This window comes from Salmo salar, chromosome 26 (assembly GCF_965601325.2).
Source record: "Salmo salar chromosome 26, fSalSal1, whole genome shotgun sequence".
Lineage (NCBI taxonomy): Eukaryota > Metazoa > Chordata > Actinopteri > Salmoniformes > Salmonidae > Salmo > Salmo salar.
The window spans coordinates 36,245,934-36,318,022 of NC_138316.1; the positions used below are offsets into that span (position 1 = coordinate 36,245,934).

The 72,089-nt window shown below is 43.6% G+C and overlaps 2 protein-coding genes across 3 annotated transcripts; one reads left to right on the forward strand and one right to left on the reverse strand.

Moving 5' to 3' along the window:
- Nucleotides 1-2,521: 2,521 nt before the first annotated feature.
- Nucleotides 2,522-13,521, forward strand: LOC106592252 (E3 ubiquitin-protein ligase MARCHF3). The gene is made up of 5 exons (XM_045708718.2): nt 2,522-2,837; nt 4,327-4,536; nt 4,914-5,118; nt 10,151-10,357; nt 11,704-13,521. Exons 2-5 carry the CDS (start codon nt 4,352-4,354, stop codon nt 11,860-11,862), a joined length of 756 nt encoding a protein of 251 aa, XP_045564674.1. The 5' UTR covers nt 2,522-2,837; nt 4,327-4,351; the 3' UTR covers nt 11,863-13,521.
- Nucleotides 13,522-13,566: 45 nt separating this feature from the next.
- Nucleotides 13,567-42,289, reverse strand: LOC106594701 (lamin-B3). 2 transcript variants are annotated; one of them, XM_045708716.2, is made up of 12 exons: nt 41,462-42,289; nt 26,882-27,038; nt 26,281-26,406; nt 25,651-25,821; nt 22,848-22,973; nt 22,200-22,420; nt 19,609-19,831; nt 17,118-17,225; nt 16,829-16,945; nt 16,075-16,179; nt 15,759-15,830; nt 13,567-14,625 (listed from the first exon to the last, which is right to left on the reverse strand). In XM_045708716.2, the coding sequence occupies exons 1-11, from the start codon at nt 41,824-41,826 to the stop codon at nt 15,792-15,794; spliced, it is 1,758 nt and encodes a 585-aa protein (XP_045564672.1). In that variant the 5' UTR covers nt 41,827-42,289; the 3' UTR covers nt 13,567-14,625; nt 15,759-15,791. The 2 variants fall into 2 exon arrangements, with proteins under 2 accessions (XP_045564672.1, XP_045564673.1); XM_045708717.2 differs by lacking the exon at nt 15,759-15,830.
- Between the last annotated feature and the right edge of the window lie 29,800 nt (nt 42,290-72,089).

Here is a 72,089-nt window from a genome sequence, read left to right on the forward strand (position 1 = left end):
GGCCCTACACAGAGAGTACACAGTGGCAGAATACCTGACCACTGTGACTGACCCAAACTTAAGGAAAGCTTTAACTATAGGCAGACCTGACTCTCAAGGGAAGACAGGCTATGTGCACACTGCCCACAAAACGAGGTGGAAACTGAGTTGCACTCCCTAACCTGCTGCCAAATGTATGACCATATTAGAGACACATATTTCCCTCAGATTACAGACCCACAAAAAATTTGAAAACAAACCCAATTTTGATAAACTCATATATCTACTGGTTGAAATACCACAGTGTGCCATCATTGCAGCAGGATTTGTGACCTGTTGCCACAAGAAAAGGTCAACTCGTGAAGAACAAACACCATTGTAAATACAACCCATATTTATGTATGTACTTTAACTATTTTCACATAATATGACATTTGAAATGTGTTTATTCTTTTGTAACTTCTATGAGTGTAATGTTTACTGTCCATTTGTATTGTTTATTTCACTTTTATTTATTATCTATTTCACTTGCTTTGACAATGTAAACATATGTTAACAATGCCAATAAAGCCCTTAAATTGAAATTGAATTGAAAGAGAGAGTGGCGACGAGACACAACACCATCTCACCCTAAACCCCTGCCCCCAACCTCACCCTAGCCCCGTCTCGACAGACCCCCCCTTATAAAAATAGGAAGTCCTTTTTCCAAGGCGGTGTGACGTTGGGAATCATTTGTGGTGTTTCTATTCTATCTGTTGCGTCTGGGGTTCTGTGTGCTACTGCTGCAGGAGTGTCAGAGGAATTATCCCCCCTCTCCAGTTGTTCATGACAGAATGCCCAAGGATGTCCGGAACTCTCTATACCCTCTGGGCTTTGTCAAGAGGCAGCCAGTGAATGAATGGCAGATAGGATTAGAAGGAGGGGGGGATGGAGGAGAGAGGAGGAGAGCATGTGAGACAGAGACAGAGAGAGAGAGAGAGAGAGAGAGAGAGAGCGAGAGAGAGAGAGAGAGAGAGAGATAAACTCACAGAGACCCGCTTTGCCAGTCCAAGAGTAAGTCTCTCTCCACTCCAACAAGTCCTCTTCAGAGTGCTCCAGCAATACTTTCATCTGAGCTTAGTGTGAACGTATAATGAGAATAGAAGCCATATAGATATGAATGGAAAGGCCTCTTTTACTGGCCTTGCCTGCTCGCTACTAATCTCTAATCTTGCAGACAGTGGAAGACGCTTTCTCACGTTCTCTCAGTTTATAGGCTACAAAATCTTCCCCCCTGACACTTTTCATTCAAAATATTGCAACAGTTTCTCTCCCCCTATTGTGAATGATTTCAAAATGTTCTTCACACAATTGTTTAGACACCAACTCTTTCCCATAACATGTACAATAACAGGTTAAATCAATACTGGCTTTTTTAAAACTCTGAATCACTGCTTGCACAAAACTGGAGGGAAAAACAACCCTGACTGTTTATCTATTTATCAAGTCAAACTCAGTTTGGTGATAGAGGCAGAACGTGATGTCACAAGGCAGGATCAAAGAACCAGCTATCTTCCCTATATATTCAACAACAAAACAACTCCATATAATCCCAGTTCACAGAAAAAAAGACTGACTAGAAACTATAATGGTATGATTTACTGGATATATCTCCCCCCAAAATGAATTTGCTTCCTTCCTAATGAAATAGAAAATCCCCAAGTACATATCAATGTTTATCGAAGTCAGCTGGCTTACTTATAGGATCCTGCTTTGTGATGCACCCCTCTGATGTCATTCTGTTGCCTACCTAAGTACTTCTTCCATCCTGCACTCGTTGCCTCATTGAGTCGGCTCTCAGACACAGACAACTGGAGAGTCTGAGCTGTGGGCTCTGTGGGAGACGTATTAAACACTTTACAGTCTGCTGCCTCCATTGACAGTCATGACAGAGTGTCAGACCTATTGAATTCTATAGTCAAGGCTTAGTTTATCTGCTATGAGGAATGTGGTAAAAAGATCTCCGTCCCACTTCGAATTTCCTCTGGCCGAATAGATGGTCACAGCAAGTGTGCTCTCTAAAGTGCAGAAACATAAACACTCACACACAAACACACGTGTGCACGTGCACACGCACGCACGCGCGCACACGCACACACACACACACACACACACACACACCACTGAAGTATAACATAGCATCATTATACACATACACTGTGTCTGTCAACGTAGAATACAAAAATGAAGTATAACAAAACTCCTCTTCCCTCATCCAACGAATTCACGTGCACTTCCCTGTCAAATGAATAATATCAACCAAATAAAAGAGTACACCAAAACCCTTGCCTCAGCCACCACCTTCGCTCCTCCATGGAAGGTTTATTCTAGCAGCATTACCATATGGACCGAGACGCGGGCTCAATGAGTGAAAGGGCCTTGGTTGAGGCTGTCTGTAACAGGATTATGGGGATATTATGGTGAGTAGGAGTGGCTCCCGGTGTAACTGGCTGTGATGTGAATAGGATTTCTGTGTGTCTGGTCTGATCAGGGCCGAGGCTGGGGGAGGGCTACTTTCCTCTCCCCTCCTCTACTCCAGATAATCCTTTACTGTTCTCTTCTCACCCCCCTGGCTGACCGGTCGACCTTCAGGATACTTCATCTGCAGCCACACACCACACACACAGGCAGCTACTGCTGCGACTGAATTTCTCACTCTCTCTGTCTCACACACACACAAATTCACACAGAAAGGGATATAGAGGAGAGAGAAAGAGAGAGAGAGAGACAGAGAGATAGAGAAATAGCAAGCAGCCCTTGAGAATAGGGCTTCACACTTTTTATTGAGGCCTGGTGACATGAAGAACTCTACTGGGATGGTAAGATCACTTGTTTACTTCTCTCACTGTCTCTCTCTCTCTCTCTCTCTAAAAATGTCAATAGCAGTATGTTTACATTCAAATTAAGTAGTTGTTTCCTCAGAATATTCCCATTTTGACATGTCCCACATCAAGATTTGAACCCAGTTTATTTAACCTCTTGACCTGGGAAAGCATGATTTATTATGAAGTTCAACACGTGCTCTTCATGACAGAATGTTACAATGAGGTGAAATTAATAGATGCGTGACATGACCCTAAAGGCAGTCTACTCATAGAATGATGACCCATGTGTGTTTGGTGTTATCTTGGCTGTGCCTACAGTAGCAGCTTATTGGTGTATTGGCGCTAGTGTTTTGGTGATTCAGTGAAATGTTCGGGGTACTGAACATGTGGGCTATACTGTCTCTGCAAGAAGGCTTTGGTAGTGAAAGAAGTACTCAACGTACAAATAAAATAAAATGAAATGAATTGAAATGAGCAGATATTTAGTCAATTCAACTGAACATTTGTTATATGTTTTGTATTAATCATTGCATTATTAGGCTTTAAAGCTAGAATCTGCAGTCAATACAATAACAAAGCAGAAACCCCGCCTTTGTTTTGGTAAAAACTGAGGGATAGGGCTGGAGAAATGTAACCACTCTCAAATTCAAAGACAGAGCTATGGATGCAAAGACTGACCCTCTATGGTATTAAATGATAGTTTTAACCATGTTTTAAAGCTATACAGTGTGTGTTTACATTTACGTTGTTGACAAATATTGGAGTAAAACAAGCTTATATTTTGGGTTCTGATGGGTTTCAACAGTTGAACTAAGCTCATGAGGCATTTATAAGTGTTATTCATTTATACGTCCAAAAATGGATGTAGCAACTAAAGATTCTAGCTTCAATAGGTATTACAGTTTGATTGGTGTCAACATGTTTCCCTACCATCAAGCATTATGTGCAGTTCAGATATAATAACACATTCATCTTTTATATTTGACATGGTAGTAACTAGATTCCATTAACAGTGTCTTTTATACAGAAGGACTTATAATCAAATAAAGGACCTAGAAAGGAAGTGTTATTTCAGTTGTGACCCATCTCTTCTCACAGCCGCTGTAGCGTGCAGAGCACCCTCAGTCTGGCCAGAGACTGGGATTGACTATACACTATACTGAACATAGACCTTCCATTACTCTTCCATAATAGTCTTATGTATTAGTGTAAATGGCTAGAGGTAATTGGTAGTGGCTATGTCAAAGCTACTTACTGTATATGGAAGCGTAGTCCTGCCATAATTGAATTCAAATTGGGAGTTGATTTTGCCATACACAGCATCACAGTCAAATAGTTGGATGATCAAACTCCTGATTTAGCCACATGGCTTGCTTCATTGTTTTGAACTGATTCTCCTGCCAACAAATACCATTGCAAGATATATGATCACAATGTACACTGATATTATATGACGCTAATATATTATTGTCCAAATGTGTAGCAGAACCCCACACCAGTCTGATTGAATGGCCCCCTCTGTAGCAGCCATGACCCCAGAGCAGCTCCTGGACCCGCAGGTATGCAGTCCTGTAGGTGAAGTGAAGGTCTTGCCTGAGGAGGAACGAGGGGAGGAGTCTGACCCCTGTCCCCAGGAAGTGATGGACTACTATGGCCACTCCCCCTCAATGACTCACAGCCCCAGCACCGACAGGTGGGTCAGGAAACGAACAGACACACACACACACACACACACAAACACAAAGGGAGGCAAGGGAGAGAGAGTGAAACACAGTGAGGAAGAGAGAGGATAAGAACACATGGTACATGAAGGAGGGGTGTAGAGAAGTTGTATGTGAGGTTATTCATAGAACAATCCTTTAATAAGGGGATTTAAATGATGTACATCCATTGACTCTCTCTTATGTCCTCCTTGTCTGGGTCCCAAATGTTTCCTTATTCCCTATATAGTGCACTACTTTAGACCAGAGCCCTGTGGTGTCATATAAAGGGAATAGTGTGCCATTAGGGATTCATCCCTGGACTCTCCGTTTTGCCATGTGTTAACTTTGTCTCTCTGTTGTCCTGCAGTCTTAGCAGTGAGGGGCCATTCTGTCGTATCTGCCACGAGGGAGGGGGTGTCGGGGAGCTGCTCTCCCCCTGTGAGTGTGCAGGGACGCTGGCCATGGTCCACCGGGGCTGCCTGGAACACTGGCTCACTGCCTCCAACAGCAGCCGCTGTGAACTCTGCCACCACCAGTACTCCCTGGAGAGACTGCCCAAGCCACTCACTGAGGTAGGGGAGAAAGAGTAGGGTGAAGTTACCCTTAGACACTGACCTTGGGTCAGTTTAGCATTTCCCCCCACTATTGGTTAAGGTTAGGATTAAGGGAGGGGAAGCTGATCATAGATCTGTACTTCATGGACATTTTACTGTGGCGTTAGGCGAGATGGAGACATATGCACTCACAAGGATGAAGGCATAGACACATGCAAGCAAACACACACACTCAAGCACACATACACTAACACACGCACACTCATAAGCAAACACACACATGTGCACTTCCGGGAGAAAGGGTGCACACACCAAAGGAGGCTGGTTGGGGGGAGCTATAGTAGGACAGGCTCATTGTAATTAATGGTTGGACTGCAATTAATGGAACGGAGTCAAATGTGGTACAAAATAGATGTCATAAAAAGCACCATAAAACTACAGTAAAACAGTCATCACATACAGTGCATTTGGAAAGTATTCAGACCGCTTTACTTTTCTACATTCATTTTGTTACGTTACAGCCTTATTCTAAAATTGATTGAATTATATTTTTTCCTTATTAATCTACACACAATACCCCATAAAGACAAACCAAAAACAGTTTGGGGGGAATTTCTGGGCAAATGTGTATATATATATTTTAAATACCTTAACTATGAGACTCGGAATTAAGCTCAGGTGCATCCTGTTTCCATTGATCATCCTTGAGATGTTTCTACAACTTGATTGGAGTCCACCTGTGGTAAATTCAATTGAGTGGAAATGATTTGGAAAGGCACACACCTGTCTATATAAGGTCTCACAGTTGACAGTGCATGTCAGAGCAAAAACCAAGCCATGAGGTCAAAGGAATTGTCCGTAGAGCTCCAAGACAGGATTGTATCGAGGCACAGATCTGGGGAAGTATACCAAAACATTTCTGTAGCATTGAAGGTCCCCAAGAACACAGTGATGTCCATCATTCTTAAATAGAAGATGTTTGGAACCACCAAGACTCTTCTTAGAGCTGGCCGCCCGGCCACACTGAGCAATCGGGAAGAAGGGCATTGGTCAGGGAGGTGACCAAAAACCCGATTGTCACTCTGACAGAGCTCCTCTGTGGAGATGGGAGATCCTTCCAGAACGACAACCATCTCTGCAGCACTCCACCAATCAGGCCTTTATGGTAGAGTGGCCAGACGGAAGCCACTCCTCAGTAAAAGGCACATGACAGCCCGCTTGGATTTTGCCCAAAGGAACCTACAGTGAGGGAAAAAAGTATTTGATCCCCTGCTGATTTTGTACGTTTGCCCACCGACAAAGAAATGATCAGTCTATAATTTTAATGGTAGTTTTATTTGAACAGTGAGAGATAGAATAACAACAAAAAAATCCAGAAAAACGCATGTTAAAAATGTTATAAAATGATTTGCATTTTAATGAGGGAAATAAGTATTTGACCCCTCTGCAAAACATGACTTAGTACTTGGTGGCAAAACCCTTGTTGGCAATCACAGAGGTCAGACGTTTCTTGTAGTTGGCCACCAGGTTTGCACACATCTCAGGAGGGATTTTGTCCCACTCCTCTTTGTAGATCTTCTCCAAGTCATTAAGGTTTCGAGGCTGACGTTTGGCAACTCGAACCTTCAGCTCCCTCCACAGATTTTCTATGGGATTAAGGTCTGGAGACTGGCTAGGCCACTCCAGGACCTTAATGTGCTTCTTCTTGAGCCACTCCTTTGTTGCCTTGGCCGTGTGTTTTGGGTCATTGTCATGCAGGAATACACATGTTCAATGCCCTGGCTGAGGGAAGGAGGTCCTCACACAAGATTTGACGGTACATGGCCCCGTCCATCGTCCCTTTGATGCGGTGAAGTTGTCCTGTCCCCTTAGCAGAAAACACCCCCAAAGCATAATGTTTCCACCTCCATGTTTGACGGTGGGATGGTGTTCTTGGGGGTCATTGGCAGCATTCCTCCTCCTCCAAACACGGCAAGTTGAGTTGATGCCAAAGAGCTCCATTTTGGTCTCATCTGACCACAACACTTTCACCCAGTTGTCCTCTGAATCATTCAGATGTTCATTGGCAAACTTCAGACGGGCATGTATATGTGCTTTCTTGAGCAGGGGGACCTTGCGGGCGCTGCAAGATTTCAGTCCTTCACGGCGTAATGTGTTACCAATTGTTTTCTTGGTGACTATGGTCCCAGCTGCCTTGAGATCATTGACAAGATCCTCCCGTGTAGTTCTGGGCTGATTCCTCACCGTTCTCATGATCATTGCAACTCCACGAGGTGAGATCTTGCATGGAGCCCCAGGCCGAGGGAGATTGACAGTTCTTTTGTGTTTCTTCCATTTGCGAATAATCGCACCAACTGTTGTCACCTTCTCACCAAGCTGCTTGGCGATGGTCTTGTAGCCCATTCCAGCCTTGTGTAGGTCTACAATCTTGTCCCTGACATCCTTGGAGAGCTCTTTGGTCTTGGCCATAGTGGAGAGTTTGGAATCTGATTGATTGATTGCTTCTGTGGACAGGTGTCTTTTATACAGGTAACAAACTGAGATTAGGAGCACTCCCTTTAAGAGTGTGCTCCTAATCTCAGCTCATTACCTGTACAAAAGACACCTGGGAGCCAGAAATCTTTCAGATTGAGAGGGGGTCAAATACTTATTTCCCTCATTAAAATGCAAATCAATTTATAACATTTTTGACATGCATTTTTTCTGGATTTTTTTGTTGTTATTCTGTCTCTCACTGTTCAAATAAACCTACCATTAAAATTATAGACTGATCATTTCTTAGTCAGTGGGCAAACGTACAAAATCAGCAGGGGATCAAATACTTTTTTCCCTCACTGTAAAGGACTCAGAACATGAGAAACAACATTCTCTGATCTGATGAAACCAAGATTCAACACTTTGGCCTGAATGCCAAGTGTCACGTCTGGAAGAAACGTGGCACCATCCCTACAGTGAAGCATGGTGGTGGCAGCATCATGCTGTGGGGATATTTTTCAGAGGTAGGGACTGGGAGAATTATCAGGATCGAGGGAAAGCTGAACGGAGCAAAATACAGAAAGAACCTTGATGAAAACTTTCTCCAGAGCACTCAGGACCTCAGACATGCGCAACGGTTCACCTTCCAATAGGACCGCGACTCTAAGCACACAGTCAAGACAAAGCAGAGTAGCTTCGGGACAAGTCTCTGAATGTCCTTGAGTGGTCCAGCCAGAGCCGGACTTGAACCCGATCAAACAGAGACCTGAAAATAGCTGTGTAGCGACGCTGCCAAAGGTGCTTCAACAAAGTACTGAGTAAAGGGTCTGAATATTTATGTAAATGTGATATTTTCCGTTTTTTTTAGTTTATTAACTTTGCTAAAAATTCAAAACACGTTTTTTTCTTTGTTATTATGGGGTATAGTGTGAAGATTGATGGGGGGGGGACAATTTAATACATTTTAGAATAAGGCTGTAAAGTAACAAAATGTGGAAAAAGTACTTTCCGTATGCACTGTACATCAACTATATTATGCAGTCTCAATTTATCAGGTTTGAGGTCACTTTCAATTCCCTTCCTGAATTGACTCAACTGAAATGGAATTTAGCCCAACCCGCCTGTCACTTAATTTCAAACCCATTAAGGAATATACAAACTGCTGTCTCAAAGATGGAGTCTTCATAGAAGAGAAGAAAACAGACATTATTCAGGTTGCAGATAGAGATTTAATGTATAGAACTGCAACGATTCCCTATTCTACAGTCCACATAACCCTATCTATTCTATTCAATACATTTATATCTGGCCATTGTGTAATAATTCACCCTCCTGAACAGAGCCCCTAGCTGGATTCACATTGGAGTGTCTGATGTCACTGACTGCTTTTACCAGTAAAGCCACTTAGCCTGAGAAACAGATGGTGTTTCCTGTCACTAGCTGTAGCTGCTCCATAGAGTTTGATAGATGGGTCACTTGGCCCAAACACTGTTTTAGCATGGGCACAGCGATATCAAGGGCTTTCATCATTGTGAAGTAGTTAACTGGGTGGGACTTGCAATGGCTTAAGGAAGGATCCCAGAATTTCATCCAGGTCAGCAGAAGGGGCTGAAATATATTCCTGAGAAAACATTCCATAATGGCAGGTGGCAGTGAATAACCAACCTTGGCTTTAGCCTATACTTCCAGATTATACACACTCCAGCACAATAAGTGGTGCTATGCACCTTTTCAGTTTATTTAGAAACTGGCAATTCACTCTCAGAAGTAGAAAAAGAGGAGATTGTCTACTTTAAAATTGAGACAGCATTGCCCTCAATGGCACTGCCCATGCTGAAACAGAAGCAGCCATTGCAAAGATATGAGCTTTCTAATGCATCTCTATGAGATTCCTCAGGACAGGATAGGACATTACGTCGTCTTGTATTAATGGTCTCCTCCCAGCCTATCGCATGTGTGTTGGCCACTGGCACCGGGTAATCTGTTAAGAACCATGTGTTGTATGGAGGGAGCTAATGTACGAGGGACACACACACACACACACACACACACACACACACACACACACACACACACACACACACACACACACACACACACACACCACACACACACACACACACACACACACACACACACACACACACACACACACACACACACACACACACCACACACACAGTAGGAGAGAAAACAACAGCTGATCTGACAGATGAATGGAGATATGGCCTGGATCATCACCAAAGGGTTCAATATTCAATGGTTAACATTTTAAAGTCTGAAATTCTAAAGTGAAATGTGATTTTCGATACTCATCCAAAAGCCAAAAACCAACCCCATCTACTGTAGATACTGTACTTATACATAACGGTGATTTAGATTGTTCTGTTGTCTGGTCTACCCACTAACTTTATGTTCCCTGGCTTCCTCTCAGTGTCAGTGAATGGCACATATGAAATCATGCAATGCTTAATGTCATTTTGAATTGAACTGATATTACCATCATTCTATCCATTCTAATTACAGTACATCCCCCACCTCCCCCGTCCCCTCTCTCCCTCCCTCCCTTCCTCAGTGGCTGGGCTCACCAGCCATGCAGCATCAGAGACGGACGCTCTGCGGGGACGTCATCTGCTTCCTCTTCATCACGCCGCTGGCTAGCCTATCAGGATGGCTGTGTGTGCAGGGTGCCATGGACCTGTATTTCAGTAACAGTATGGAGGCTGTTGGACTCATGGTGCTCACCCTGGCTCTCTTCACCATCTACTGCTTCTGGACTGTGGTGAGTTGTTGGGGCTGTTGTGGTTGGTTGGGGCTGTTGTGGGTTGTTGGGGCTGTTGTGGGGTTACATTGGGATTGTGTATAGCAGTGGAGGCTGGTGGGAGGAGCTATAGGAGGACAGGCTGGAATGGAATAAATGGAACGGTATCAAACACACGGAAACCATGTTTGACTCCGTTCCATTTCTTCCGTTCCAGTCATTACAATGAGCCCGTCCTCCTATAGCTCCTCCCACCAGCCTCCACTGGAATGGTGGAACAAAGTAAATAGAATTACTAATAATACTATAATTATTAAAGGGTTAATGCAATATTGTTTCTACTTCCCCAGAGTCAGCTGAACTCATGGACACATTTTTAAGTCTCTGTGGCCAGTATAAAGAAAGCTAGAGGTAGTTTCACCAATGCTAACTAGCGTTAGCGCAATGACAAAGTCTATGGGATCAGCTAGCTGATTGTGCTAACGCTAGCTGATCCCATAGACTTCCATTCATTACTATCCGTCAGAGATGATAGTGTAAACCAAAGCCAGCTGTTATTGGGCAGTTTCCCAATTACATTTTTTTTCAAGGTTCCTGTATGTGTAAGTGGACGTTCCCTCGCTCAAGGGAGCATCTTTGAGTATGCTTACCTATGTACGCTCACGTGGAAAGCATGCTCAAGTGAGAGAGGGAACGCCCACTTATACAGACAGCGTACTGACAGTAACTTACTTTTTTGTGACGTCTTCATTTGCCACCATCTTTGATGTCCGTTTTCTTCAGTTTGGTGCCTAATCAAAATGGCCCTGGTTGGGGAAGTAAACTAACACAGCTTGCATAAGTGAAGTCACCTGTGTTTTAATTAAAGGGGAAGTTAACTATTTTACAACTTAATGTTAGATGGTTCCTCACCCTGAAGGTAGTCTATGCACCAGGAGAGATTGTAATCCATGGTTCTGTTTTTTTAGAACAACCACTACAAACTTCCCTGACTTAAAGAGAAATTTCACAATTTTCCCTTGTCATATTCATCATCTCCAGCACCACCGCAACATCAACGTGTGAAAATGGTGCGTTTTCTATCTTTTGTAGTAAAAAAAGATAAACGTTTCCAATGACATCATTTGTGTGCATCATGTGATTTTAACCAATTATGAGTAGGGATTGCCTACTAATTACCTACCAGTTGGTTGATGTCATTGGAAACACATCTTCCTCTATCTTTATTAATGCAAAACATAGAAATGCGCTGTTTTCACATATGTTGATGTTGGGGTGGTGCTGGAGTGAACATGAAGTTGAATATTTGAAAAATGTCCCTTTAAGCCACTGTCTGTTAAAAATCAACTGCTCTCTTCCACCACCAGGTGTCGCTGCGCTATCACATCCACCTGTTCAGGACGTGGAAACAGACAGACCAGAGAGTCAGGCTACAGATCCCCCGACCAGCACGGACCATGCACACACACCACACACTGAACCTCAGCTTCCTTAGCAAGGACACCAGAAAGGAAACTGTGGTGTAGATGGAGTGGAACTGGGTGCAGTGTCCACGATACTTTGGCAAGAAGACTGTGATGTAGCCAGAATGGGACTGGGTCTAGTGTCATATTTCTAGTGTAACATTTAACAGGTCCCCAGTGTCCAGTCTGGAGCGTGAAGTCACAAGCTCTGCTGGTTGGCTACTGCATAGCAACCTAGTGGTGCCAAAAGCCCTGGTCTGCCCTAAAAAGCCTATGTCAACGATCGCCAGAACGGCCAAACATATATATTTTTACGCCTGTTTTGGACTCCATTATGTGTTTATTATGATCAAGTTCAATCCCGACTGTGAATTATTTAAAAGTTCTCTACAAATCGAGAAATTGTATTAAATAGTGATCCATTCTGACTGCTGCATTTGTCGTCACACAGGATCAGGTGCTGACACAGACCAATCAGGGGCCATAAAGCTACGAGCAGGCTCTCTCAGGCAGGATGAAAACGACTACATCGACCATGATCCTTTGCCAGTTACTGCCACTTTCACCATGATCCTTAGTGATTCTTTGGCGCCATTCAGCAATATGGTGCGCTTCAAATTCAAATAATTCCATCCGCCATCGGGAGCTTTCATAGGAATACGTGGATGACGTCAGCGCTATCACCATCTATTGGTTTTAATGTCTATGGTTTCCTGGGCAAGGATACTTTGGTGTAGCTGGAGGGGGACTGGTCCCAGTATCCACTGTACGCTCAACAAGGAGACAATGACATGAGCAAGGAGACTGTGGTGTAGCTGGATTGAAACCAGGCCAGATATCTCTAAGGATACAATGGTGTTGCTGTAATGGGTCTGGGCCCAGTCCTCATGCTGCTTCAACAAAGATACAAGCTTAATTTCTATTAGAATCAGGCCCCGTCTCTACACTTTTTTTTAACAAAGACTTGGATCAAGGAGACAGCGATGAAAATGTTCTACCAAGGAACCTTCAGAGGACCAAACCTTTCTCTGCGAAGAAGACTTTTTATATTTATAGACACCAGACTTTTGGAGACTTACTCAGTTGAACGTAACTATTTTTCTAAAGACTGTTTTGTAAAAGAGTGATGAGATTAATGACAATGAAATTGATGTCCCACTCCCAATTTATGTTGGGCCCAGAGTTTTTCCCAATGCTGTTCCCAGACTATGAAAAAAAACTATTGGACTCTTGTTTAGAATGACTAGTTATCGTTCACTTAACAAGCTTTGTTAGACCTGCAAACATCTTAAAAGGACATTTCACTCAAATAAAAGTTTGTTAGATATTTTTAGCTATATTCCTCAATGATGAACACTGTCTAATTGGTTTCCTGCTTCTAAACAACCAATGTGGGACGTGGCTTCGTTTTTACATTAGACTACTTTGAGGTTTGAAAACATCTGACAAACTTTGATTTGAAAGTGTAATGTCCCTTTAAGTGACATTTAAAAACAATCTTTCCTGAGGACCACAAAGTCAGAAATGCTGCTTTGAGGATCGGTGGTGTTGCAATGTCGTTATTTATACAAATCTTTAGTACCACTTTATACTAAGTTTGTCACTACAAACACGGTGGCTAATTACTGTTGTAATATCACTACTAGAGTAACTTCAGCATTACTACATAGGTATAAGAGACCATTTTATGTAAAGGGTTATCCATTGTTTTTTCCAGGCGCAGGCTATACCAAACCACACCAACAATAAACCAAACACTTACATTAGTTAAGGAAAAATCTTTATTGAAATCAGAAGTATTTTGGTGCATAAGGACAAGCCAACATTGAGTTTCTTCACAAGTCAATCGGACGTTTAGAGGATGTTAAAGTTAGTTGTTTTTCTAAATAGAAAGAAAATATAGTTTCATAAAATAAAAAGAGAAACAATATTGCAAAGCCACCAAAGTACCTGTCAAACCATCCTGTCCACATACTTCAGAATAAACATGAAAAATGTCCACATTGTACTATGGATATATTCAGTGTATAACTCCTCTATCTCAATGGAAAAAAGTGCTGCAGGTTAAAGGGTAAAAATACCAGAAAACATTCATCTTACAGTTAGTTATAGCACTAACATACTGTAATACCATACAAGCTTAACAATCTTTGTCATTTTCACAACCAGGATTTTAAACATAGTCAGGACACAAGGCATATTCATACAGTATGACAAATTAAACATATTATTTTCTTAAAAACTTTGACAATTGAATGATGTCGCATTTAAAGACTGTAAGGGGCATATGAATGTCGCTCGCAGCAAGCGGGAGAGACGTGTTACGAACGCCAGAATAGCAGGAAATGCCATGTCGCTGCTTAAAGAATACAAGCCTGGTCCCAGATCTGTATGTGCTGTTTAGACAAATGACCATAGGACTTCACAGCACAAACAGATCTGCAATTTTAAAAGGCTATCCATTATTTTTCCAGGTACAGGCAACTATACAACCAGTCAAACTCTTGCATTAGTTTAGGAAAAATCTGCATTGAAATCACACACATTTGTGTAGCAGTGCTCCCAAATCACCATCAAGCTCCCACAGGGCACATAATACCATTGGTGACATGGCCAGTGTCAAATGACACCCATTTCCCTGTGCAGTGGCCACACTGTGGTTCATGGCAAAGTAACACACTATGTAGGGAATAGGATGTCATTGTAGCCTTTCCAGTGGTTTTCCCGGGATATCCCGGGTCAGATGCAGCTTTCTCAGGTCAGAATTGTGAAAGGAGGAGGGTGGAGTTACATAACGGAGCAACTCTCGTTTGTTCCCCCCGGCGCCTGGAAAACATAGAACACAGCCTCACAATGTCAGTGAAGAAATACACGCTCAGCCTCGACACATGCCTCGTGCACACACTCAAACATAAAATTAGTACAGCAATGATCACTCACACAAACAATTAGACTCAATGTGTGTGTGAGTTGGCCAGCACACAGCAAGCATGGTTCATGCAGGGGTGAGGAACACACAGCAAGCATGGTTCATGCAGGGGTGAGGAACACACAGCAAGCATGGTTCATGCAGGGGTGAGGAACACACAGCAAGCTGAGCAAGTGATGTCATCACAAGGGAGGAACAGCAGCCATTTGCAATGAGGTGTTGCAGGCCACTTCATTTTGGATGCACCCTAGGCCGTACTTAAGCCCACAGGCTCTGTTCAAAAGTAGTGCTTTAAGAACCATTTTGATATTAAAAGAACATTTTGAAATGATTATGGATTATGTATTAGAAATGTGTATGGTGCCAGTCAGTAATTGGAATAGGCTAATGGTTGAAAACTCTCTGCTTGGCATCTATGTCATTTTGTTTGGCATCTTTTCATTTCATGACCATTTTAGTGTCATTTTTTAAGATCATTTTTACATCAGCAGCAGCATTGTTCAAAATACCTGGAATACAAGGAATGTCTTCATACCCAATCCTAAAGTGGTTGTTCCACTGGATATCATAAGGTGAATGCACCAATTTGTAAGTCGCTCTGGATAAGAGCGTCTGCTAAATGACGTAAATGGAACTGTGTGAAAGAGCCATTGTGTGTAGTACATTTGTGAAGATCATTGCAATCAAGAACTCACACGTATTGATTGGATTTCTGGATAAATGGGAAATGAGTTGGAATCTCCAGTACCTGCATTTGTGTCAAAATGAAATGGCTATTTAGAATGTTGGACCCCACAAAAGCCATAACAAGTGCCCTATATAGGGAATAGAATGCCATATGGGACTTACATATGGCACCCTACAGGTTAGGTTATGGAGCGTTAACAAGAGCTGTAGTAGGGATTAGACAAGCAGGGGCTTCGACCCAAATGGCACCCTATTCTTTATAGTACACTATATAGTGAACAGGGGGCGATTTGGGACACATCCAGGCAGTCAACAGCCACGCTGTAGGCAGTCACCTCCTCACCTCCAGTGGTCTGTGTGTCATGAGACAGGCTGTTCACAACACCAGACAGCACTTCCTTTTCCTTCTCTTGGGCTTTTCCATCAGGGGGAATGGAGATCAAAAACACAGTACTGATCAGTTTCCCCTGGGTACAGGCCTGGGTACAGGCCTGGGTACAGGCCTGGGTACAGCATTTACCTGTCTGCTGAGGAGCAGCGTGTGTGTCTGTGTGTTTAGATGTTTTCTGAGGTATGTATGTATGTAGGTATGTATGTATGTATGTGGACAGATCCGTTTGGATTTACACGTCTCCTGGGGTGTGTGTGTGTGTGTTTACCTGTCTCCTGAGGTAGTGAACATCACTCCCTTCCATAAACTCTTCATCAACCTCCACATCGGAGTCTTCCTCTCCTCTCTCCTGCACACGCAGCTCTGCGGTCTCCTAGTGATGATGACAGCACACGACAGCCAATGAACATCAAAAATCCGCTCACAGCTGAGCCGATTGGAGTGGGGTGAGGTTTCCCCCTAGTCGCTGATTTTGAGTCAGTTTTACATTTCCCCCACTAATGGTTAAGATTTTAACTGGTGGAGGGGAAGCTGATCCTAGATCTAAACCTAGAGGAAACTTCACACTGCTGCATTCCACTTCATCTTATTTGCAGGGTGCTTAAATCATAATTTGTATGGAGACACAAAACACTTCTCCAGGTCTTGTGAGATATCAAGTGTCTCAGAGTAGGAGTGCTGATCTAGGATCAGGTCCCCCCTGTCCATGTCATCTTATTCATTGTGATGTAAAAGGCTGAGAGGTTTGATACATATGGCCCCAGACCCATCTACGCAGCACAGCTGCAATGAAGACAACCTGAAATGCAACAGACATCTCTCTGAGCTTAGGAGCTTAAAGATCTTTGCAAGATGGCTATTAGAGAAGTGCACAAGGATAGAAATCAAATTAACTATATTCACCCATGTAAAAGGATATGAATGAAATGAACTTGATTTCCCCTGGTGCACAAAAATATAGAAATGTATTAAGTAGATTGGACCAGTAGACTGGGTCGTGGTGGCCAGTAAATAGTGGTCACCTCTTCATCTGGGTTCAGTAGGGTGACAATCACATTGTTGACCGGACCCCAGTTCCGCTGGTTCTTCATGACCAGGTCACCTGGAGAGGCCTCTACGCCTGCCTCCGAACCCCAGATCTGACACACACAATCACAGTCCCACACGGTCAGCTGGCAACAATGCATGTTTTAAATGTTATTTTAGTTTTACTAATCATTTTTGGAGATGAGGAACATTGTATATGGAGGCCTGGTTAGTTTCCCCAAATACGTGCGTGCGTGCGTGTATTAGGTGCATGCGTGTACTCACAGTGAGGGTGTTGCCCCCAGCCAGTATGTAGGAAGGGGGGATCTGGAAGAACAGTTCAGGAGAGTCCAGGTGACTCCTCCTCACCACCCAGCCCCCTAGTGGCTGCTCCTGGAACAGCAGAAAAAAACAGCCGGGTCGTATTCATTAGGCATGTCCAATAAGAACTACTTGTTCTGCTGCAAAACATTTATAACGGTGAGCCCTAATGAATACGACCCAGATGAAATTCAGATTGGGGACAGCGGCACGTTCAGCCGGGCATACTGGAGCAAAGTGTTTTGCAATGGAAAACAATGGTCTCGTTTCTAAATTGGACAAGTTCAAGTAGCACCTCCGGTTTAAAAACGCTTCGCCCTACTGAACACAACCCAGATCTTTCACACAGCTTCAGAGACTGAAATCGTTGTCAGGATACATTTGCATTGCGATGACACAAAACACAGGTTAGTAAACACAAAACACTAGACTTAAAGAGACTGTCTCAATGACACCCTATCCCTCATCTAGTACTCTACTGGTTAACCAGTGGCCTGGGTGACTTTAGAGACTACTGGTTAACCTGTTAGGGCTAGGGGGCAGTATTTACACGGCCGGATAAAAAACGTACCCGATTTAATCTGGTTATTACTACTGCCCAGAAACTAGATTATGCATATAATTATTGGCTTTGGATAGAAAACACCCTAAAGTTTCTAAAACTGTTTGAATGGTGTCTGTGAGTATAACAGAACTCATATGGCAGGCAAAAACCTGAGAAGATTCCTTACAGGAAGTGGCCTGTCTGACAAGTTCTTGTTCTTCTTGACTCTCTTTATTGAAAACTGAGGATCTTTGCTGTAACGTGACACTTCCTACGGCTCCCATAGGCTCTCAGAACCCGGGAAAAAGCTGAATGATGTAATTCCAGCCCCTGGCTGAAAAACATTAGCGCCTTTGGTTAGTGGTCTATCAGAGGACAATGAGACTGAGGCGCGTGCACGAGGCGACCCCATGTTTTTATTTTCTCTCTCTTTGTACTAAAACACAAGATTCCCGGTCGGAATATTATCATTTTTTTACGAGAAAAATGGCATAAAAATTGATTTTAAACAGTGGTTGACATGCTTCGAAGTACGGTAATGGAATATTTAGATTTTTTTTGTCACGAAACGCGTCGGGTGTGTCACCCTTCTTTACCCTTTCGGATAGTGTCTTGAACGCACGAACAAAACGCCGCTATTTGGATATAACTATGGATTATTTTGAACCAAACCAACATTTGTTATTGAAGTAGAAGTCCTGGGAGTGCATTCTGACGAAGAACACCAAAGGTAATAACATTTTTCTTATAGTAAATCTGACTTTGGTGAGGGCTAAACTTGGTGGGTGTCTAAATAGCTAGCCCTGTGATGCCGGGCTATCTACTTAGAATATTGCAAAATGTGCTTTCACCGAAAAGCTATTTTAAAATCGGACATAGCGAGTGCATAGAGGAGTTCTGTATCTATAATTCTTAAAATAATTGTTATGCTTTTTGTGAACGTTTATCGTGAGTAATTTAGTAAATTCACCGGAAGTTTGCGGGGGGTATGCTAGTTCTGAACGTCACATACTAATGTAAAAAGCTGGTTTTTTATATAAATATGAACTTGATTGAACAAAACATGCATGTATTGTATAACAATGTCCTAAGATTGTCATCTGATGAAGATCATCAAAGGTTAGTGCTGCATTTAGCTGTGGTTTGGGTTTATGTGACATTATATGCTAGCTTGAAAAATGGGTGTCTGATTATTTCTGGCTGGGTACTCTGCTGACATAATCTAATGTTTTGCTTTCGTTGTAAAGCCTTTTTGAAATCGGACAGTGTGGTTAGATTAACGAGAGTCTTGTCTTTAAAATGGTGTAAAATAGTCATATGTTTGAGAAATTGAAGTAATAGCATTTCTAAGGTATTTGAATAACGCGCCACGGGATTCCACTGGCTGTTACGTAGGTGGGACGAGATCGTCCCACTGGCCCTAGAGAAGTTAACCAGTGGCCTGGGTGACTTTAGAGACTACTGGTTAACCAGTGGCCTGGGTGACTTTAGAGACTACTGGTTAACCAGTGGCCTGGGTGACTTTAGAGACTACTGGTTAACCAGTGGCCTGGGTGACTTTAGACTCAAAGCAGTGCACTAAGTAGAGACGTAGAGCTTCAGATTCTCTCAACACTGTGATTGGTCAAAGCGAGGCGGTAGGTACTTCAAGATTGAATCCTTATTAATGGTCAAACTGCCTTGTCCTTTTGTGATATTACAACAAAGAAATTACCAACACTTATTTCCATCTCTGACATCATCACACGCACGATAGAAGAGCACAATATGTACTGCATTTTATTACCATGCTACACGACGCTCCTCAGCTCAGCAACAACAATAACAATTCTGGTGGGGCGGCCAGTGGCACCGTTTCCCCCTACTGCGGAATCCATCTTTAATTGGTCAGAGTGGGCGGTAGGTAGGTACCTTCTCAGAGTTGTTCTTCAGTGTGACGTAGTTCCCCTTCAGGTCTATCTCCGACACCATCATGTGACTGTGGGCCTTGGCGTGCTGCGAGACCTTGTAGGCTGGCGAGGACCCCGTGCCACCTTCGTTCTTGCGTTTCTTCCCGCGGACAACTCGGCGGGCGCCCTGTGCGTGCGTGCGTGCCACGGCCCCATGCTGGGAGGGGCTCGGGGAGAGGTGGAGTCTGGGAACACAGAACAACGTCAGGAAGATGTTTGGGAAACCCTGGTTTCTCTGTTTTATCTACTGTGCTCCATCTTTGCTGCCATCTAGTGACCTGTTTTATGTGACTCCCCTTGTTCTCACTAAATGTACCCCTCCTATTCAAGACCAGGACTACTTTGTCTTTTCTAATACTTCTAACCTTAATATGCATTTTTGATAATAAATCTACATCACAATTTTGAATTTATATTGCCTACTGCCGTGTGGCTCAGATGGTAGAGCATGGCACATGCAACACCAGGGTTGTGGGTTCGATTCCTACAGAGGACCAGTATGAACAAATATAAAAATGTAAGTCACTCTGGATAAGAGCTCTGCTAAATGACTAAAATGGAAATGCTGTTTACTATGCTGTGTCCACCAATGACTATTCTGTAACCACTTCCTCTTCAGTCAGGGTTAAGTAGAAGATGGTTTGTTCAAAAGAAGACTGCTTATCATTGTTATTCCGTGATGAAGGCCAGTTTAAATAAAGGCTTTTTAACCAATTATATGAAGAGTGTCTTGGTCCTCTTAGTTTTTTATGTTTGGTGAAAGGACCGTGTGTGTGTGTGTGTGTGTGTGCGCGCCAGACCTGGGTTCAAATTAAGGTTGACCCCAAAGACTTGAATAATTCAGAATACATTTAAATTTACTAGAATTCACCATTTCAAAAAGTATTTGAACCAGGTCTGAGGTGTATGCAAGCATGCATGAATGAATGTATGTATGTATGTGTGAAGGCAAGCACCTGCTTGCAAACCGTACCCTCACTAATGTCTCCATTTCCCCACACCTGCTCTCCTCTCCCTCCAGTCTCTCTCTACCCCCCCCTCACCTCCTCTCCCGCCAGTCTCTCTCTACCCCCCCTCACCTCCTCTCCCGCCAGTCTCTCTCTACCCCCCCCTCACCTCCTCTCCCGCCAGTCTCTCTCTACCCCCCCTCACCTCCTCTCCCGCCAGTCTCTCTCTACCCCCCCTCACCTCCTCTCCCGCCAGTCTCTCTCTACCCCCCCTCACCTCCTCTCCCGCCAGTCTCTCTCTACCCCCCCTCACCTCCTCTCCCTCCAGTCTCTCTCTACCCCCCCTCACCTCCTCTCCCTCCAGTCTCTCTCTACCCCCCCTCACCTCTTCTCCCTCCAGTCTCTCTCTACCCCCCCTCACCTCCTCTCCCTCCAGTCTCTCTCTACCCCCCTCACCTCCTCTCCCTCCAGTCTCTCTCTACCCCCCCTCACCTCCTCTCCCTCCAGTCTCTCTCTATGTCCTCCTCACCTCCTCTCCCTCCAGTCTCTCTCTATGTCCTCCTCACCTCCTCTCCCTCCAGTCTCTCTCTACCCCCCCTCACCTCCTCTCCCTCCAGTCTCTCTCTACCCCCCCTCACCTCTCCCTACAGTCTCTCTCTATGTCCTCCTCACCTCCTCTCCCTCCAGTCTCTCTCTACCCCCCCTCACCTCCTCTCCCTCCAGTCTCTCTCTATGTCCTCCTCACCTCCTCTCCCTCCAGTCTCTCTCTATGTCCTCCTCACCTCCTCTCCCTCCAGTCTCTCTCTATGTCCTCCTCACCTCCTCTCCCTCCAGTCTCTCTCTACCCCCCCTCACCTCCTCTCCCTCCAGTCTCTCTCTACCCCCCCTCACCTCTCCCTACAGTCTCTCTCTATGTCCTCCTCACCTCCTCTCCCTCCAGTCTCTCTCTACCCCCCCTCACCTCCTCTCCCTCCAGTCTCTCTCTACCCCCCCTCACCTCTTCTCCCTCCAGTCTCTCTCTACCCCCCCTCACCTCCTCTCCCTCCAGTCTCTCTCTACCCCCCTCACCTCCTCTCCCTCCAGTCTCTCTCTACCCCCCCTCACCTCCTCTCCCTCCAGTCTCTCTCTACCCCCCCTCACCTCCTCTCCCTCCAGTCTCTCTCTATGTCCTCCTCACCTCCTCTCCCTCCAGTCTCTCTCTACCCCCCCTCACCTCCTCTCCCTCCAGTCTCTCTCTACCCCCCCTCACCTCTCCCTACAGTCTCTCTCTATGTCCTCCTCACCTCCTCTCCCTCCAGTCTCTCTCTACCCCCCCTCACCTCCTCTCCCTCCAGTCTCTCTCTATGTCCTCCTCACCTCCTCTCCCTCCAGTCTCTCTCTATGTCCTCCTCACCTCCTCTCCCTCCAGTCTCTCTCTACCCCCCCTCACCTCCTCTCCCTCCAGTCTCTCTCTACCCCCCCTCACCTCTCCCTACAGTCTCTCTCTATGTCCTCCTCACCTCCTCTCCCTCCAGTCTCTCTCTACCCCCCCTCACCTCCTCTCCCTCCAGTCTCTCTCTATGTCCTCCTCACCTCTCCCTACAGTCTCACTCCATTTCCTCCTCACCTCTGCTCCTCTCCCTCCAGCATCTTGCGGTAGGCATTGATCTCCATGTCCAGGGCCAGCTTGACATCCAGCAGCTGCTCGTAGTCCTCCAGCTGGCTCTGCATCTGGGCCCGCATGGCCGACATCTCCTCGTCCTTGTGGCTCAGCCGCTGCTGCCACACCTCACGCTCCCGGTCCAGGGTCCGCTCCAGTTCCCGCACACGCCCCTCTAAGGCCCCGTTCTGAAGGGAGATATGGAGGGGGAGGGGAGGAGGAGAATCAGAGAGAAATAGGGGGTTGTGAGAAACAGTCATCCACACAGACAACTTTCAGACTCCCTGACACCAGTCAACATACATAGTGATCTCCAACATCAAAAGCCTTATTATATCTCTAGTCTGTAACCAGTGAAATGTTCCTGTACTATAGTAAAGCCCTAGCAGCAGCCTGGTAGGTACCTGTTTCTGGAACTTTAAAAATACATTTGATTGAATGATTGAGTGACGTTCCAGAATCAGACACACCTCTGGGGTGTAGTGTCCCTAGCTACAGATCTAGGATCAGCTTCACTTCCCCAATCCTAAGCGTAACCATTAGTGGGGGAAATGCAAAACTGACCCAAGATCAGCATCTATGGGCAACCTTACCCTACACACATACAGCAGGTACCTGTTTTTGGAAGTGATTGAGTTGTGAGGAGAGGGTCTCGATGCGGAGCTTGGTGCCAGACAGCTCCTCTCTGGTGGACGAGGCAAAGTTACTACTCTTCAGCGCCGTCTGATGGGCGTTCTCCAGCTGTCAAAACACACACTCACGTTACATACACACCAAAGGAAAAGCAATGTGTTAATGTCATATGTTTTGACATGAGACCGAGCTACATTATCTGTTTACCATAAGCCAAAAATTTGAAGAAAACAACCCCCCCCCCCACACATTTGGATTTACAGCAATGTTTCTAAATAACTTCATATGAGTAGAGGTACCTAACATACCAGAGTCAACTGCATGTTGAATACTTGAGGTGAACTTCATTTGACCAGTACATATGGTGGACTGGGTTTGCACTTTTGGGACAAGTCAGTTGGTTCCATTTTACAGAGCAAGCCAAATAAGGTGTACCTCAAGTGTTTGCTATTGGCTACAGTATGACGACACTTCTACCTAACACGGGCTGGACTGGTGAGAAAACCTTTATCAGCTGGACAAAGCTCTCCCTAATCTGCACTGTCATCTTTCTCACTCCTCTTCTCTTCCGTCATCATGCACTCCTGCTCTAACAGTGTGCACGACACACACAGCGACTCCCTGACACACAGCTCTCTCTGAAAAACACATACAGTTACACACCAGCAACACACACACAGTACCAGTCAAACGTTTGGACACACCTACTCATTCAAGGGTTTTTCTTAATTTTTTACATCAAAACAATGAAATAACACATATGGAATCATGTAGTAACCAAATGAAGTGTTCAATCAAAATATATTTTATATTTGAGATTCTTCAAAGTAGCCACCCTTTGGCTTGATGACAGCTTTGCACACACTTGGCATTCTCTCAACCAGCTTTTTTATTTTATTTATCAAGGCAAGTCAGTTGAGAACAAATTCTTATTTACAATGACGGCCTACTTGTAAAGCCCCCCGGCCAAACCCTCCCCTAACCCAGATGACGCTGGGCCAATTGTGCGCCGCCCTATGGGTCCCCCGATCACGACTGGTTGTGATACAGCCCGGGATCGAACCCAGGTCTGTAGTGATTCCTCTAGCACACCGATGTAGTGCCTTAGACTGCTGCGCCACTCGGGACCAGCTTCATGAGGTAGTCACCAGGAATGCATTTCAATTAACAGGTGTGCCTTGTTAAAAGTTCAATAGAGGAATTTATTTCCTTCTTAATGCATTTGAGCCAATCAGTTGCGTTGTGACAAGGTAGGGGTGGTGTACATTTGGTAAGTCCATATTATGGCAAGAACAGCTCAAATAAGCAAAGAGAAACGACAGGCCATCATTACTTTAAGACATGAATGTCAGTCAATGAGGAAAATTGAAAGAACTTTGAAAGTTTCTTCAAGTGCAGTGGCAAAAACCATCAAGCACCATGATGAAACTGGCTTTCATGAGGACCGCCACAGGAAAGGAAGACCCAGAGTTACCTCTGCTGCAGAGGATAAGTCCATTAGAGTAAACTGCACCTCAGATTGCAGTCCAAATAAATGCTTCACAGAGCTCAAGTAACAGACACATCTCAGCATCAACTGTTCAGAGGAGACTGCATGAATCAGGCCTTCATGGTTGAATTGGTGCAAAGAAACCACTACTAAAGGACACCAATAAGAAGAGACTTGCTTGGGCCAAGAAACACGAGCAATGGACATTAGACCGGTGGAAATCTGTCCTTTGGTCTGAGGAGTCCAAATTTGAGATTTTGGGTTCCAACCACCGCAGAGTAGGTGAGCGGATGATCTCCGCATGTGTGGTTCTCACTGTGAAGCATGGAGGAGGTGTGATGGTGCTTTTCTGGTGACACTGTGATTTATTTAGAATTCAAGGCACACTTAACCAGCATGGCTACCACAGCATTCTGCAGCGATACGCCATCCCATCTGGTTTGCACATAGTGTGACTATCATTTGTTTTTCAACAGGACAATGACCCAACACACCTCCAGGCTGTGTAAGAGCTTTTGACTGAGAAGGAGAATGATGAGTGCTGCATCAGATGACCTGGCCTCCACAATTCCCCAACCAAATTGAGATGGTTTGGGATGAGTTGGACCGAGTGAAGGAAAAGTAGCCAAAAGGTGCTTAGCATGTGGGAACTCCTTCAAGAATGTTGGAAAAGCATTCCAGGTGAAGCTGGTTTAGAGAATGCCAAGAGTGTGCAAAGCTGTCATCAAGGCAAAGGGTGGCTACTTTGAAGAATCTCAAATATATTTGGATTTGTTTAACACTTTTCTGGTTACTACATAATTCCATATGTGTTATTTCATAGTTTTGATGTCTTCACAATTATTCTACAATGTAGAAAATAGTACAAATAAAGAAAAACCCTTGAATGAGTAGGGGTGTCCAAACGTTTGACTGGTACTGTACATACAAACCTCAACATAATCTAAAATATACTGTGTATGTAAAATGTACATAGGTTCAGAACTTTGTTAAACATCACAGCATAGTTGAAAAATATATAGCATATAGAAATCAAAACTGGATGGTCTTCAGAGATAGATGGGAGGGGTTGAGGATAGCTGGGTGGGCCTAAAACCATCTGCCCTTGAGCAAAGCACTTTACCCAAAAACAATAAGCTGGAAGTAAAAGCCTAACTGTTGTTGTCCATTAGTTTACTCCAATTAGGGGAGGTAGGGCTAGGGGAAAAGATATTATACATTTAAAAAATAAAGAGGCAGGGAGGCAGAGAAGGAGGGAGAGAGAGAAAGAGAGCGGAAGAAAGAGAGTGTGAGTACCTTGGCACTGAAATTCTTCTCCAGATCCTCTTTATACTGCTGGATTTGTCCGTCATGCTCCTGCCGTAGCTGCTGCATGGCCTCGGCCAACTTACTCTCAAATTCTTTCTGTCTCCCAGAATCCACCTCCATCAGGCGACCCTCGTGTCTGCTCCGGATCTCCCTGACCTCCTACACACACCCCGACATGAACAGTCACACACGCCAACCGCAGGAAGACAACATGGGTCACATTCCATTCTAACTCCTAGTCCTCTCCCAGAACCTACCCACCCCCACCACCACGACCCCTTCTACTCAACATGGAGGAAACGACATGGGCCACATTCCATTTCAATCCCCAGCTCTTAACCATTTCTTCTCACCCTCCTACCCCTAGCCACTTCATTAACCCCTTCCCTCCTGCATGCTGTGGATACCCCACACCTCATAGAAAGACAGGCAGAGACAACATTGAGTTTGATATCTTACTATTATTAGCATGTGTCAATAGTTACCCACTTCAACAACCAACCAATCTGACTGTGTCGCTTCTGTGGTAATAGTGGGCCACATGTGATGTCTTTCTTATGCAGCAGTTACTGCAATGTGTGTGTCCGGTTGTGTGTTTGTCAAGTGTGTGTGTGTTACCTGTTCGCCAATGTGTCTCTGGAACTCCAGCTGTTCCCGTAGCGTCTGCACCTGGTTCTCCAGGTCCACCCTCCTCAACATCTCAGAGTTCAGCTGGGTCTTAGTCTCCGCCAGCCCACACTCCAACTGAGACAAAGAGATCACCTTTTGCATTCAAGGACTTAACATTTAGCCAAAATGAAGCAACCCCCCTAGTAAATGACCTAGCCACGTCTCATAACAGCCCATAAGCATCTTCTCAGTAGACGCTCGCAAGCTAATGTTAGCCACCCTACACTAGTACCAGCTTAAACCTATGGCTAGCCAAACTAGTTAGCTTTAGACTATTTAAAAAATATCATAACAGAAGAATCAAAAGGTTGAATCAGTGCATCTCTAGGCAGAATATACTTTGTTTTGTCTGATGCTGTTTAATGCCTTTTGTGTTGTCACCCACTCCTTCTCAGAGCTGCGTTCACACCCGACACAGAACCTGATGCATAACACTGTCAAAATGCTGCAAAAACATCTGTATGTGGTGTTGGTTTAATTGTGTTTAACTTTAAACAAAACATTAAATTAACCTCACTAGAAGACCTATAGATGGCAGTCTAGTCCTTACATTGGCCACCTGGGCCTGTAGGTCAGTGACGTCATCAGCCTGTCTTCTGTTATCTGCCAGTTGATTGGCCAGCTCTGCGTCTTTAGAGTTGAGGACCGCCTCCAAGTTCCTCCACTGACCCATGGCCATGTTGCACTCTGCTTCCTTCTTCTGGTTCCTGGTAGGATGAAAAAGAGGACAGGTGGTTACTATGGTTCCTGGAAGGAGGAGAGATGAGAGAAGACAGGTGGTTACCATGGTTCCTAGAAGGAGGAGAGAAGACAGGTGGTTACCATGGTTCCTAGAAGGAGGAGAGAAGACAGGTGGTTACCATGGTTCCAGGAAGGAGGCAAAAGTGATAGAAAGAAGTGAGAGGTCAGGGAGGTTAGTATGACTCCTGGAAGGAGTGAAGAGAGATGACAAGAGACGAGAAGATATGGCTTCCATTGTTCCTGGTGGGAGGAAAAAGATCACATTTAAATTTGAGTAATTTAGCAGACACTTTTATCCAGAGTGATTTACAAGAGCATTTTGGGTTAAGTGCTTTGCTCAAGGGCAGATCGCCATATTTTTCATTTAGTCAGCACGGGATTCAAACTAGCAACCTTTCATGACTAAAAAATTCAGGAGGTTAGCCTACTATGGTGTTACAGGGACTACCTGTTAGTGGGACTAGGTCCCCATCTAGTGGCCTTCATGTGTATTGCATGTAGAGTATGTGATGCATTGTCCTCTATCCATCCAAGCGTTCTGTTTTGAACATGACTGAAGTTAAAGCGCAACTGAATGCAAAAAACAACTTCTCTGGTTAATATGTGGCATTAGTCAAACGTATTCCAGTGTCAAAATTGACAAAAAAGTGTAAGTATGATAATTTTGGGCATAAAGTCAGTATTATTCCAAAACAGTGTGATATTTGTCTAACGAGTCCGTCACGACTTATTTGGGGTTGGGCTTTGATTTCGATCATGCCCACTATAAAGGGATTGTAGCGCCTACAGCAAATTGTCATGCACCGAGAAGCAGCTGTGCTGATTGCGCTCTATCTAATCATACCGAAGAACAGACAGACAGACCTGCCCACATTACGCAGCACCTCGGACTTGTTTACATAAGACAACACATTGCCAAATGGTGGAGTTCGTTTTGCATGTCCCCAGGAGCCGATGCCCCAGGTGGGTGGAGATTTCACATTAAGGACCAATGGAATGGTCTAAAATGAGCAAACTCTGCCTACCCGGGGGCACCGGGCCATGCAAAATGTAGGTCTTCCCTGTGGCTCAGTTGGTAGAGCATGGTGTTTGCAATGCCAGCATGGTGTGTGCAACGCCAGGGTTGTGGGTTCGATTCCCACGGGGGGCCAGTACAAAAACAAATTTTAAAAAAATGCATGAAATGAAATGTATGAATTCACTACTGTAAGTCGCTCTGGATAAGAGCGTCTGCTAAATGACCTAAATGTAAATGTAAAATGAACTTGACCATTATGTTGAAAGAAAACTTGGCCCAGAAGCCCTTTATGAAGTGGCCACTTGCTGTGGTGTTTGATAGGGATCACAGGTCTGCCTAGTGGTTGACTTGGACTGAAATAGGTGCCGGTAGCCTACTCCTTTAGGGTGCCGGTAGCCTACTCCTTTAGGGTGCCGGTAGCCTACTCCTTCAGGGTGCCGGTACTGTTTAGGTGCAGGAACTCCACAATACTTTTGAGCTAATATTCTATTTGAGGTGCAGGAACTCAAGCAGTTGACCTCTTGCCCAAGTCAAGCACAGTCTGAGAATTGACTGGAGATGATGCGTGCACTTGTATCCCAACTGCCACTTGTCAACATTCCAAAATTCTGAACCCATTAGCGAGCATCTTGTATCCTGCCATGACCTTCTATGTTATTTTTTTATTTAACTAGGCAAGTCAGTTAAGAACAAATTCTTATTTTCAACGATGGCTTAGGAACAGTGGGTTAACTGCCTTGTTCAGGGGCAGAACGACAGATTTGTTTTACCTTGTCAGCTCGGGGATTCAATCTTGCAACCTTTCGGTTACTAGTCCAACGCTCTAACCACTAGGCTACCTGCTGCTTTACATGATTCACTATGAAACAGTGCCAGAAAGACGCATACTAATAGAGAGAATGTTGAAAAAACATAATGGCACCGAAGCACATACCTGCCAGTGATTTGATAGGCTGATTTATCTAACGTGGCTTTCCTGCTCAATGTGCCTGCTAGCTAGCTTCATTGACAAACACAGATGGAACTTAGCCTGCTAGTGATTTTGGCCTCTGATAAACAGCATGTAGCTTATGATTAATTTACAATCGTTTGCCAGCTTGCTGATTAAGGTTGGAACGAATCAGTCCTGTGCAGCTGTTGTTTATTCATGTTCTGTATGATGTCATGTTTCATGTGGACCCCAGGAAGAGTAGCTGCTGCTTTTGCAACAGTTAAATGGGGATCTAAATAAAATACCAAATAAATAGCTCTGTGTGCGCAGCAGCAGACAAATTATTCTTCTGCATTGCACTGCTAGTTTTCATGCACATTTTTGAACTGCACCAAACACCTAGCTAGGATGTAAAATTGCACAACAAAAATGTCCTCGGCAAAAACGTCAAAATTAATTGCAGATTTCTTGATTAATCTTAGATCAATTGTGACTATTTTGGGGAAGTGTTAAACTAGTGGCTCTGTTGTGGCTATGGTGTCTCAAAAGTGACAAATGAAAGAGAAATTATTTCATAGAGAAAAACAGCTCCCTTGGACCTTTTTTAAAGAAAAAAAAGATTTCAGTCTTGCGGGTGTGTTATCGGGTGTTGCGGGTGTGTTAACAATTTTTTTATTTTTTTTTAAGTTCCAAGGGTGCCATTTTTACCCCAATATCAAATAATTTCTGGGTAACAAGTGCCTTACTGTGAACATTTTATTTGAAAACAGTAAAAAAATATATCTAAAATAGCTTCATAGCAAAGGGTAATTTCTCAAGCAACAATTTTGCTAGGACTGTCAGAGTGGTCTGAATGGGGAGGGGAAAACTGACAACTATCTGTTATTGGCAGAGAGGAACTTTCTGATTTGTCTATTAACCAATTCACAGCATGGTGATGTAACCATGGAAGGCCAAAACCATCATCCCACCAAAACAGGCTAAAATTTCAGGTGGTCTTTCAAACAGCTTTTACACTAAAAGTGCATTATCATTTCCACAAATTCACAGTATTAGTCCACCCACAGCGTGAAAATGTATATAAAACTCAGGAAAATCACATTTGACTGCACTGAGCCTTTAAATGAGCATCAGAAAAACAAGGGGAATCAGAGTTCAGTCGCCCTTTAAGTCTTAGCTCCGAATCTAAGCCAATATTACTACACAAACACCTGGTGGGAGGAAAAGAGATGACAGAAGTCTGGTGGTTCCTGTTAGGATAGAATAGAGATGACAGAAGTCTGGTGGTTCCTGTTAGGATAGAATAGAGATGACAGAAGTCTGGTGGTTCCTGTTAGGATAGAATAGAGATGACAGAAGTCTGGTGGTTCCTGTTAGGATAGAATAGAGATGACAGAAGTCTGGTGGTTACTATGGTTCCTGGTAGGATAGAATAGAGATGACAGAAGTCTGGTGGTTACTATGGTTCCTGTTAGGATAGAATAGAGATGACAGAAGTCTGGTGGTTACTATGGTTCCTGTTAGGATAGAATAGAGATGACAGAAGTCTGGTGGTTACTATGGTTCCTGTTAGGATAGAAAAGAGATGACAGAAGTCTGGTGGTTCCTGGTAGGATAGAATAGAGATGACAGAAGTCTGATGGTTACTATGGTTCCTGGTAGGATAGAATAGAGATGACAGAAGTCTGGTGGTTACTATGGTTCCTGTTAGGATAGAATAGAGATGACAGAAGTCTGATGGTTACTATGGTTCCTGGTAGGATAGAATAGAGATGACAGAAGTCTGGTGGTTCCTGGTAGGATAGAATAGAGATGACAGAAGTCTGATGGTTACTATGGTTCCTGGTAGGATAGAATAGAGATGACAGAAGTCTGGTGGTTACTATGGTTCCTGTTAGGATAGAATAGAGATGACAGAAGTCTGATGGTTACTATGGTTCCTGGTAGGATAGAATAGAGATGACAGAAGTCTGGTGGTTCCTGGTAGGATAGAATAGAGATGACAGAAGTCTGGTGGTTACTATGGTTCCTGGTAGGATAGAATAGAGATGACAGAAGTCTGGTGGTTACTATGGTTCCTGTTAGGATAGAATAGAGATGACAGAAGTCTGGTGGTTCCTGTTAGAATAGAATAGAGATGACAGAAGTCTGGTGGTTACTATGGTTCCTGTTAGGATAGAATAGAGATGACAGAAGTCTGGTGGTTACTATGGTTCCTGTTAGGATAGAATAGAGATGACAGAAGTCTGGTGGTTACTATGGTTCCTGGTAGGATAGAATAGAGATGACAGAAGTCTGGTGGTTACTATGGTTCCTGTTAGGATAGAATAGAGATGACAGAAGTCTGGTGGTTCCTGTTAGGATAGAATAGAGATGACAGAAGTCTGATGGTTACTATGGTTCCTGGTAGGATAGAATAGAGATGACAGAAGTCTGGTGGTTCCTGTTAGGATAGAATAGAGATGACAGAAGTCTGGTGGTTACTATGGTTCCTGGTAGGATAGAATAGAGATGACAGAAGTCTGGTGGTTCCTGTTAGGATAGAATAGAGATGACAGAAGTCTGGTGGTTACTGTTAGGATAGAATAGAGATGACAGAAGTCTGGTGGTTCCTGTTAGGATAGAATAGAGATGACAGAAGTCTGGTGGTTACTATGGTTCCTGTTAGGATAGAATAGAGATGACAGAAGTCTGGTGGTTCCTGGTAGGATAGAATAGAGATGACAGAAGTCTGGTGGTTACTATGGTTCCTGTTAGGATAGAATAGAGATGACAGAAGTCTGGTGGTTACTATGGTTCCTGTTAGGATAGAATAGAGATGACAGAAGTCTGGTGGTTCCTGGTAGGATAGAATAGAGATGACAGAAGTCTGGTGGTTCCTGGTAGGATAGAATAGAGATGACAGAAGTCTGGTGGTTACTATGGTTCCTGTTAGGATAGAATAGAGATGACAGAAGTCTGATGGTTACTATGGTTCCTGTTAGGATAGAATAGAGATGACAGAAGTCTGGTGGTTACTATGGTTCCTGTTAGGATAGAATAGAGATGACAGAAGTCTGGTGGTTCCTGGTAGGATAGAATAGAGATGACAGAAGTCTGGTGGTTCCTGGTAGGATAGAATAGAGATGACAGAAGACTGGTGGTTACTGTTAGGATAGAATAGAGACGACAGAAGTCTGGTGGTTACTATGGTTCCTGTTAGGATAGAATAGAGATGACAGAAGTCTGGTGGTTACTATGGTTCCTGTTAGGATAGAATAGAGATGACAGAAGTCTGGTGGTTCCTGTTAGGATAGAATAGAGATGACAGAAGTCTGGTGGTTCCTGGTAGGATAGAATAGAGATGACAGAAGTCTGGTGGTTACTATGGTTCCTGTTAGGATAGAATAGAGATGACAGAAGTCTGGTGGTTACTATGGTTCCTGTTAGGATAGAATAGAGATGACAGAAGTCTGATGGTTACGATGGTTCCTCTTAGGATAGAATAGAGATGACAGAAGTCTGGTGGTTACTATGGTTCCTGTTAGGATAGAATAGAGATGACAGAAGTCTGGTGGTTCCTGGTAGGATAGAATAGAGATGACAGAAGTCTGGTGGTTCCTGGTAGGATAGAATAGAGATGACAGAAGTCTGGTGGTTACTATGGTTCCTGGTAGGATAGAATAGAGATGACAGAAGTCTGGTGGTTACTATGGTTCCTGGTAGGATAGATTAGAGATGACAGAAGTCTGGTGGTTACTATGGTTCCTGGTAGGATAGAATAGAGATGACAGAAGTCTGGTGGTTACTATGGTTCCTGTTAGGATAGAATAGAGATGACAGAAGTCTGGTGGTTCCTGTTAGGATAGAATAGAGATGACAGAAGTCTGGTGGTTACGAAAGTTCCTGGTAGGATAGAATAGAGATGACAGAAGTCTGGTGGTTACTATGGTTCCTGTTAGGATAGAATAGAGATGACAGAAGTCTGGTGGTTCCTGGTAGGATAGAATAGAGATGACAGAAGTCTGGTGGTTACTATGGTTCCTGTTAGGATAGAATAGAAATGACAGAAGTCTGATGGTTACTATGGTTCCTGGTAGGATAGAATAGAGATGACAGAAGTCTGGTGGTTCCTGGTAGGATAGAATAGAGATGACAGAAGACTGGTGGTTACTGTTAGGATAGAATAGAGATGACAGAAGTCTGGTGGTTACTATGGTTCCTGTTAGGATAGAATAGAGATGACAGAAGTCTGGTGGTTCCTGGTAGGATAGAATAGAGATGACAGAAGTCTGGTGGTTGCTATGGTTACTGTTAGGATAGAATAGAGATGACAGAAGTCTGATGGTTACTATGGTTACTGTTAGGATAGAATAGAGATGACAGAAGTCTGGTGGTTACTATGGTTCCTGTTAGGATAGAATAGAGATGACAGAAGTCTGGTGGTTCCTGGTAGGATAGAATAGAGATGACAGAAGTCTGGTGGTTACTATGGTTCCTGGTAGGATAGAATAGAGATGACAGAAGTCTGATGGTTACTATGGTTCCTGGTAGGATAGAATAGAGATGACAGAAGTCTGGTGGTTCCTGGTAGGATAGAATAGAGATGACAGAAGACTGGTGGTTACTGTTAGGATAGAATAGAGATGACAGAAGTCTGGTGGTTACTATGGTTCCTGTTAGGATAGAATAGAGATGACAGAAGTCTGATGGTTACTATGGTTCCTGTTAGGATAGAATAGAGATGACAGAAGTCTGGTGGTTACTATGGTTCCTGTTAGGATAGAATAGAGATGACAGAAGTCTGATGGTTACTATGGTTCCTGGTAGGATAGAATAGAGATGACAGAAGTCTGGTGGTTACTATGGTTCCTGTTAGGATAGAATAGAGACGACAGAAGTCTGATGGTTACTATGGTTCCTGGTAGGATAGAATAGAGACGACAGAAGTCTGGTGGTTACTATGGTTCCTGTTAGGATAGAATAGAGATGACAGAAGTCTGGTGGTTCCTGGTAGGATAGAATAGAGATGACAGAAGTCTGGTGGTTACTTTGGTTCCTGTTAGGATAGAATAGAGATGACAGAAGTCTGGTGGTTCCTGGTAGGATAGAATAGAGATGACAGAAGTCTGGTGGTTACTATGGTTCCTGGTAGGATAGAATAGAGATGACAGAAGTCTGGTGGTTACTATGGTTCCTGTTAGGATAGAATAGAGATGACAGAAGTCTGGTGGTTCCTGGTAGGATAGAATAGAGATGACAGAAGTCTGGTGGTTACTGTTAGGATAGAATAGAGATGACAGAAGTCTGATGGTTACTATGGTTCCTGTTAGGATAGAATAGAGATGACAGAAGTCTGGTGGTTACTATGGTTCCTGTTAGGATAGAATAGAGATGACAGAAGTCTGGTGGTTCCTGGTAGGATAGAATAGAGATGACAGAAGTCTGGTGGTTACTTTGGTTCCTGTTAGGATAGAATAGAGATGACAGAAGTCTGGTGGTTACTATGGTTCCTGTTAGGATAGAATAGAGATGACAGAAGTCTGGTGGTTACTATGGTTCCTGTGTAGGATAGAATAGAGATGACAGAAGTCTGGTGGTTACTATGGTTCCTGTTAGGATAGAATAGAGATGACAGAAGTCTGATGGTTCCTGTTAGGATAGAATAGAGATGACAGAAGTCTGATGGTTCCTGTTAGGATAGAATAGAGATGACAGAAGTCTGGTGGTTCCTGTTAGGATAGAATAGAGATGACAGAAGTCTGGTGGTTACTATGGTTCCTGGTAGGATAGAATAGAGATGACAGAAGTCTGGTGGTTACTATGGTTCCTGGTAGGATAGAATAGAGATGACAGAAGTCTGATGGTTCCTGTTAGGATAGAATAGAGATGACAGAAGTCTGATGGTTCCTGTTAGGATAGAATAGAGATGACAGAAGTCTGGTGGTTACTATGGTTCCTGGTAGGATAGAATAGAGATGACAGAAGTCTGGTGGTTACTATGGTTCCTGGTAGGATAGAATAGAGATGACAGAAGTCTGGTGGTTACTATGGTTCCTGTTAGGATAGAATAGAAATGACAGAAGTCTGATGGTTACTATGGTTCCTGGTAGGATAGAATAGAGATGACAGAAGTCTGGTGGTTCCTGGTAGGATAGAATAGAGATGACAGAAGTCTGGTGGTTACTTTGGTTCCTGTTAGGATAGAATAGAGATGACAGAAGTCTGGTGGTTACTATGGTTCCTGGTAGGATAGAATAGAGATGACAGAAGTCTGGTGGTTCCTGGTAGGATAGAATAGAGATGACAGAAGTCTGGTGGTTACTATGGTTCCTGGTAGGATAGAATAGAGATGACAGAAGTCTGGTGGTTACTATGGTTCCTGTTAGGATAGAATAGAGATGACAGAAGTCTGGTGGTTCCTGGTAGGATAGAATAGAGATGACAGAAGTCTGGTGGTTACTGTTAGGATAGAATAGAGATGACAGAAGTCTGGTGGTTACTATGGTTCCTGTTAGGATAGAATAGAGATGACAGAAGTCTGGTGGTTACTATGGTTCCTGTTAGGATAGAATAGAGATGACAGAAGTCTGGTGGTTACTATGGTTCCTGTTAGGATAGAATAGAGATGACAGAAGTCTGATGGTTACTATGGTTCCTGGTAGGATAGAATAGAGATGACAGAAGTCTGGTGGTTACTATGGTTCCTGTTAGGATAGAATAGAGATGACAGAAGTCTGATGGTTACTATGGTTCCTGGTAGGATAGAATAGAGACGACAGAAGTCTGGTGGTTACTATGGTTCCTGTTAGGATAGAATAGAGATGACAGAAGTCTGGTGGTTCCTGGTAGGATAGAATAGAGATGACAGAAGTCTGGTGGTTACTTTGGTTCCTGTTAGGATAGAATAGAGATGACAGAAGTCTGGTGGTTACTATGGTTCCTGGTAGGATAGAATAGAGATGACAGAAGTCTGGTGGTTCCTGGTAGGATAGAATAGAGATGACAGAAGTCTGGTGGTTACTATGGTTCCTGGTAGGATAGAATAGAGATGACAGAAGTCTGGTGGTTACTATGGTTCCTGTTAGGATAGAATAGAGATGACAGAAGTCTGGTGGTTCCTGGTAGGATAGAATAGAGATGACAGAAGTCTGGTGGTTACTGTTAGGATAGAATAGAGATGACAGAAGTCTGATGGTTACTATGGTTCCTGTTAGGATAGAATAGAGATGACAGAAGTCTGGTGGTTACTATGGTTCCTGTTAGGATAGAATAGAGATGACAGAAGTCTGGTGGTTCCTGGTAGGATAGAATAGAGATGACAGAAGTCTGGTGGTTACTTTGGTTCCTGTTAGGATAGAATAGAGATGACAGAAGTCTGGTGGTTACTATGGTTCCTGGTAGGATAGAATAGAGATGACAGAAGTCTGGTGGTTACTATGGTTCCTGTTAGGATAGAATAGAGATGACAGAAGTCTGGTGGTTACTATGGTTCCTGTTAGGATAGAATAGAGATGACAGAAGTCTGGTGGTTCCTGGTAGGATAGAATAGAGATGACAGAAGTCTGGTGGTTACTATGGTTCCTGTTAGGATAGAATAGAGATGACAGAAGTCTGATGGTTCCTGTTAGGATAGAATAGAGATGACAGAAGTCTGATGGTTCCTGTTAGGATAGAATAGAGATGACAGAAGTCTGGTGGTTCCTGTTAGGATAGAATAGAGATGACAGAAGTCTGGTGGTTACTATGGTTCCTGGTAGGATAGAATAGAGATGACAGAAGTCTGGTGGTTACTATGGTTCCTGGTAGGATAGAATAGAGATGACAGAAGTCTGATGGTTCCTGTTAGGATAGAATAGAGATGACAGAAGTCTGATGGTTCCTGTTAGGATAGAATAGAGATGACAGAAGTCTGGTGGTTACTATGGTTCCTGGTAGGATAGAATAGAGATGACAGAAGTCTGGTGGTTACTATGGTTCCTGGTAGGATAGAATAGAGATGACAGAAGTCTGGTGGTTACTATGGTTCCTGTTAGGATAGAATAGAAATGACAGAAGTCTGATGGTTACTATGGTTCCTGGTAGGATAGAATAGAGATGACAGAAGTCTGGTGGTTCCTGGTAGGATAGAATAGAGATGACAGAAGACTGGTGGTTACTGTTAGGATAGAATAGAGATGACAGAAGTCTGGTGGTTCCTGGTAGGATAGAATAGAGATGACAGAAGTCTGGTGGTTACTATGGTTCCTGTTAGGATAGAATAGAGATGACAGAAGTCTGGTGGTTCCTGGTAGGATAGAATAGAGATGACAGAAGTCTGGTGGTTACTATGGTTCCTGTTAGGATAGAATAGAGATGACAGAAGTCTGGTGGTTACTATGGTTCCTGTTAGGATAGAATAGAGATGACAGAAGTCTGGTGGTTACTATGGTTCCTGTTAGGATAGAATAGAGATGACAGAAGTCTGATGGTTACTATGGTTCCTGGTAGGATAGAATAGAGATGACAGAAGTCTGGTGGTTACTATGGTTCCTGTTAGGATAGAATAGAGATGACAGAAGTCTGATGGTTACTATGGTTCCTGGTAGGATAGAATAGAGACGACAGAAGTCTGGTGGTTACGATGGTTCCTGTTAGGATAGAATAGAGATGACAGAAGTCTGGTGGTTACTATGGTTCCTGTTAGGATAGAATAGAGATGACAGAAGTCTGATGGTTACTATGGTTCCTGGTAGGATAGAATAGAGATGACAGAAGTCTGGTGGTTCCTGGTAGGATAGAATAGAGATGACAGAAGTCTGGTGGTTACTTTGGTTCCTGTTAGGATAGAATAGAGATGACAGAAGTCTGGTGGTTACTATGGTTCCTGGTAGGATAGAATAGAGATGACAGAAGTCTGGTGGTTACTATGGTTCCTGTTAGGATAGAATAGAGATGACAGAAGTCTGGTGGTTACTATGGTTCCTGGTAGGATAGAATAGAGATGACAGAAGTCTGGTGGTTACTATGGTTCCTGGTAGGATAGAATAGAGATGACAGAAGTCTGGTGGTTCCTGGTAGGATAGAATAGAGATGACAGAAGTCTGGTGGTTACTATGGTTCCTGGTAGGATAGAATAGAGATGACAGAAGTCTGGTGGTTACTATGGTTCCTGTTAGGATAGAATAGAGATGACAGAAGTCTGGTGGTTCCTGGTAGGATAGAATAGAGATGACAGAAGTCTGGTGGTTACTATGGTTCCTGTTAGGATAGAATAGAGATGACAGAAGTCTGGTGGTTACTATGGTTCCTGTTAGGATAGAATAGAGATGACAGAAGTCTGGTGGTTACTATGGTTCCTGTTAGGATAGAATAGAGATGACAGAAGTCTGGTGGTTCCTGGTAGGATAGAATAGAGATGACAGAAGTCTGGTGGTTACTTTGGTTCCTGTTAGGATAGAATAGAGATGACAGAAGTCTGGTGGTTACTATGGTTCCTGGTAGGATAGAATAGAGATGACAGAAGTCTGGTGGTTACTATGGTTCCTGTTAGGATAGAATAGAGATGACAGAAGTCTGGTGGTTACTATGGTTCCTGTTAGGATAGAATAGAGATGACAGAAGTCTGGTGGTTCCTGGTAGGATAGAATAGAGATGACAGAAGTCTGGTGGTTACTATGGTTCCTGTTAGGATAGAATAGAGATGACAGAAGTCTGATGGTTCCTGTTAGGATAGAATAGAGATGACAGAAGTCTGATGGTTCCTGTTAGGATAGAATAGAGATGACAGAAGTCTGGTGGTTCCTGTTAGGATAGAATAGAGATGACAGAAGTCTGGTGGTTACTATGGTTCCTGGTAGGATAGAATAGAGATGACAGAAGTCTGGTGGTTACTATGGTTCCTGGTAGGATAGAATAGAGATGACAGAAGTCTGATGGTTCCTGTTAGGATAGAATAGAGATGACAGAAGTCTGATGGTTCCTGTTAGGATAGAATAGAGATGACAGAAGTCTGATGGTTCCTGTTAGGATAGAATAGAGATGACAGAAGTCTGGTGGTTACTATGGTTCCTGTTAGGATAGAATAGAGATGACAGAAGTCTGGTGATACTATGGTTCCTGTTAGGATAGAATAGAGATGACAGAAGTCTGGTGGTTACTATGGTTCCTGTTAGGATAGAATAGAGATGACAGAAGTCTGATGGTTCCTGGTAGGATAGAATAGAGATGACAGAAGTCTGGTGGTTACTATGGTTCCTGGTAGGATAGAATAGAGATGACAGAAGTCTGGTGGTTCCTGGTAGGATAGAATAGAGATGACAGAAGTCTGGTGGTTCCTGTTAGGATAGAATAGAGATGACAGAAGTCTGATGGTTACTATGGTTCCTGTTAGGATAGAATAGAGATGACAGAAGTCAGTGGTTACTATGGTTCCTGTTAGGATAGAATAGAGATGACAGAAGTCTGATGGTTACTATGGTTCCTGTTAGGATAGAATAGAGATGACAGAAGTCTGGTGGTTACTATGGTTCCTGTTAGGATAGAATAGAGATGACAGAAGTCTGGTGGTTACTATGGTTCCTGTTAGGATAGAATAGAGATGACAGAAGTCTGGTGGTTACTATGGTTCCTGTTAGGATAGAATAGAGATGACAGAAGTCTGGTGGTTACTATGGTTCCTGGTAGGATAGAATAGAGATGACAGAAGTCTGGTGGTTACTATGGTTACTGTTAGGATAGAATAGAGATGACAGAAGTCTGGTGGTTACTATGGTTCCTGGTAGGATAGAATAGAGATGACAGAAGTCTGGTGGTTCCTGTTAGGATAGAATAGAGATGACAGAAGTCTGGTGGTTCCTGGTAGGATAGAATAGAGATGACAGAAGTCTGGTGGTTACTATGGTTCCTGTTAGGATAGAATAGAGATGACAGAAGTCTGGTGGTTCCTGGTAGGATAGAATAGAGATGACAGAAGTCTGGTGGTTACTATGGTTCCTGGTAGGATAGAATAGAGATGACAGAAGTCTGATGGTTACTATGGTTCCTGTTAGGATAGAATAGAGATGACAGAAGTCTGGTGGTTACTATGGTTCCTGTTAGGATAGAATAGAGATGACAGAAGTCTGATGGTTACTATGGTTCCTGGTAGGATAGAATAGAGATGACAGAAGTCTGGTGGTTCCTGTTAGGATAGAATAGAGATGACAGAAGTCTGGTGGTTACTATGGTTACTGTTAGGATAGAATAGAGATGACAGAAGTCTGGTGGTTCCTGTTAGGATAGAATAGAGATGACAGAAGTCTGGTGGTTCCTGTTAGGATAGAATAGAGATGACAGAAGTCTGGTGGTTCCTGTTAGGACAGAATAGAGATGACAGAAGTCTGGTGGTTACTATGGTTCCTGGTAGGATAGAATAGAGATGACAGAAGTCTGGTGGTTACTATGGTTCCTGTTAGGATAGAATAGAGATGACAGAAGTCTGGTGGTTACTATGGTTCCTGTTAGGACAGAATAGAGATGACAGAAGTCTGATGGTTACTATGGTTCCTGGTAGGATAGAATAGAGATGACAGAAGTCTGGTGGTTCCTGGTAGGATAGAATAGAGATGACAGAAGTCTGGTGGTTACTATGGTTCCTGTTAGGATAGAATAGAGATGACAGAAGTCTGGTGGTTCCTGTTAGGATAGAATAGAGATGACAGAAGTCTGGTGGTTACTATGGTTCCTGTTAGGATAGAATAGAGATGACAGAAGTCAAGTGCTTATATGCTTCACTTCCTGAAGGGAGGGATTAGAGATAGTTTTCATTGTTACTTTTAATGCGGATGTTAATACATGGCATATGGTTCTATTGATATTAGGCTACTATTATGATATTGTGGTTATTAAACCAAGACATAGCAGAAGGATAATAATAACAGGAGGATATTCTCATGCTTCTTATTAGGAAAGAAAGATGACAAACCAAATCTCTCTGAGGTCTCTTCCTCAAAGGTAATCATGGATATGCCTTACTATCTGTAGATCATATCGTGCAAAGACAAACATTATTTTATCATAAATGGGGGAACCCCACTCTCCAAGGGTGTCTAAGGGGAGTTGGGATATGCAAAAAAACACATTAACAATTCACATGTGTATAATACACAGTTATACATGGGTGAAATAGGACAAATAAGTACCCACCTAATTATTATTATTTAAATGGTTATTTGCGATTGTTTAATTAATAATAAAGGCTACACGTTGATTTTTGAAGAATTTAACTTAGAAATGCATCATTAGCTTAGCTCAACTGTCGTACCCTATCCCAAAATATAAACTTTTTTACTGCAACAATTTAGGCCTAATTGCAAACTAACACTTTATGCTATTTTTATTTTAAAAAACGATGGATCTCAACAATCAATGACAACAGCGCGAATGCACAGGACAAACATAGATACATAGATTGGTTTGTAGGTTATTATATCTAACGTTACCTGGCTTGTAGTTTGCTATGCTCTTCAGAAAGATGACCCATCTCTATCTGCAGCCGGGCCCTATCGTTAGCCAGCACGTCCAAGCTCTTCCTCGCGTCGGCCAACTCGGTCTCGTACAGCCGCCGAACGTTGGCCGTCTCCCGGGTCGTGGACTCCTCTTTCTCCTCCAGGAGAAGCAGCATTGAGGACTTGTCATTCTCCAGCTGGCGGACCCGCTCTATGTAGGCGGCCAGGCGGTCGTTCAGGTGGCTAAGCTCCTCTTTCTCCTGGCTTCTGGAGAGCCGGGTTGGGCTGGTGCTGGACGGGCCGGCGCCGCTTCGTCGGGAGGAGCGAGTTGAGCGACTGGTTGAGGTAACTGAAGCCATTGTGCGTCCTCATGTGACTGCATGCGCTGGGTTTGGGCTGAGTTTGCACCAATACTTTATGTATACAACTAGATGATTTTTAGGGGGCGCTGTGTTGAAGCCGCCGTTCCTCCATCTTGGCACTCCCCCAACGTTGTAAAACATTTATGAAGCTATACAGATGCATTTATTAAGGTCTACATTCGTTTTTGCCACATTCATTATATTACATACGCCTTAATGCATACTTTTAAATTAAAATTATGTGACCTAAACCTACAAATAAAATATTTTCAAAAAATATAAAAACATTACAAGTAAAACAAGTACACTTTTTAGAGATAGCTAATGTTACTGTCCTCAACATTACAAAATAAGTACTTAAATACATGTAATTTTGTCCTTGAAACAATTATTTGAAATACTGTAGAATTCCATTCATTCCTGTGGAGGACTGCTCCTACTGGGATGTGCTCTCAATGGCCAATAGATAGAAATACATTCCAGGATTTATATACATTATTGGTTTGCTCTGAGTTCTTCTTCTTCTTCTTCTTCTTTTTTTTTTTTTTTCTTTTTTCTTCTTTTTCTTCGGTGGTATAATGGTGGTCCGCAAACAAACGTTTGAGGTGAATGCTGACACCTACTGTGCTGGAGGTGGTGGCGCAGAGTAATGGAGAATAAATGAAAAATCAGTGTATGTTATAAATAAATGGAGGGCATCCGTAGAATAACGTGGAATAAGCAAGTACGTGTAAAGCCTATCAATGACAAAAGAAACGTGCATTACACTTATTAGAGATTTCACATGACATTCCTACACAATTAAATGTTGTAAGAGTGTGGAGGTGCATTACTAGAAAAAAATACTGTAGTCATATGATTGTGAATTTTAAGGTCATTGGTCCATTTGAATTAATTATTTGTTTGCTCTGATTAGTTGCAGGAGTGGCTCTGGAACCATTCAGTTCGATTAAATGTTTGCAACGTTCGGTAACGGCTTGTACTGAACGTTCTTGAACAGACTTTGATGTATGTTTGCTCCATTTGGTGGGTGTGGCTTGGTGCAATGAGTGGTGTATTTAAAGGGCAGCGGTGCATTTTGAACCTACAACACAACCCCTCCTAGTTGTTCAACTGGTCGTTCAGAACAGCACCATTTCCGTTTAATTGAACGTTGCAGTATGGTTTTTCGTACTGAACGCAGCCCTGACCTACTGTAGCAGCAAACCTACTTTCATTGAGGGGATTCGATTCATCTAGCCGGGCGCCCGGGTTGGCGTGTTGTGCATCGAGTGAAAGTTGGTTCCATTAGTTTTGGAACCGAGCTGCCTCCTGGGCGTGAGCCAGGCGCCCCGTTCAAATCCCACGGTGAAGTCGAGTAGGATTCTGTGTTTTCACATGCGATTGGTTTTGATAAAAATGTTTTACGTGCCTTCCCAATGAAAACTAGTTTGAAAATTCAAACGTATATTTTATGGAAAAAATAGGTTCTATGTTTCTGGAAGATGCACCATGCTGCCTTCATGTTGACGACATGGCCGATCGGCCCAGATTACTGTTCCATTTGAGAAGGGCGCTCCTCCCTCACCGCTTTTTCCCGTTCGAGTCATGGGCCATAGACCGATGCTCCACGGCTCAGCATAATCAAATCCAACGATTCACAGCTGACAAGGCTTCTATCCAGTCTCTGTGTTCAGTTAATGTGTTAATTGTAAGTAGGCCTATCCTGAGTACAACTTGTTTGGTAATTGTGCGGACATGGAGACAGCCAGCAAAGGTATTTATTGTGTATTTGTACAAAAGCTTGATTATTTACACGCCACCTGTCGGATGGTTGTAACCAACTATTATTCATTATATTGACAACATAGTCGAGTGACCACTCTAACGGGCGAGATCAGGTGGGACCATTTTAGCCAATGAGAGGGCAGATATATGCGTGAACAACAGGCACAACTCCAATATAAAATGTGTTTTTTTCAAAGTTGCTGAAATACCACATGCTTCAACTTATATCAGTGCATTCTTAATAAAAACCTAACCATTACGAAACTTCTATTCGATCAAAGAAGCCTCATATAGCAAATTAGCAATTGCATTTTTTGCTGACCAAATTCGACACACTCATTGACCTCCTTTGTGGACAGATTTTGGTCGGAGTAAACCCTCTCGCTTCGCCGCTTTCTCTCTGTTGTAACATGTGCAAAAATATGAATAGAACATTGTAACAACCACAGGTTTTATGATAGGGCAGGATCAATGGAGACTACAACTGGATGCTGGTAATGGGATCACACAACACAGGATTATCACCAAATATATATTTTATTACAAAGATGTTTAAAATAGTACACAAGCTGTAGGGGCTGGTGGGCTTAGAATGGCAGTTTGAGTGTTTTCAATACAAAAGGCTGATATAATCATTTCAGTGTAACACGCAATATTACATTCTTCAGTAATGTAGCTCAGGCACAGCAAATGTCAAGATATTAAGTTCAGCAGCACAAACTTCACACAACACGTCTTGTAAGGTAGGGGCCTATTTCCAAAAGGGTCTCAATGTTGTAAACACTGAAAGTGCTTCATGCAATAAATAATCAAGCACTTGTACAATATAAATACATGAAATATGTCCCATCTGATTACTGTAATTTGTCAGTGGTTAGGTAAGAATGCTGGACAAGCTGCCTTTGTGTCCCAAACTCTCCTGACTCCTGGCTTTCATGGGTCCCTCCAGCTCTCAAACTCACTTGACTCAACATGCTGTCTCTCAGGCTCCCTCCAAATGCCTTCTACAAGAAGATGGAGGGGCTCTTTGCGGATCACGGTTACCCTGAGAAGAATTGAGAAGTTCAGACGTAAATTGGGGAACATGCTAAGAACCTACAAACAGGCCAAAGAACGTTGCCGGGAGACAGGTCAAAGAACTTTGCCGGGAGACAGGCCAAGGGAGAACCACTTGGCTGTGCTTTGAGGTTGATGTCTCTCTGGTGCATAGGGTTATGATTAACACAATATGACCTTCTGTATTTCTTATTCCCCTCAGGTAATGAATGACATACAGTTTATAAATCATTCACAATTTATTCTAACATAAGTTGAAACAAAAAAACATATTTTGGTGTTCACACGTGTATTTGTTTGATTTACAAAGTCTGCACAGGACCAAGAAAAAAATCTAAACTGAAATTGAGACGGTTGGCTCTGTTCTTATGCATTTCACTGTTCTTGTGCATGTGACAATAACACCTGAACTCAGAGGAGAAGGTGGTTCGAGACCTCAATGCTGGAGGCAGTGGCTGCCATGCAGCACATTCTTCAGCAGATGCATATAAGTCAGAAAGAAATGGTTACACTGTTGAAAAAGGAAAACAAATGATGCTTGACATTCCTTCTTGTCTGTCTTTACTATCCCAGGTGTTGTCCCATTATGTCATTTGGAGTGTTTATCTCCTTTATGGTGGAACCATTGAACACCTCTAACAATAGACATGCAGGTGGTAAACTTGTTTCTAAAATGCTGCTTTCACTTTGTGCAAAGTATAACCCTTTAACCAGCCTGAGTGTGTTGTTTCTTTGTCGACGACAGGCAGTCTGGATATGGAATCTTTATCTGATTTGAATCAGGCACAGGATGACAGGAGGTTGAACCGAGGTTCCCAGATGGATTTTGGCATGAAACGATGCCTGTCAGACAGATCAGTTTCGTCATCTTCAAAAAATGCAGCCAGTTTCAATTGTCTGTGGTAGGAATGTATCTCTGCATAGTTGTGTCTTGCAGCCCCATGTAATGCCCAGCGTTGGAATAAAGGACAGACCTCGTCGTGGTAAAGTACTCTGAGCCAATGTCGGGCGGAAGTGACTGGATAGTTCACCTTCGGCACCCAGATTGATGCTCTGTATTGAACAGAAGGCGAACACTCTTGTTGTGGGACTGAGTCGTGCCCTTGTCCATGTTGTTAAGACCAAAGGACAGGATCACCTTCCTCACCTAGGGAAAACATCCTTCCTTGTGGTCCCTCCCAACTTCCTGCCAGTAGGAAAGGAAGTCACTGGATGCCCCCAAATGCACCACCCGTCTGATGTCGTCCACCTGGATGCCCATGCCAAACGCCACTGTGGCCACCACACACCTGATGTGGCCATTGCCTGAAGTAAAGTCTGACAGAATGTGCTCCTAGGTCTCTGGGTATGTCTGGCTGTGAAACATCTCCACCATTCTTGTGTCTATGCACTGAGTTTCTCCAGGCATAAGGTCCCAGTGCTTTCCGAAGTCAGAAGTAAACTTCCGTGACCCGTTTAATGGTCCTGCAGACATCAAAGACAAGTAATATTGGTACTGATTTGTTAATAATTCATTCCTACATACATTCCTACATGTCTTTTTTTACATGACGGAATTGCCAAATGCATCATTTATAGTTACGACAGTGGATGTACTGTACTGCATGCTGCATAACACATTTCAGTGCCTCTAAAAGGGTGTAGGTTCCCTTGGACTCAACAAACCTGAAGTACACTATGACCTTGGTTGCTTCTCTGCCACCTTCTCTCAATTTATCCACCAGCCATGGCCCCTCAACTACGATGTTGATGCTATGGACGGACAGTTAGATTTTGGGTCAGTCTTGGATCTGATGATACACAAGCCCAGTTGTATAGTTACTGTAGCATTCGCATCATGGAACATGTGACAATGAAACATGCAATAATTTCACAATCATGGGCTGGGGAAAAGCACTGTGTAAGCTATCATTAATAAAGGAGGAAGTAGCCACAATCACAGACTAGGAAGAACAGTCATCATCTCAACGGAGCTCATGGAGAGGTCTATGCGCTCAATGGGAGAGCAGGACGGGTGATGAAATTATACTCCTTACAGAAGGGATTTTAAGGTACTCCTCTCGAAAGGATGTGAGCCCCTAATAAACAGACAGACCAGTGGAAGAGGATTTAGGAATTTCCGATTAAATTTGGCAGAGTATGCTTCAGAGAATACATTCTTCATCTATATGTCTGAGACAAGCTATAATACAATTTAAAATAGTCATTCGGCTGCATTGGTCAAAGGCAAAATGATCCAAGTTTAGACCAGAAATAGATCCCACTTGTGACTGATGTATTAATTAAGGAAGGCTCCTGCTACCTTATTTCACATGCTTTGGACATACACAAAATGTATTGATTTCTGGAAGTCCATTTCTGAGATGTTTTCCAAGGTACTGGAGAGGCCTATAGAACCTTCTGCCTTTGTTGCAGTGGAGGCTCCTCAGAAGGGGAGGATCATCCTCCACAGTGAATTTCATAAAAATAGTGAAACATTAAAAAAGTTATTATTTTTAGGTAAGACTATACTAAATATTTATTCACGTCACCAAATAATTCATTAAAACACACTGTTTTGCAATGAAGGTCTACAGAATCCTCAGCAGCACTCTGTAGGGCAGCACCATGGTATAGCCAGCAGACCGCTAGCTTCTGTCCTTCTCTGGGTACATTGACTTCAATACAAAAGCTAGTAGGCTCATGGTTCTCACCCCGTTCCATAGATTTACACAGTAATTATGACAACTTCCCGGAGGAGGTCCTCCAACCTGTCAGAGCTCTTGCAGAATAAACTGACATGTTGTCTACCCAATCAAAGGATCAGAGAATTAATCTAGTACTGAAAGCATAAGCTACAGCTAGCTAGCACTGCACTGCATAAAATGTGTTGAGTAGTTGACTCAAAGAGAGAGAAGGACTATATTTGAACAGTTTTGAACACATTTCTTTCTTCCAAAATTAAGAAGGAAGAGAGAGAGATATACTTCATAGTGTATATTCTTTTCACTTTCACTTACTTAGCTAGCTAGTTTATCCTACTCAAACACCTGGCTCAAACAGAGAGGGGGGTTATGTTAGCTAGTTGGCTATGGCTATTCAACACTGGAACTCTTTCCAAGTCAACGTAAGCTTTTGGTTTTATTATTGCCACCGGGGTGTAACGGCTAAACTGTACTGCACCGGGGAGTAACGGCTAAACTGTACTGCACCGGGGAGTAACGGCTAAACTGTACTGCACCGGGGTGTAACGGCTAAACTGTACTGCACCGGGGAGTAACGGCTAAACTGTACTGCACCGGGGTGTAACGGCTAAACTGTACTGCACCGGGGAGTAACGGCTAAACTGTACTGCACCGGGGAGTAACGGCTAAACTGTACTGCACCGGGGAGTAACGGCTAAACTGTACTGCACCGGGGAGTAACGGCTAAACTGTACTGCACCGGGGTGTAACGGCTAAACTGTACTGCACCGGGGAGTAACGGCTAAACTGTACTGCACCGGGGTGTAACGGCTAAACTGTACTGCACCGGGGAGTAACGGCTAAACTGCTTGAGGCTGACTGTACACTGTACTGCATGATTAGCGGGTTTACTAACACATTAGTTCTAGTAGCTATGTTGTCTATGACATGGATGTAGGGTGTGTGTAGCGGTTAGCGGGAGGTTTTTTGCCTGGTCACAGACAGCTGATGTAAAGTCCACAAGGGAAATGAAAAAGTGAGAGGAGAGCGCATAGATAGATGCGAGACGTTATTATATATATTCAACAAACTGTTTGTATGTGGCTGCTATGAAAGTGAACTGTGTTTGCGTGTGATCAGGGCTGTATTCATTGCTGCAATTATTTTGAAAAATGATTCTTAAACGGAAGCAAACAGGACAAAATGGGATACACATATCTGAATTTGTCCAATAGAAACTCTAGTTTGCAACTGTTAGACTAATGATTACACCCTAGATCAGCTAGATGCAGGCAAGAGTCAGTATTGAATGAAGGCTAGGTTGTAGTAACCTCATGATGGTTATAGGGAAAATAAGAGTATCATGTAGTCGCCTAAACCTATCAATGTAACATTGAGCTGGGTGAATGGAATATGAATAACAGTCATCCAACATGCTGTAATAGAAATAAGGCCATGTTCATAAAAAAAAGGTATAATCTCCCTCATCTTTAACTGCACCAATGGGCCACTGCTTTGTTGCATTATTGGGAGTGGGAACACAGGATGCCCCTCTGGACAGTTATATGGGCAATATGGTAGCATTTACTAGGCTACTCTAATAGTTAGACTTGTTATATTGTTGACGTGGAAAGATCGGTTTCCTTCTACTGTTAGCCATTGGATAAAGGAAGTCATGCGTCAGCTCAAGCTAGAGAAAATGCGCTATTCCTTAAAATGATCTGCAATTCAATTATATGATATCTGGCAACCTTTCCTATCTTTTGTAGAAAACATGGACCTAGCTAATTTCCCAACTGCATAAACTAACCCAAATAAGAATTTATATCACTAGTTTTACTTTGATTATATCTTTGTTTTTCCTTATTTGATTATATCACTTCAATTCTGTCATGCCTGTTTAATAAAAGTCTGGTATTCGGGTGGTGCTCTGTAGGAGCATGAGGGTTGGGCTGAGTTTGATGTGGTAACTTTGTGGCGCAGCTAATCATATACCGAGCACAACATAACGATTCTAAACAATATTAGTTGATCGTTCTAATAATGGACAAGAGATCGGTAAAATGTGTTTGTCCATCTGTTACATACTGTGTGCCCACTGTGTGTCTGGCCCCGAGCTCCAAACACTGCTGAACATCTTGTACCACGGTACTCAATAAACAATTAAATCGTACCTATGCAGTCATTATCATTTCTATGAGATTGTGACAGGATGAGAACAGTCACATTCCCACTTGACAATAATTTGACAACCGGAAAATTCTGGGTCATTTGGTTAATCAAACAGCAGAGGGAGACAAATCTCCAGAAAACAGCCCCGCAGCAAACGAGTGTAAAGGAGAACGCGTGTTTCAAATTGACCCCCTGCACCGGCTGTGATCTTAGTAGAATGACTCGCACAAAAACTAGAAAAGCATACCACAAAAACCGTGGCAAGCCCAATACAGTATAGGAACAGAGGGTTTGTAATGTCCTAGTTCAGTCAAAAGCCCCCGATTCTGTCTCAGCCTTTATTCCTGACCCCTCAATTACTGGCAAGCAGACTACCTCCTGACAGTGATGCCTAGAGTGAATACTAAAGGGGCACCTGTACAGTACTGTACCCAGGCATTCAATTGGGTTGCGCAGGGGGTGGAATCATCCATTCATCCATCCACCTACCAATCCATTTGATCCATCCGTCCGTCCATCTGTCCATCCACCTACCTATCCATCGATCCATTCGTCCGTCCGTCCGTCCGTCCGTCCATCCATCCCCCTATCTATCCTAGCTGTGAGTTTACACGTAAGCACGCCAGAGTTACAAAGACAATAGGATCATTGGTTGAAAGTCAAGTGAGTTTGTAATATCCCAGTTCATCCAGGTCAAATGCCCTCTCTCTCGTCTCTCCCTCCCTCCCCCTCTCACTGCCCTCTCTCGTCTCTCCCTCCCCTCTCACTACTCTCTCTCGTCTCACTCTCTCATCTCTTCCTCCCCCTCTCACTGCCCTCTCCCCCCCGTATCTCCCCTATGCTTTGCCAACATCTATTCCTCACCTCATAATAAAGGAGAACCCCCCCTGGCATGTTGTAATACCCACTTTGATCTGCCACTCCAAAGGGCATGGTGAGTGATAGCTGTAATACACCACTTCTCTACAGTGCCTGTATTAGGGCCAGGCGAGTGAGCAGCGGTGACAGCAACAGCATAATATGAGTCCAAAATGTCACCCTATTCCCACTACTTTTAGCCAGGCTCATGGGCTCTGGTCAAAAGTGGTGTACTATATAGGAGATAGGGTGCCATTTGGGTGCTGGAGTTTGCCTATCTGGGTTGATTAAAGGCCCAAAATCACAGTGTGACAGTGACACACAAGTTTATTAGGGAGGTCTTGAAACGTTATATCAGTTTCAGGATGAAAATGTGGCTGGGGGTATGGGAAACATGACATGGAACTAGTTACAGTACATACTGTTACAAACTGGTGTAGTACATGAGATGATGATGACTGCACGATGATTGTTTATGATGATGATGGTGAAAATCATCAGTATGATGATCATGATGATTATTAGGATAATGATCTGAATGATGATGATGGTGAGGAGGATGATTGTTGTTATTATAGTTATTATTAATGTGACGAAGATTATGATCATCATGATGATGTTGAAATCTACTGAATAAACGTGAAGCTCGAACAAATTTGGCCTAATCACGTACCCCTATTCTCCTGTAGCCGATTCTGAAATCCATATTGGCGATGGGACGGGGGCGGCTATCAGCTGCGCAGCGCTCTAACTTTGTCCCTTCATTATTTGAGCTCCATATCGCTACTGCCCAGTCGCGCTACATTTAGAGCGAGAGAAAGAGGGAGAGACTTCAGACTTTTATTGTGACTCCGTAGTAGGCCACAGCACAACGGAATATTTAGTTGTTGTGTGCGAATTAGTTGTTTATCGATTTGATACATAATATTTGACTGCGAGTTTTGGTTGAGGTTCTGAAATCGGGGAGTGTCGCGGCGGGTGGAAATCAGGTTTGAGGAATCAGCGGGATATGTTGATCTGTACATGAGCGCAGCGCATTCTTCCGAAAGAAGGTAACATTATATATTTGTGCCATCGTACTGTCATTCTGTCCAAATGTCTGTGAAATATTTGGTGTGTGTGAATGGTCTCTATCGCGCCACAAAATCAGTTTTACCAAGTTCAAGTTGACCATTTCAGCCTAAATATTGTTGTTTTGGCATTTTATGTTTACAGAACACCATTTACATTTAGAAATGCGCTGCCTTATCTTTTTGACACGGTAGACATTCTCTGTCGCTGTTGTCATTATCGTTATTATTTTAAATACGTTTTATAGACACGTGAACCTCCTACTCTACTGCCCTAGACATCGCTGAACTGTACCTTTAGAGCTACCACCCTACCCTGCGGGAGCATCCTTCACTCTCTAGAATGAACTTTCGAGAAAGCGGGAGCCTATCTGACAAGTAGAATGAATTTGCTAGAAATCAATAATTGGCCAAGTAGCGGTTGTGCTGTTACATGTGCCAGTTATCCATCAGCTTTTCAGTACATCGTTATAATCACATTCATGCAATATTGAACCCTGATTCCCAAAGAAACTACCTAGCTAGTCTCATTCATTGTAGTTTACAGGCGCACATATGCCAATATCTCTATTTTTATAGGCTATACATTCAATCTCAATCTGATTCCTTCTATTTAGGCTCATTTATACAATCTAACTTTATCATCGGTGACAGCTGATAGCCTATTCCTGTATTTTCACACATGTTTTTGCAACATCACTGTACTGGCCATAATAATATTTTGATTTGATGGAAAGAGCGGTGCAAATTCTGGGTTTTTGCCTTTCTCTCCCCCGTCTTGACACTGACTGAAACATGTCCTCTCTATCCCAGGCTGCACCTCACCAGCACATAACAGCACGTTTAACCGCGGAGCTAAGATGAAACCACTCCTGGTCCTGCTCTGGGAGACTGGGCTAGCTCTCTCTCTGCTCTACTCCACTGCACAGGTACTGTACCATTCACATGGTGGCATTTCAATTAAAGTTTGGTTCAATTTGATATGGCACGGTGTTTCAGAAATGGTGGGTAGGGCCCGCTAATTGGACGATGAGGCCACCCACTGTGGAGTCGTAAAACTTCATGTAAAGTGTGATCAAACCTTCACTTATGTGATATTTTATTTGAAGGTTGCTTGTTCAACCCTGAAGAAGGCCCTGGGTTCCAGAACGTTGGTTCTGTTATAAATGATTGGGAGTGATGAAGGGTGCATCTCAGTTGTATTTCCTTCATTCTTTGAGTCTGATGTCCTCACCTCCTTCTCAAAGCATGTTGGAGGAGAAGGTCTGAGGGGAGGAACCTCCCCACTGGGCACAGATGTCAGTTCAACGTCTAGTTGATAACTCAACCAAATGTAAATCAAAACTAATGTGAATTCAATGTGAAAATTCACTGTCAGTGTATTTAGGTTAAAAGTTGGGTGAAAAAATGATGAAATTCCTACATTAATGACTTTTTACAAATCCAATCAGTTTGATTCAACGTCATCACATTGCAATTTTGGGTTGAAATGATGTAGAAACAACGTTGATTCAACCAGTTTTTGCCCAGTGGGTCAGATCTTCTTCTCCAATGCATTGTGAAAAGGAGACAAGGATGTGAGAAATCAAGCAAAGACCAGATTGACCCGTAGAGTGTCTCACTTTCTTGGTTTTTTCAAATTGATGGTCAGTATATAGTCTGCACCTTGTCAACTATGTGGGGGTGTGCCTCTCTTCCAAATGACACTCCGTTCCCTATGTAGTTTACACTACTAAGTAGTGCACAATATAGTTTACACTACTAAGTAGTGCACTATATAGGGAAAACGGTACCATTTGGGACACACGTGGTCACATCTCGAAGCTCTTGTTCCTGGGTATTTCAGCCTATACAGGTGTGTGGCTATTATTGTAGATGTGTGTAGTACAGAGCTATGGGACAGTTGGAGGATGTTCGTCTGCCTGGCTATGTGTCTATATGGAGCCAGCTGAATTAAATGTCACCTCTCTTTATGAGGATCAACCCTCTAAAGCCCTAAGGTTGATATATATATATATATATATATAAAGTGATTATAGTAGTGGGTTGTAGTGGTGTCTAATACACACACACACACACACACACACACACACACACACACACACACACACACACACACACACACACACACACACACACACACACACACACACACACACACAACAGGCTGCTGAGGGCCAGGTGATAACAGAGATCTGTTGGGCTCTGCCACTGAGTGGTGAGGCCTTTTTTTAGGATAAGGGATGCATCCCAAATGGGACTCTGGTCAAAAGTAGTGCACTTTATAAAATAGGGTGCCATTTGGCACACAGCCAAGGCTTGCTAGTTAACATGTAGTAAGCTAGTGTGTGACTACAGATGGAGCACACTGAAACCTGAATCTGCCAGTTGACTGTGATGTTGGACACACTGCTTTAGGCTTCTACAGGAGACCAAAATAGAGTTCCAAGTCTGTTTTATGATTTGCTTGTATAACATGCTGGTATTTGTATTTACATGTTGTCTGTATGGAGTAAAGGGAATTACCCATAGAGATTAGAATAACTTTGAGTCTCCTCTACTCTCTTGTGTTGATTCAGTTTTCCCAATAGCACAATGTAGGGCCCCTTTACAGCACTTGTAATTGTCTGGTTTCTAAAAGACGTGTCTGTCTTATAGGTCCAGTCCTGCATTTCATTTCTGTCTGTATGTGAGTGGAACATGTGGAGCCGTTGCGTGGGTAGTAAGTCAGAACAATGAAAGCCACCAGTGTCGTGAGGACAGGTGTGTCTGCTAAGGCTCTCTCCTAGTTCCCAGCCCTCTCACTCATCTGCTCATACAATTAGACCCTGAATCTGGTACCTAACCTCTTAGTGACCACGGCCCTGACACACACACACACACACACACACACACACACACACACACACACACACACACACACACACACACACACACACACACACACACACACACACACACACACACACACACACACACACACACACACACACCTGCGCGCATGGACACACACAGACACACACACATGGATGCAATAGACACCAAGAAATCCACAGAGGCCGACCAATTGGATCCTGGTCTGTTTAAGTGTGCAGCGCCCATAATTGTTGGCTCAATAACCCCCATTTTTTTTATTTAACATTGTTATCAGGAAATATTCCAAAAGTATGTAAATCAGCTCTTGTTCTGCCACTCCATAAGGGCAGGGATAGTAGTGATCTTAATTATTATCACCTCATTTCAAGGCTTCCTTTTCTAGATAAGATTATTGAATCCTTGGTAAATGTACAACTTTGCTCTTTTTTTGTCTGAGAAATGAATTTTGAATGTAAACCAATCAGGGTTCAGGCCTGGACAGAGCACTATTACAACAACCACTTTAGTAGTTAATGATCTTGTCAATGCTTTACACACTACAATGAAATGTGCTGCTTTGTTTGTGGACCCGTCAAACACTTTTGATACTGTTGATCATGCTATTTTCTAAGTTGTCCTCAATAGGCCTGAGCTCTGTCACCTGTTCATGGTTTCATGATTATCTTAGTGACAGAACTCAGGCCATTGTGATTGATGGGGTTAAGTCTGAATTTCTTGAAGTACGTAAAGGTGTACCGCAGAGGTTGATTTTTGGACCTGCTCTCTTCACTATTTACTGTATATACACACCATTGATCAATCTGTTAAAAATGGTGAACTTCATCTATATGCAGACGATAGTATTATGTCTGCTACTGCCCGACTTGATCTGGCTGTTGATCTGGCTGTTGATCTGACTGTTGATCTGACTGTTGATCTAGCTGTTGATCTGACTGTTGATCTGGCTGTTGATCTGGCTGTTGATCTGTCTGTTGATCTGGCTGTTGATCTGACTGTTGATCTGGCTGTTGATCTGGCTGTTGATCTGACTGTTGATCTGGCTGTTGATCTGACTGTTGATCTGGCTGTTGATCTGTCTGTTGATCTGGCTGTTGATCTGGCTGTTGATCTGGCTGTTGATCTGACTGTTGATCTGACTGTTGATCTGGCTGTTGATCTGTCTGTTGATCTGACTGTTGATCTGGCTGTTGATCTGTCTGTTGATCTGGCTGTTGATCTGTCTGTTGATCTAGCTGTTGATCTGACTGTTGATCTGACTGTTGATCTGACTGTGTATTTGGCTGTTGATCTGACTGTTGATCTGACTTGATCTGACTGTTGATCTGGCTGTTGATCTGGCTGTTGATCTGACTGTTGATCTGGCTGTTGATCTGGCTGTTGATCTGACTGTGTATTTGGCTGTTGATCTGACTGTGTATTTGGCTGTTGATCTGACTTGATCAGACTTTTGATCTGACTGTTGATCTGGCTGTTGATCTGGCTGTTGATCTAGCTGTTGATCTGGCTGTTGATCTGACTGTTGATCTGACTGTTGATCTGACTGTGTATTTGGCTGTTGATCTGGCTGTTGATCTGACTGTTGATCTGACTGTTGATCTGACTGTTGATCTGGCTGTTGATCTAGCTCTTGATCTGACTGTTGATCTGACTGTTGATCTGACTGTTGATCTGGCTGTTGATCTGGCTGTTGATCTGGCTGTTGATCTGACTGTTGATCTGACTGTTGATCTGGCTGTTGATCTAGCTGTTGATCTGGCTGTGTCTAAACTACAGTCAGCTTTTAGAGCTATACAGGAATCCCTTGCTGATTTAAAACCTGATATGGAGAACACTAAATACATGCTGTTTTGAAACTCTCTCAGAATGTTTCAGATGACCTACATGTTCACTCATTAGATGGTTCTACAATCAAACGTGTTCCCGCATAGAAATACTTATGTCTTTGAAATTTTAAAAACATAGATGAGCTGGTTAAGAAGCTAAGATTTAAAGTTGACTTTTTCTACAGAAACAGATGGTGCTTTTCTCTAAGCAGTAGGAAGCAGATCATTCAGTCAACCTTTTTATCTGTTCTTGTTTATGCAGCTGCTACTACACTTAAACCTTTGGATATCATCTACCCTAGTGCCCTTTGTTTTGTTACAGGTGAAGGTTTTAATACTCATCACTGCATCCTGTATCAAAAGGTTGGCTGGACTTCGCTAAAGACCCGTAGGTCTCTACATTACTCCCTTTCTGTTTACAAGGCCCAACTTCATAAACTTCCCTCTTATCTAACTTTACTTTTGAAGTATAGACACCTGAGTTTCCTAATCCGTTCATGGGATTGGTTAACTCTTGAGGTTCCTAGGGTCTCCACAGAGCTAGGTAAATCTGCTTTTAGTGTTAATGCACCGTATTGCTGGAACAAAATTCAAAATACATTTCATCTTGATGTTCTGGTGCCGTGCTGATTGGGGACTTATTGTGGAGGAATGTCTTTTTTTTCTGGGTGATTTGTGATGTTTTATTTGTGCTTCCCATGACTGTATTTTAATGTGTATTTACAGTATATAGTTTGGGTATAATGTGTTGTTGTATATACAGGGCGCATTTGCAAAAGAGACCTAGGTCTCAATATGTTGTCCCTAAAGGTTAAATAAAAAATAATAACATGGATAGATACACACACACACACACGGATGCATACTCACGTAGGCAGGCACATGCACGCAGGTAGGCTTCCCCTCTCTCTCCTTCTCTCTTTCCCTCTCTCTTCTCTCTTTCTCTCACACACAGCTGCCAGAGGTCTTTCACTGGCCACACCTGTGGCTTAGCCTCCCTCTGTGACCAGTGGAACAGAGGCTCACACAGGCCCTGTGTGTGTGTGTGGGAGAGAGAGAGAGAGAGAGAGAGAGAGAGAGAGAGAGAGAGAGAGAGAGAGAGAGAGAGAGAGAGTCTCCTAGGGAACAGATGGAGGGGAACACATTATATCAGCTGAGTGCTTTAGCAGATAGCATGTCCAGGTTTATTTGTAATTCTGTTGAGTTCATGTCTCCATGATATATCAGTTGTCCATTCCCCCACTTTATCTCTCACCAACTCTCTCCACACACACACACACACACACACACACACACACACACACACACACACACACACACACACACACACACACACACACACACACACACACACACACACACACACACACACACACACACACACACACTCACACTCCAACTGTGCCTCTCTCTTAGCTGCATATCGCCCCAATAATGAGTTAACTGCAGAAAACGACGTGCTAAACTCCTTAAAGTCTCTTAAAAGTGCTGATTTCACCACATTTGTGATCACGTGTCGCTGTAAATACTGCTGCTGACAGGAGCAAGGGACACAGCTTGCTCGGTCAGAGCACCGGCCTCCAGAATGCTGCAGTGATTTGTGAGTTAGACCTCAAAACACTTCTCTTTCTCCCCTAAACGCTGTTTTCCCGGACCCAGAGTAGCCCTTTCCTGCAGTCAATGACCAAAAGTGCCCTCTTTGGCCTCATGGGTGGAATGTTATTACTTTTTTCATAATTTCATAATTATTGAAGATACTTTTTTTTTACAACAAATCTGGTCTGTCAATGTCAAAGAGTTTTGTTATATTTCAGTCTTCTGTGATGTATATAAAGTGTAATATTGGGATGTTATTCATTTCAACTCTATATCTGACATGGTACATTACTTTTTTTATAAAAGTCCATAACCATGTGTGTGAAGTGTATGCTTTTGTTTCAAAGTAGATTTGCTTAACACTACCAATAATCTCTCTGTGTGGCCCTGATTTAGCCCACTGCAGTAATTGAAGAAGGCATCTATTTATCCTTCAAAAGTTTAACTAATTTAAACTTTTTCCTTAAAAAAAAAAATGACTAATGGTGGATGATCTGTTGCCGATCGACGTATGAGCCCCATACCATCTTGGGCTCAATGTTAGTCTCCATTTTTACGTAATTCGTGACTGATACAAAATCTCTGAATCTCTGTGTGGCCCGCTGTTAATCTCCTCCTGACCTGTACTATAATTTAAATTCAATGGAGAATGTCCAGTGAAAGTGTTTTTCTGTTAAAACTTGGTGGTGGAATGTTTTGGGCATTGGACAGTAGAGTCAGCCAGCCAGCCAGCCAGATAGCCAGTCAGTCAGGTCAAATGAGGATTAGTAGGGTGGGGGGTTATGGGGGCTGTAGTTAGGGAAGGGTGGGGAGTTATGGGGGCTGTAGTTAGTAGGTCCATGCTTGGCTGGGTGTCCGCCTGGATTATGACAAGCAGATGTGGGATTAGACTCACACTTGATTGGCTTTTATTGTTGCCGTGGTTTTCTAGAGGTGCTGTAAGACTTAGAGCTCTGCTTTCCTCCTCTTCAATTTCTCTCTTTCTCTTGATCTCAATCTCTCTCCTTCTTTCAGTGTCACTCTTTCTCTCTGTCTCTATCTCTCTATCCCCCCTTTCTCTCTCTCTGTAATCTCTTTCCTGTCTCTGTCTTTGTCTTTCCTGTATCGCTCTCTCTCTCCTTCCCCCTCTTTCTCTCTCTCTGCCTCAGACTCCAGAAGTTACTGAGTACAGAAGTTCACTACTGGTATTGTGCTGTTAGTCAGGCATCCATTTTGACAGATTTAGCTCAGGTCAACAGGTCAACACTTTGTTGTTGTGTTCATTGGCAACAGAAAATAGTGAGAAGACGTGTGTGTGTGTGTGTGTGTGTGTGTGTGTGTGTGTGTGTGTGTGTGTGTGTGTGTGTGTGTGTGTGTGTGTGTGTGTGTGTGTGTGTGTGTGTGTGTGTGTGTGTGTGTGTGTGTGTGTAGACTCAGGAATAGAAGAATAGAAGGGCACATGGCTGTTATCTCCCACTGACGATGGTGTTGGGGTAACAGCTCCGTGTAATCACAGGGTATTCTTCTTGGAGCCTTCCTGAGATCAACACCTTCTCTCTGTAGTGGAGGGAGACTCAAGACACTCAGAGGGTATTAGCACTGCTAACAAAAATACTCTCCCAGTCCCCCCTCTCTCTTCCCCTTCTCTTTCTCTCCCTCTTTTCCCCCTCTCTCTTCTCCCTTTCTCTCTTTCTCTCATTTATCTCTCTCTGCTTCTTTCCTTCTCTCTATATTTTCCTTGCTATAGAAAATATAAATGTGTGTTGGCAACATGATCAAGAAGGCTTATGGCGTTTTCTTCGAAGACTACTTTCTGGTGAGCAGGTATCCACGTTGTCGCACCAGAGAGCTTTTCATTGCAATGCAGTGAAGGATATACAGTATGTGTGCTAGAGACGGTAGCTGCCCTGTAGGCAGAGGAGGGTGGGGTGGGAGTGGTGTTCCCATGGCTCCTGTTTGGATACAGAGGGGTTAAGGGGGCACACAGTAACCACATTGTGTTTGAACAGCTGTCTGTTACAAACAACAGGCTGAGGGATGACAGGAAGTCACCTGGGAGGTCAACAGGAAGAGGAAGTGGACAGGGGTAGATTTGGGAGTAGGTGGAGTGTTGTAGAGATGATACTGTATGCTGTGATAAAGGCACAAAGGAGAAATGGCTTCCACAATAAAAACCATGGAAATCCCTGAGGGAGATGGTCTCTGTGTGTGTTATAGAGGGAATAGTATGTTAACTTGTTGTTATTATCCATTAATGCATGTTTTCACAGCAGTCCCAGCGTGAATCTCCCTATGTCAACCCCTCCCTTCTTCTCTTTCTCTCAACATGTTAACCCCCCCTCCCTCCCCCCTCCCTCCCTCCCTCCCTCCCTCCCTCCCTCCCTCCCTCCCTCCCTCCCTCCCTCCCTCCCTCCCTCCCTCCCTCCCTCCCTCCCTTTTTCTCTAAACATGTCAACCTCTCCTTCCCACTTTTTCTCTCAACATGTCAACCTCTCCATCCCTCCGTCCCTCCCTCTTTTTCTCTAAACATGTCAACCTCTCCTTCCCACTTTTTCTCTCAACATGTCAACCTCTCCCTTCCTCTCTACCTCTTTTCCTCTCAACATGGGAGGAAACTCACTGATGAGGAGATTTAGCAGTTCACAGAAACATCATGTGTGCTGTTAACTGACTGTGTTGTGACTCTATCTTGGTTTGGGTGGATTCTACCATGGGTTCATGGTATTGCACTGGGACCTTAAGACCTACTCTTTACAGTAGGGGTACCCTTGGTATAGTAGGTGTGTTTGGGTGTAGTGTGTTGTTGATTCACCACAAGTGTGTGTGTTAGTCTACAGTGTATTTATGTGTTACTGTGCAAGCTTAGAGTGTGTTGTCAATCTTCTACAGGGGCCCCTATTACACCACAATTGAGTGTGTTAGTCTGCAGTGTTTGTGTGTTAATACAAGGGTGGTGTATTGTCAATCTTGTACTGAGGCCCCTAACACCACAATTCAGTGTTAGGGTGTTGTCAATCTTCTACAGAGGCCCCTATAACACAATTTTGAGGCCCTTGGATACTATCCATCTTTGATTACGCCATGCAAACTGTCCTGGCAGCCACAGGCACCAGTCCTTCACAAATTGGACTCCATTAGATCCTTGCAGGCGATAGCATTAGCGCTAGCGTCGTCGCTAGCCAGTCTCTCAGTGTCAATCATTAGCATGGATTTCACAGCTCTGTTCGAAGGGGAAACCCAAAACCCTGGCGCAGGATGATAATAGTAAGTGCAATCTGGAGTACAATCTGCAGTAATGTAATTTTGACCATGTGGCTGGGCTAGTGACGGTGGCTAGCCTAGCGTGTCTTAGCGTGTTTTGTGTTATCGCTGTTGTCCTTGTTTATTCACAGTTTGGCTCCTGTTTATTTTTCGGTAGTGGATTCATTACGTCTCGGAATGTCGTTATCAAGACGAGAGTCTTGCTGGTGAATTTCCTTTCTGTAGTTTATTATTGATATTACTCCAGCCCCGGCTGACTCTCTCTCTCTCTCACAGCTGTATGTGTGCCTGCGTGTGTGCATGTGTGTATGTGCGTGCATGTGTACATGCACGTACGTGTGTGTGTTTCAGCCATCCATTAAGCAAAACTCTTTCCCGGCCAGGAACAAAATCATTTTCACATGTGGGTGTTATTAAAGGGACAGTGCAGTCAATTCTCCTGTTTTTTAATGATATTTCCACAGGTGAAAATTATGACAATGCCCTTTTAGTGTAAGTGCTTTAAAAAGAAAAACACCTGGAATTTTTGCCTGTTCAGAGGGGATGGAGTTTTTGGCCCACAGCATGACATCACAATCAAATCGGATTATTCTGATTATTTGCATATCTATGCTCCTACTTACATCTAGATGTTCCGCTAGCGGAACGCCTCGCCAATATCCAATGGTAGAGCGTGGTGCGAATTACAAACTCCTCAAAAATCCTAAAACTTCAATTTTTCAAACATATGACTATTTTACACCATTTTAAAGACAAGACTCTCCTTTATCTAACCACATTGTCCGATTTCAAAAAGGCTTTACAACGAAAGCAAAACATTAGATTATGTCAGGAGAGTACCCAGCCAGAAATAATCACACACCCATTTTTCAAGCTAGCATATAATGTCACAAAAACCAAAACCACAGCTAAATGCAGCACTAACCTTTGATGATCTTCATCAGATGACACTCCTAGGACATTATGTTATACAATACATGCATGTTTTGTTCAATCAAGTTCATATTTATATCAAAAAACAGCTTTTTACATTAGCATGTGACGTTCAGAACTAGCATACCCAACGAAACTTCCGGTGAATTTACTAAATTACTCACGATAAACGTTCACAAAAAACATAACAATTATTTTAAGAATTATAGATGCAGACTCCTTTATGCAATCGCGGTGTCCGATTTTAAAATAGCTTTTCAGTGAAAGCACATTTTGCAATATTCTGAGTAGATAGCCGGCCATCATGGCTAGCTATTTTGACACCCACCAAGTTTGGCACTCACCAAACTCAGATTTACTATTAAAAAAATTGGATTACCTTTGCTGTTCTTCGTCAGAATGCACTCCCAGGACTTCTACTTCAACACCCAATGTTGTTTTGGTTCCAAATAATCCATAGTTATATCCAAATAGCTGCGTTTGTTCTTGCGTTCAAGACACTATCCGAAGGGTGACGCGCCGGCGCGTATCGTGACAAAACATTTCAAAATATTCCATTACCGTACTTCGAAGCATGTCAAACGCTGTTTAAAATAAATTTTTATGCGATTTCTCTCGTAAAATAGCGATAATATTCCGACCGGGAGACCTTGTTTTCGTTCAAACACTGAAAATGTAAAATGGACTTTTCACATGCACGTGCGCACCCGTGTCATTGTTCTCAGATCGACCACTTTCCAAATGCCCTACTGTTTTTCGCCCAGGGACTGCAGAGTCATCATTCCCCGTTCTGGCGCCTTCTGAGAGCCTATGGGAGCCTTAGAAAGTGTCACGTTACAGCAGAGATCCTCTATTTTCCATAAATAGGCTATAGAAGGCCAAGAAATGGTCAGAGAGGGCACTTCCTGTATGGAATCTTCTCAGGTTTTGGCCTGCCATATGAGTTCTGTTATACTCACAGACACCATACTGCCCCCTATCCTAAACAGGTTAAAGAGGTAAGCGGGGTAGCCTGTTAAACTCTGAGTGGTTATTCTGGACGATGTACAGTACACCTGTGGTACCCACTCTGTCAATTTCAGTCAGTAAATAGAAAGTGACATATCATTTAAAAGCTACAGCACTTGTCTTTTTGGTAATGAAAGTCAAACCTTACTACTGGCAATGTCATAAGAATGGCCCCCCACCACCCCCCCTTCATATTCATAGAGTATGCAATTTAGGTCAAGTCACCAAAAGTGCAAAAATGTTGCATGCATGGAAAGGGTAAACCCTGGTGGTCATCATAATGCCATTTGGGGTGCCATGTGGGACACAGATTGCTTTTACATCTTGTGGTGGAACAGCTAACACAGCAGCTGCCTGTGGGCCCTGGTCAAATGTAGTGCCCTATATAGGGAATAGAGTGACATCTGGGACTCAGCAAAGAACTGTGAACTCTGGAGGATAGCAAACTAATGTTCCCTAATAAAAGACACGTAGCGGAGGGATACGAGGTGAGGCAGAGGTAGTGGTTCTCACATACTGTTTGTAGGGCTTGTGTATGGATCAGTGGGCAAGGAGGTGTAGCTGTTCATAGCAGATTAGCTAACTCCCTCTCTGCCTGTTTATTTAAATATCTGCCCATGTCTGTATCTCAACCTGCGATCTGTGGACAGTTTCTGTCCCAGGGATGGTAGTCATCAGTCCCTCAGATGGTAGACTGACAATTTCTATACTTATTATGTAAATGCCTCCATCCAAGAAGAAAATACCCTTGCAGGTAGGGTTGTACATTCTGGGGAATATTCAGAGGTGGAAACCTTCCATGGGAATTAACGGAAATATATGCAAATTAATATTAATACCATTTAAATATAGATGTTTTTTGCATTGGATATATTTACCATATCATATAGAACCAGACACATAAATGTTTTACTTTACCATAAGTAGACATAATTTCAAATGATTAAATCCTTACAATAGAAATAAAAACAACAATTTTGTTACGAATTGAACTTTAATTAAATGAGTTGACTCTTCACATGGGATGATTTCACTGAACAACAAAAGAAAGGGAATATTGAATGATCCCCAATGATCCATCACATCTCCCAAAAACGTTTTCAACATACATCTGTAAAATGATAGTCTAGAAACTACAACTTTGGTTGTCTTCCTCTCAGGCTTCCATGTCTTCTCCCTGGACCTCCTCAATGACCACCTCTTGAACATCAGACTCTGAGGCATCTTCACTGTCACTTTCCAACCTTGTTGAGGATGGCTCGTTGTCCGGCTCTAAAAGCCTCAAATTTGCCTGGATGGACACCAGTTTTTCAACCCTTGTGTTGGTCAGCCTGTTGCGTGCTTTGGTGTGTGTGTTCCCAAACAAGAACCAGTTGCTCTCTGAGGCGGCTGATGTTGGTGGCATTTGGAGGATGATGGAGGCAACAGGGAAAAAGAGTCTCATATCCACAAAGTCCCTTCCACCAGGTGGCTGATGATTGCCTTCAGCTCATCTGCAATGTAGAGACTGGTATGTCTGTTGTGCCTTGTGTCTGTGCTCTTGTAGAATACTGGTTGAGGGGTGGAGATTATATAGTTAATTATTCCTTGCCCACGAACATTCAACCACTCATCAGAGAGGATTGCAATACAGTCCGCTTTCTCTATGATTTGCTTGACCTTCACTTGAACTCTGTTGAACTCTGCATCCAGCAAATGTGTAGATAAAGCATGTCTGGTTGGAGGGGTGTATGCTGAGCGAAGAACAGTCAGAAATCTCTTCCAATACACATTGCCTGTGAGCATCAGAGGTGAACCAGTTGCATACACAGCTCGAGCAAGACATTAATCAGCATTTCTCTGACTACGTTCCTCCATTGAGTCAAAAAAAACTTCTGATTCCAGGAGGACCATGAGCTGTTGCTATCGATAAGGTGTCTGATTCATCATTTTCACCTCGAATAGAAGTAGAGGGACTTTTGTCAGAGGTTGCTTGTTGTGAGCACTGAGGGAACTTTATGCACTTGGCTAGATGATTCTGCATCGTTGTTGCATTCTTCACATATGATTTGGCACAGTATTTGTAAGGGGTGCGTACTGGCGGCAGAGAAGTCAGACGCAGGAGAGCAAAAACTGTGTTTCCAAACAGCGCAGTTTAATAACAAAAAACCTACCGGAAAACAGAACAATGAAATAATGGGTACATAACCCGACGCACACTAGGACAGACGTGCACAAGCACTTACAATAAACAATCACCAACAAGGACATGAGGGAGAACAGAGGGTTAAATACACAACATGTAATTGATGGGATTGGAACCAGGTGTGATGGAAGACAAGACAAAACCAAAGGAAAATGAAAAGAGGATCAGCGATGGCTAGAAGGTCGGTGACTTCAACCGCTGAACGCCACCCGAACAAGGAGAGGGACCAACTTGTGACAGTACCCCACCCTGACACGCGGCTGCAGCAGCGCGTCGACACCGACCTCGGGGACGACCCGGAGGGCGAGGCGCAGGGCGATCCGGACGAAAACGGTGGAACTCCTGCAGCATAGATGGGTCCAACACGTCCTCGACCGGAACCCAGCACCTCTCCTCCGGGCCGTACCCCTCCCACTCCACGAGATACTGAAGGCCCCTCGCCCGGCACTTCGAATCTAGTATGGAGCGAACGGAGTACGCCGGGGCCCCCCCGATGTCCAGAGGGGGCGGAGGAACCTCCCGCACCTCAGACTCCTGGAGCGGGCCAGCCACCACCGGCCTGAGGAGAGACACATGGAACGAGGGGTTAATACGGTAATCGGGTGGAAGCTGTAACCTATAACAAACCACGTTCACTCTCCTCAGGGCTTTAAATGGCCCCACAAACCACGGACCAAGCTTCTGGCAAGGCAGGCGGAGGGGCAGGTTTCGGGTCGAGAGCCAGACCCGGTCCCCCGGTGCGAACACCGGGGTCTCACTGCGGTGGCGATCTGCATTCCTCTTTTGGCGCGTCACGGCCTGCTGGAGGTGGACACGGACGGCTTCCCATGTCTCCTCCATGTGCCTGAACCAGTAGTCCACCGCAGGAACCTCGGTCTGACCCTGATGCCAAGTCGCCAGAACCGGCTGGTACCCCAGTACGCACTGGAAGGGAGAGAGGTTAGTGGAGGAGTGGCGGAGCGAGTTCTGTGCCATCTCGGCCCAGGGCACGAACGCCGCCCACTCCCCCGGCCGGTCCTGGCAATAGGACCGCAGAAACCTACCCACATCCTGGTTCACTCTCTCCACCTGCCCATTACTCTCGGGGTGCAACCCTGAAGTAAGACTGATCGAGACCCCCAGACGTTCCATGAACGCCGTACAGACCCTAGACGTGAACTGGGGACCCTGATCAGACACTATATCCTCAGGCACCCTGTAGTGCCGGAAGACGTGTGTAAACAAGGTCTCCACAGTCTGTAGGGCCGTAGGGAGACCGGGCAGAGGGATGAGATGACAGGACTTAGAGAAACGATCCACAACGACCAGGATCGCGGTGTTACCCTGTGAGAGTGGAAGATCAGTCAGAAAATCCACCGACAGGTGCGACCAAGGCCGCTGTGGAACGGGTAAGGGGTGTAGCTTACCTCTGGGTAGGTGTCTCTGAGCCTTACACTGGGCTCACACCGAGCAGGAGGAAACATAAACCCTCACGTCCTTAGTCAAGGTAGGCCACCAGTACCTCCCGCTCAAACAGCGCACTGTCCGACCGATCCCAGGATGACTAGAGGAGGGTGACGTGTGGGCCAAAATAAATCAACCAGTCACGAACAGCAGACAGGACGTACAGACACCCAGCAGGACACTGGACGGGAGCGGGCTTTGCACGTAACGCCTGCTGAAAGTCCGTGTCCAGCTCCCACACTACTGGCGCCACCAGGCAGGAGGTAGGGAGTATGGGAGTGGGATCCATGGGCCGCTCCTCTGTGTCATACAGCCGGGACAATGCGTCTGCCTTAACGTTCTGGGAACCTGGTCTGTAGGAAAGGGTAAACACAAAACGGGTGAAAAACATGGCCCACCTTACCTGGCGAGAGTTCAGTCTCCTCGCTGCCTTGATGTACTCCAGATGGTGGTGGTCAGTCCAGATGAGAAAAGGGTGTTTAGCCCCCTCAAGCCAATGTCTCCACGCCTTCAAGGCCTTGACGACAGCCAACAGCTCCCGGTACCCCACATCATAGTTTTGCTCCGCCGGGCTGAGCTTCTTCGAGAAGAAGGCACAGGGGCGGAGCTTCGGTGGTGTACCTGAACGCTGAGAGAGCACAGCTCTTATCCCAGCCTCGGACGCGTCCACCTCCACTATGAACGCAAAAGAGGGATCCGCATGGGCCAGCACGGGAGCCGAGGTAAACAGAGCCCTCAGGTGACTAAAGGCCTGTCCGCCTCAGCTGACCACTGCAAGCGTACCGGGCCCCCCTTCAGCAGTGAGGTAATGGGAGCCGCTACCTGACCAAAACCCCGGATAAACCTCTGGTAGTAGTTGGCAAACCCAAAGAACCGCTGCACCTCCTTTACCGTGGTGGGAGTCGGCCAATTACACACGGCTGAAATGCGGTCACTCTCCATCTCCACCCCTGAGGTGAAAATGCGATACCCTAGGAAGGAGACGGACTGTTGGAACAATAGGCACTTCTCAGCCTTGACGTACAGGTCATGCTCCAACAGGTGACCAAGCACCCTGCGCACCAGGGACACATGCTCGGCGCGTGTAGTGGAGTATATCAAAATGTCATCAATATACACCACTACACCCTGCCCGTGCAGGTCCCTGAAAATCTCGTCTACAAAGGCCTGGAAGACTGATGGAGCATTCATCAACCCGTACAGCATGACGAGGTACTCATAGTGCCCTGAGGTGGTACTGAAAGCCGTCTTCCACTCATCTCCCTCCCGGATACGCACCAGGTTGTAAGCGCTCCTGAGATCTGTTGGTGAAGAAGCGCGCCCTGTGCATTGACTCAATCGCTGTGGCTATGAGCGGTAGCGGGTAACTATACTTCACAGTGATCTGATTCAGACCCCGATAGTCAATACACGGGCGCAGAACTCCCTCCTTCTTCTTCACAAAAAAGAAACTCGAGGAGGCGGGTGAAGTGGAGGACCAAAACATATGTTTCCATAGCCTCCGTCTCCGCCTGTGAGAGGGGATACACGTGACTCCTGGGAAGTGCAATGTCTGCCAGGAGATTTATCCCCGTCGATGAGGTGGTAATTGAGTCGCCTTCTTTTTAGAGAAGGCGAGAGCCAAATCGGCATATTCAGGGGGAATGCGCACGGTGGAGACCTGGTCTGGACTTTCCACCGTAGTAGCACCAACAGAAACCCCTAAACACCTACCTGAGCACTCTCGCGACCACCCCGTGAGAGCCTTCTGTGGCCAAGAAACAGTGGGGTTATGACAAGCTAACCAGGGTAGGCCCAGCACCACGGGAAACGCAGGAGAGTCAATAAGGAAAATACTAATTCTCTCCTTGTAACCCCCCTGCGTCACCATGCCCAAAGGAGCGGTAACCTCCCTAATCAACCCTGACCCTAATGGTCGACTATCTAAGGCATGAACGGGGAAAGACACAGCCATGGGAACAATGGGGATCCCTAAACTATAGGCTAACGCTCTATCAATAAAATTCCCAGCAGCGCCTGAATCGACGAGCGCCTTATGCTGGGAATGCGGGGAAAACTCAGGGAAAGGGACATACACAAACATATGTGCAACAGAGGGCTCTGGGTGAGAATGGTGCACACTTTGCTGTAGGCTACTATTTACTAGTTAACAAAAAATCATGTCATATAAAATATATTCACCCCACCCAGTATTGTAATCAAAACTTACCAGAAAGCATGTAGTCCTTGGCTCAGACAATGTACTAGTGTGGGTTCAATAGCATCTCATTAGTGTGCAAGATCTTGAGAATCAGCTGTACATGTGATGGAAGACTGCACTGCACATGTGGTGGAAGGATGCACTGTGCATGCAGAGGTTTTAATTCCATTGAATTGGGGATAGTTTAACCAAAATATGCCACAAGACCTAGAATTGCCTTATGTGTATCCCACAAAAAAGGTTCACTGTTATAAGCAAATTTTTTGGGAAAATTTCCGACCCTTTGCAACCCTACTTGCAGGTCTCTGCTATAGGAAGATTCAAAAGGCACTCGCACATCTGAGCAATCTTGTTACAGGTGCATGGCAACAGTTGAAACAGGATGAATGAAAAAAGGAAACCGCACACTGTTCTTGATAGTATCACTGATATTTAATAAGCTTACGTATCGGCCTAACGGCCTTCGTCAGAGGTCTCTGCTATAGAAAAGTTGTTACAGCACATCTAGTATGGTACCAAACTAGGCTGCTCTGCTCTGCCTGCTCCCTCATCTTCTCTCGAATGCAGGTTCAATGTCAGCAGCCCTGGTATTTGAGCCAAAGCTGAAAAGTGAAAAGATCGCTTTCTGTCCTCACACCTCAGGCACCAGTCACCTCTTCACCCCACAGCTGAAGCTCAACTGAGGGCTGCTCTATGGCCAACCCTGTGGCCTGCATGGGCCAGTGTGTGTGGTGTGTGGTGTGTGTATGTGGTGTGTGTGTGAGGTGTGTGTGTGTGTGTGAGGAGCAAGTCACAGGCTTGTGTGAAAGACTCTTTCATTCACATGGACAGTGTGTCCATTCAGTCTCCTCTCAGCTGCAAACACACTGGCTCCATTTCCACTCTGGGTTCTCTGCCAATCAGCTGGTTGGAATCTGTTTCTCTCTCCTCTCTGTCACTGTCTATCTGATTTATCTCACTCTACCCCCCCCCCGCCCCCCTTCCCCCGTTCCTCCACTTTCAAGTGGGCCACGTATGCAATCTCCAGAATGATTAAATCAGTGATTTAAAGTTAAAGTTGCACTTTGCAGAAATCTCTCCACCATTGCTGAAACTCTAATAGTTTGCTTAATTTCAGTTTATGTGACAAAATAACAAAGTATACTGTAGATAATCATTGTACCATCTAAACTGCTGTGAAGTATATTTTCCATAACCAAAAATATTGTTAATTAAGCTGCTTGAAGCTAGTGTACAAAACAGAAAGTAAAAAATGCAAAAACAAAATGGGAAGCATGAAAATAGCACACGTAGAACAGATCTACCGCTTCTTAGACTTGCTTTTAAGTAGAATGATAGATCTAAAACTCAATTTCTATGTCAATTTGGTTGGTGTTTCCCAAAAAGTTATGTATTGCCACTTTAAAGCTTCTAAATTAACATTTTAAAGAAGTATCATCATGTAGAATAGAATAGAAATGTATTATTCCTACAACTAACAACCAGCACGGAACACACATTTGGGAGGAGCACAGCGTAGGGCGTCATTACTGAACAGCAAACATTTTAATAATAGTTTTTATTTAAATTGATCAAAGTCAACAACAAAAAATGATATATATATATATATATATTATAGGGATGTAAAATAAATAAAAAATAGAGTTAATCGCAGGATTTGCAATGTTCAAATTCTGAATTTGCTCGAATTAAGCTGTAATTTAAGATTTTCTTACAAAAAAGCATTAAAAGAATATTGACGTCCTGATTATTCTAAAGTGATGGTTAGCAACATAAGGTAAATTGAGAAAGCACACTTTCGTTAACCTCAATGTCAACTTGTTTTTAGATTACATTGTTGGTTTTAAGCTGTATAGATTATGTATTTGGTGTCACGTCCTGACCAGTAAAGGGGTTATTTGTTCTTATAGTTTGGTCAGGACGTGGCAGGGGGTATTTGTTTTATGTGGTTCTGGGTGTGTTTGTGTATGTGTTCATGTAGAGGGGGTATTTGGTTTATATGGTTCGGGGTGGTTGTGTATGTAGAGGGGTATTTTATTTATTAGTCCAGGGTTTTGGTTATTGTTCTATGTTAGTTTATTTCTATGTTCTGTCTAGGTGTTTGTATTTCTATGTTTTAGTAATGGGGATTGGGGCCTTCAATTGGAGGCAGCTGTCTATTGTTGCCTCTGATTGAAGGTCCTATATTTAGGTGTGTTTGTCATGGGATTTTGTGGGAGATTGTTTCCGTGTACACAGCAAAAAGTCCAGTGTTGAATTAACTCCCACAGAGTTGATTTCAACACTTTTGAGGGTTTATATAGGTCCACACTCTCCAGAGTTAAATTAACATTTTCAAAATAGTTAAACATTTAACACTCTGCCAGAGTTCATTTTTTAACAGAGTTAAAGTAACACTAAGGGATTAGACAACTAACACTGCTCCGTGTTAATTTTTTTAAACTAGTTGTGTAGTGTTAATTTCACTCCCTAAAGTGTCAATTATCTACACTGAAAAAATGTAAAAATTAATTGTTAATTTATTCAATATTATTTATTAATTAATTTAATGTATACTTATATTAATAAGAATTAATCACAATAAACAATCATTGTCAAAAACATTTACTTGTGCCTTTTCTCCCTTGCAGTCAGTTGAATTAAAACATTGTGAATGAAGGTATAATGTACATACTTTCATCTGAAACATTGTATGAGCTTTGAATATCAAACGGTTTATGAAATTTAAGCTCAGACATTTTTAGTAGACATCTTTCCACACTTCGTAATACTCTGAATGCATGATGATGGTCATCAAAATTCTCTGTAAATAGTTTGTTTGTCAAAAAAATAATTGATCTTCAACCAAAAGTACATGACTTATTTGACAAAAGACTGGCATGTCTTCTTCCATTGCACTGCAAATAACTAGTCCAGCTTTATACTCTACACCATCAAGTTTAACCCAACTAGTTGAGAAAACATATTTTGACAAGATCGTTTCAAGCATTTCATTGTTGACGACATTCTCATCTCTGAAGAGAAAAGATTTAATTGGCCCATACTCATTTTGTTTGAGGGTGAAGGTTTCCCAGTGATAAGCAATGGCCATCTGATGCTTTTTAGCAAGCGATTTGGTTATGTTTTTGAAATGTTTAAAACAATCTTTAAACAGCTTGTGTTTGGCCTCAAACCTCATACACCACGTATATAATAAGGGGCCAATTTTCCTTATAGAAGATGGGTAATGTATCATAAAATGATCCTTAGGTATCAAGTTTCTATTTGGATACAAGCGCTTAAATAGTTTGTGGTGGTCAACAATCAAATGCTTTAAATATATTGTCATACCTAGAGTTAGAGAAGGTGAAAAAACTATGTTCATTATTT

Bases quoted from the DNA above. Each gene is read 5' to 3' on its own strand.
- LOC106594701 (XM_045708717.2), bottom strand. From the start codon at position 41,826: ATGGCTTCAGTTACCTCAACCAGTCGCTCAACTCGCTCCTCCCGACGA. The intron at 27,039-41,461 runs GTAACGTTAGAT...TCATCCTACCAG, and splicing joins CATAGCAAACTACAAGCCAG to GAACCAGAAGAAGGAAGCAG. The intron at 17,226-19,608 runs GTACCTACCTAC...CTGCTGTTCCAG, and splicing joins TGAAGAACAACTCTGAGAAG to GAGCAGCCACTAGGGGGCTG.
- LOC106592252 (XM_045708718.2), top strand. From the start codon at position 4,352: ATGGCCCCCTCTGTAGCAGCCATGACCCCAGAGCAGCTCCTGGACCCG. The intron at 5,119-10,150 runs GTAGGGGAGAAA...TCCCTTCCTCAG, and splicing joins TGCCCAAGCCACTCACTGAG to TGGCTGGGCTCACCAGCCAT. The intron at 10,358-11,703 runs GTGAGTTGTTGG...TTCCACCACCAG, and splicing joins TCTACTGCTTCTGGACTGTG to GTGTCGCTGCGCTATCACAT.